The 57139-nt window shown below is 42.6% G+C and overlaps 2 protein-coding genes across 2 annotated transcripts in view; both read left to right on the top strand.

The window, feature by feature from the left end:
- The window catches only part of prex1 (phosphatidylinositol-3,4,5-trisphosphate-dependent Rac exchange factor 1), a 62190-nt gene extending 45924 nt beyond the window's left edge, over positions 1–16266 (top strand). The window contains exons 20-40 of the mRNA XM_080854087.1: positions 537–676; positions 921–1029; positions 1143–1309; positions 1502–1663; positions 2119–2329; positions 4305–4584; positions 4925–5125; positions 8022–8110; positions 8222–8304; positions 8581–8665; positions 9020–9148; positions 9406–9447; positions 9675–9892; positions 10238–10340; positions 11456–11599; positions 11984–12098; positions 12236–12302; positions 14497–14672; positions 14841–14943; positions 15092–15159; positions 15712–16266. Of these exons, the coding sequence (XP_080710213.1) occupies positions 537–676; positions 921–1029; positions 1143–1309; positions 1502–1663; positions 2119–2329; positions 4305–4584; positions 4925–5125; positions 8022–8110; positions 8222–8304; positions 8581–8665; positions 9020–9148; positions 9406–9447; positions 9675–9892; positions 10238–10340; positions 11456–11599; positions 11984–12098; positions 12236–12302; positions 14497–14672; positions 14841–14943; positions 15092–15159; positions 15712–15754 (2735 nt within the window). The 3' untranslated portion in view covers positions 15755–16266. The remainder of the gene's footprint in view (positions 1–536; positions 677–920; positions 1030–1142; positions 1310–1501; positions 1664–2118; positions 2330–4304; positions 4585–4924; positions 5126–8021; positions 8111–8221; positions 8305–8580; positions 8666–9019; positions 9149–9405; positions 9448–9674; positions 9893–10237; positions 10341–11455; positions 11600–11983; positions 12099–12235; positions 12303–14496; positions 14673–14840; positions 14944–15091; positions 15160–15711) is intronic.
- Positions 16267–19006: 2740 nt separating this feature from the next.
- Positions 19007–45023, top strand: kcnq2a (potassium voltage-gated channel, KQT-like subfamily, member 2a; the record flags this gene model as incomplete). The annotated part of the gene is made up of 17 exons (XM_080853393.1): positions 19007–19287; positions 27010–27100; positions 27957–28083; positions 28729–28904; positions 29197–29322; positions 29816–29926; positions 30068–30163; positions 30675–30769; positions 31379–31441; positions 31805–31837; positions 35321–35496; positions 36542–36589; positions 37050–37067; positions 38844–38928; positions 39175–39306; positions 43882–44017; positions 44265–45023. The coding sequence occupies 17 exons, from the start codon at positions 19007–19009 to the stop codon at positions 45021–45023; spliced, it is 2553 nt and encodes an 850-aa protein (XP_080709519.1).
- Between the last annotated feature and the right edge of the window lie 12116 nt (positions 45024–57139).

Raw genomic sequence — 57139 nt, 5'->3', positions numbered from 1 at the left:
GTGTGTGTGTGTGTGTGTGTGTGTGTGACTGTTTGCCTTTGCATTCGGTCTGTGACTGGAATGTACTCCCTTGTGAATGTTTTACTGCCTTTCTGGGAGTGAGTAAGCAGCTCCTGTTTGTATGTGTGTTTGTGTACGTGTGTGTTCTGTGTGAGTTGTCCTAACACTCCTTTATGTTGGGTTGTGTTGACTGTGCTTCAGCGTAGTCACGCATGTGTTGACTCATCCTTGTGCGCGTGTCACACAGAAGTGGCTGTGCTTCTCTCTGCACCTGCTGGTGATGCAGCAACACACAGTCTGACAGGGAGCAGACCAAGTGTGTCAGTCACGTCAGTGCAGCTGACTGACTGACTGACTGACAAACTCCACAACATCTCATGAATATAATGTTGGCTTCTTCTCTCCCACTGTGTGCATGTGTGTCTGTGTGTGTGTCTGTGTCTGTGTGTGTGTTTCTCTATGTGTGATTGTGTGTGTGCGTGTGTGTGTGTGTGTGTGTGTGTGTGTGTGTGTGTGTGTGTATGTGTATGTGATAGGTGGGGAAGCGGCAGCCGCAGGGTTGCAGGTGGGACAATGTGTTCAGAAGGTAAATGGCAGCAGCGTCAGCAAACAGACGTACAGCGAGGTGCTGGAACAGTTCAGGGCCCAACCAGCCAATCAGGACCATCCAGAGCAGGTGAGGAGCCGGTCAAGAGGCTCAAACTCATACACTCTGACACACATACACACTCTGACACACATACTCACACTGACACACATACACACACTGACACACATACACACACTCACATACACACACACACACACACACACACACACACACACACACACAGGCAAAACACTGAGCAGTGATGTGTCACATATGGCAGGTGTGTAGCCATGGATCAATAGTAATGCATTAAGTGTGGATGTGTGTGTAGGCCTTGGGGCATTGGGTGTACAGGGTCCCTGATGACGTTGAGGAGGAGAGGTCAGCAAGTCCCTCTGAGTTTACTGCAGTCCCAGAGGACAACTGCACCAACGGAACAGGTGTGTGTGTGTGTGTGTGTGTGTGTGTGTGTGTTTTACAGTTGACAGAGAAACTGAAAACCATCAAAACACACACAGAGGATCACAGTCTTACCTCTTATGCTTCCCTGTAGGTCTGGCGCTGATGTCCTTGTCGGACGCTCCACTGGTGAGTCTGTCGGTGGATAACGCACACCTGGAGCACGGCGTGGTGTACGAGTACATCAGCACGGCGGGCATCAAGAGTCATGTGCTGGAGAAGATGGTGGAGCCCCGCGGCTGTTTCAGCCTCACCGCTAAGGTAGTGCCCCAAAAATGTTTGTGATGGGCAGTTTGGAAACCCCGGGGAAAGGAAACCACAACTAACTCTTTACACATGTTGCGTGCTAGATCCTTTTTTTATTTATTTTTTTTATTTGACGATTTCTAGTTTAGAATATGCTGCGATGTGAGATTGCTGTAATTGATCTTTTATGTCTTTATTCGTTGTCAGATCCTGGAGGCCTTTGCGCGAGAGGACAGCCAGTTTGTGCGTAACTGCAGCCAGCTGATGTCCCAGGGTGAGCGCGTGGTGTCCATGCCCCAGTACGAGTTCAGGAACATCTGTGAGACCAAGCTGGGCAGCATCCATCGCCGCATTAGCAGCTATCAGCGGGTGACAATCATATGCTTATTCGCACACTTTATAACACTCTCTCTCACACATACACATACACACACACACACACACACACACTCTCTCTCTACATGTGTCTCACACACGCAAACACACACTCTCTCCATCCCTTCCTTCTCCTGCCTATTAATTTTCAGTTACAGCAGAGGCTATAGTTAGTACAGTAGAGTGCTCTGGAGATGTCAGGCGTCCCTTTGTACCTCAGCTCAAGGCAGAGTGCTTAGAGTGTGGATGAAATATCTGTTTGGTGCTGATTCGATATGCTTAAGCTTAAGATTTGGGACGATGGTCTCAGTCTTTCGCTTTTTATGTTAATATATTCTAAACTTTTACTACCAAGTTATGGTGTTGTGGTCAAGACTGACATCAAGGCTGTCACCCTCTGTCTGTCCATGATTTGCTCAAATTGGCTCTATGTATGTGTGTGGTTTCAGTTTGCTGAGGAGCTGAAGACGAAAGCATGCCCCTCGTTTAAGCAAGCCAACAGCAGGCCTCACGTGTTGGGCTGCATGGACTTCGTCCCCACCAACTGCCACCTGAACATCATGCAGGTGTCTTGCCCCAAGAACAGCACCTCCACCGGCCGGGCCTTCAGCATCCGCTTCGGACGCAAGAACTCCATCTATGGCCTCGATCCAGACCAGGGTAAGCCTCCACAACACTGTTCACAATCTTATTCTCAGTCAAGCAAGACCTGTGGCCACACTATGGCAGATGGATAGTCTTGTTTATTGTCGCCCGTTCTCATGGATAGAAAATGTTGTGACACTCTACATTCATCTCTAGTAGTGTGCTGTGTCTCTCTTATGGAGTAAATACACTGTGCTCCTCTCCACAGTGAAGGCTTTCAAGTTCGATGTGCTCCAGCTGATAGTCCTTAATGTGAAATAAATACCCCACTACTGTCATCTGATCATGTGAAGTGCTGGCAGAAATACTCGCTGCTAAATTGGTTTCTGGATGAACTTGCCCTGCGATTCCAGCTCTGATGTGGCTGTTTCTGGCCCTGGAGCCCCACACCCCGTCTGCTGGGTGGAGCTGCAATTAGGCCCGTAATGCTCTTAACAAAAGAGCCGTTTGAGCTCATTCCCCCCTCATAATTATTTAAACTTGTAAACAGCCGCTTTGGCGATGCCGCGTAAGCCATATGTTACTGGGAAAAGCGTCATAAATCCAGGGCTCTGTAAATTAGCCCCTCTTAAAGACTTCGGGCTAATCGGCTCCATTACGCCTCCATCTCGATAGCATTAGGCGCTCTGTGGCTGGAGTGATGTCATGTCAAACCAACCCATCCCCCACCCCACCCCACCCCACCCTACTCCGCAGCGACCAGATTGCTGTTACCAGAGCCCCCATCACCCCTGCTCCTTGTTATTGTCATCTGTGTCATTTTTATGCCATGATAAACACTTTTGTTATTAGGCCCAGATGCAATTCAAGGCTACGCTAGCCATTCCAGCTCGCATGTGATAATTGTTAGTGACTGACAGAGGTGCTTGGCTAGGTCAACTAGCCTGGGCCTGGGTGTCTGAGTAGTCGCACGGTGGTTGAGTGAAAGGTGAGTGGAGCGTGCAGCAGGTACGCTTGCCGCTCCCATCTGTTCGGCCGATTAAAAAGCCGCAACCACCTCGCCAGCCTGACATCTGATCCCTGCGCCTAGGCATCTCTCCTGGATGGACAGGTCTGCGCAGGGCTGTGCATTGTTCCAGATTGTTCCTTTGTGCGCCTCACATCTGCTCGGCAGTTGTGCCGGTAACCGTGAGATGTTTAGGATTCTTTGCGAGGGGCTGCCCTCCGCCCCATTCTCCGGGGCGACGGCGTACGGAGCCTGTCTGCGGCGGGGGTGATGGGTTGACACATGCGAATGCCAGCTGTGTGTATCGTACGTGTGTATCAGTGGTGCTGAACTAATCTCTGTTTGAAGAATATGCCTCTGTCCATCTGCTGGGTTGATGGTGTCAATTAGACCAGGGCTTCCATGGCAGCCCCCCCCCCCATTAACCATTGGGAAAACAGGATCAAATCTGGACAGATCAAATACAGTTTTACAATCGGCTTTGTGTTGTTGTTCCATTCTTTGGATCAGTTTATGTTAGACGCATGTCTGTTGAATTGATCATTAGGCTTGCTACACATGCATAACATATAGGCTAACGGTAGGCCATGACTTAATTTGACCGGTAGTTAGATGTTAAGGTTTCTTGTTCCGTTCTTTTCACCCTCAACCCCCACCCCCCTTGCCTGAATTGGACTAACACGTTGTTTATCCCCACCACTTAAAGTTGCAGTCCATGATTCTAATCTAATACACTTCAAATTCAGCAAATTGCTCCTCACAGTCCTCTAACATTCCATTGGATGTGTGTACTCCAAAATATCTCTGGTGTTCGTACACAGTCCTGATTTTGCAACTTGGGAACAAACATGAGTAGCTTTAGGAGTGCGGAAGGGAGTGGTGTAATTTGATTGTTTGACTGTTGAGCTCAAACGTCAGCAACCTTTTGTCAAAATCGTGGATGCCAGACTCTTTTTTTTCTTCTTCTTCTTCTTTTTAACACATCTTTCTTCAATTCTTCTCCCCTTCCCCTTCTTCTGTCCCTGGCTCCCCTTTCCTCTGCAGTGAACATCAACCCTTTGTCCCACACGGTGCACTGTGTGACCAGCATCGGCGCTCCGTCCTGGCGGAGCTGGGGCCTGGACGAGGAGGAGTGCGAGAGCCTGGACGACAGCCTGAACTGCGGCGAGGGCAACCCGTACGGCGGCTACGGCCACGGCGAGGGCGGCCTCAGCTTCCTGCTCAAGCAGGAGGACATGGAGAGCCAGGACGCCTACCTCGGCCTCTACAACCGCCTGGACATCTCTGTCAGGGAGATGAAGCAGTACGTCACGCAGATTGACGTGTAAGTGGCCCAGATTCTCCATCAGAATGGCTTGGCACTACATGATGATCTACCAGTAGCTGATGACCCTTATATAACCCCCCCCCACACACACACACACACACACACACACACACACACACACACACACACTCTCACACACACACTCACACTCACACTCACACTCACACTCACACTCACACTCACACTCACACACTTACAGGGACTGGGAAGTATGCAAACCCAGTGCCTGTGTGTGTGGGGGTTCTCCTTAAGAGTAAAAAGGTCAAAGAAGAAGATTCCTGTTGGCTGTCCAGTAGCCACTTCTTCATTCTGTTCCGCTTTCTTCTTCCTGTTCCAGCCTCCTGTCCTCCATCACTGAGCCCACCCAGCCCCAGGAGGGGGACCCGCCCACCTACGACCACACCACCACCCAGACTATTCTGGAGGAGACGGAGCTGGAAAGGGTGGAGTCGGGTGTTAAACGAGTGTGCTTCAAGGTGAATGAGGATGAGCAGGAGGACTCAGGCCATGACACCATGAGCTACAGAGACTCATACAGGTGAGTCAGTGGGTGAAATACATTTTCCACTCCCCTAAAGTTGATGATGCCCAAAGCCCCTAACGGTGGGTGACAATTTGTGTGCTGACATGTTTTTCTGTTGTTGTTGTTGTTTTTTCATAGCTCTTTTATAGAAGGCATAATAGTGATTATTCTTCACTTCACTGGCTCAACAGGCTGACTGCATGGGCTCGTCAGTGTTAATTTGATACCACACCACAAACAGCCTAGTCTTTAGCTAGAAAGGTGTTCAGTTTATTGGCTGACAAAAATGCAGCAGCAAGTATGTCATGTTGTGATGCAGCAAGTTAGACTTGGGCAGACAGACATCTCTGATCACAGCTGGCCTCCTCCTTTTCCCCAGTAAACTTGTTACAGAACAGGCAGTGCTCTGTGCATCCCTGCCTGTACAAAGGTCTTCCCTCTGTCTCCTCAGTGGATCCAGAACCGTTCAGACAGTGATCGTTCTATCATGCAGGGAGAGGTGGAGTGGTGGGGATCAGATTGGGATGGGAACAGCAGCATACACACACAAACACACACACCCCCCCCCCCCCCCCCCCCACCCATACACACACACACACACACACACACACACAATTGCATTCACATGCATATATCTGAAGAGGAGTGTATAGGAAATACAAATTTGATTAAATGAGGTTTGAGCGATAAACCGGAAAAGTCGTGAGGGAAAGGGTGAATCGGAGGTGAATACCGTAAATCCTCAAATAAAGGCCGAGATTCAATTAGAAGCCGGGCTTCAGATAGTAGCCGGGGTCGTGGTCCATACGGACAAATAAAGGTCGGGCCCCGAATACAAGCCGGGGGTTAAATAAAGTAGCCTACCGGTATATTACTGTAGCCTACCAGCATCAGTCCGTGGGCTAAAAGTAGGCATCACAATTTAATTGAATGCATTTCACAAATACATGTTCTCATGTTTAATATTATGTTATATAATATTGTTGGCTAATCTCATGGGCTGTTTGCAATAAAAAAAAGAAATTTCCCCACGTAGGACTACTAGGCGAATGTTTAGCCTAAATGCACGTATCTTATAGCCTACTGTTGTTTATCTGTAACGTTTTAGTTGGCTAGGTTACTTTTTCCAGAAGATAAGTAAGAAATAAAGGCCTGCCCCTTATACAAGCCTGCCCCAAATAAAGGCCGGTGCGCTGTGCTGCCTAAGTAAATACAAGCCCCGGCCACTATTTGAGGATTTACGGTAAGAAGCCTGGAACACAATGGGTTACAACAAAAAAAGAGGAAGAACAGAGGTGTTGTGCCGCCCCCACAGGGCACGCTCTATTCACACCCTCCACATCCGGGTGCGGCCCTACAGCGAGCAGCGTTCTGACCTGTCGGGCCCCCGCACTCTGGGTCTGGCGGTTAGCGGTTAGCGCTGGCACCCCTGGGGGCGTTAACCGCTCCTGGTCTGTGGTGTCACTGAATCTGGCAGCCATTCCCAGGAGGGAGGAGTGGAGGGGAGGAGGGGAGGACCAGGGGAATGCTGCCAGATCCCCTGCTGGAGATTACGTAAGGCTCCTTGCTCCACTCCTTTCCCTCTCTCTCTCTCTCTTCATCCTCCCGTCCCGGCTTGCCGTGGCTACTGCAGGACGCTCCAGTGAACCCAGGCTTCTCTTCCCTCACTCGGGTCAGATCCAGAGCGGCCCTCCGTCCCTCCCTCCCCCCCGCCTTCTCCCTCCACCTCCTCCTTCTGGTGGACCGAAAACAGCCGTCTCAAGTTCAGACTGGGGAGCTGTGTGTTTACCCTAGAATTATTATGGTCATGGAAAGCCCTGTTTTCCTCCCCTAGATCTATATTGGAGGGGAATGTAGAGGAGAGCCGGTGTTTTCGGCTCAACAGTTGATATTTTCAGCTCTGGGTGGCCTCTGGTTTTGTGTGCGCTCACAGAAGACCAAAAAAAAAACGTATTTAGCAGAAAGGAGGCAGAGCGTAGTACAAGAAGCCTTAAACTTTTCTTTTTATTCTTTTTCAAGAGTCCCTCCTAACATTTAAGTAAGTTTTCACTCCCTGGGGCAACATTTATAAGGTGTGTGTGTGCATTCATAGGCGTGAGTTTGTGAGTCAAGCAGGGTGTGAATAAATGACTAAGTTTCCATCAGTGTGTTGTGTGTGTGTGTGTGTGTGTGTGTGTGTGTGTGTGTGTGTGTGTGTGTGTGTTTCTTAAACTTGTGTGTGTGTGTGTGTGTGTGTGTGTGTTTGTGTGTGTGTGTTGACTGAATGTGGAGCTCAGTTGGGTCACGCCGAACACTTCCTTCATTGTTTCCTCTCTGGTGCGTGCCGTTGCATTCCTGTGGCCCAGCTGTCTCCATTCCCTAACCCCACGCGCGCCATGTCCCCCCACCCCCACCCCCTCACACACACACACACACACACACACAAACTCTGTGCTAGGTTTGTATGGATGACTGTGTGGATGCATGTGGTGTGTTTACTGATGCACAGCGTTAAAGAAGGCAGAGGCTTCAGGATTGGCTGTGTCTGTCTTGTGCATGAATGACTGTGATGATGCTGTGGAATCTCCACCTGAAAACAAACCTGCAGCTGAGAGCTTTTGCTTACATAATTGGCCTTTATTGGAAGGACTGAGTGAGTGTGTGATGGTGTGTGTGTGTGTGAGTGTGTGTGTGTGTGTAGGAGAGAGAATGAGCGGGAGAATGTAATCTACCTTCCCCACCACCAACGTATAAACCAAATAATTTGTTTACCTTCACTCTGGTAATCAGGGAAACGCTTTGTGGCTCATAGGCAATAGGGGAAGTGTTAAGAAGGAAGAAAAATTAGTTTTGACAGGAATGTAAATAATTGAGTGTTTTGTTTTGGTGTGTGTGTGTGTGTGTGTGTGTTTGTCATGTGTTTATCTCCTAGTGAATGCAACAGCAACCGGGACTCAGTCCTGTCCTACACAAGCGTACGCAGTAATAGCTCCTACCTGGGCAGCGATGAGATGGGCTCGGGTGAGATTTCTAAAAATCACACATCTCTCCAACACACACCCTCACAAACCAGCTGTTTGTCACACCAGATATGTGTGACCGTGCTCATGACTTTTTTGGTGTGTTTTGCAGGTGATGAGCTTCCCTGTGACATGAGGATTCCTGTAGACAAGCAAGACAAACTCCATGGATGTCTGGAGCACCTATTCAACCAGGTAGAGTTTCCTCCGCCCCTCCGACCTCTCCACTTTCTTTCTTTTTGCTTTTATTTCTTATTTCTTTTGCTTTCTCTCTGTCTATCTTTCTTCCATTAATTCATTTAAATCCTTAAATTCTTTTGTTCAGTCTATCAATCTCCATCCATTCCATCCCAGAACACTCATGCATACAGTATAGAGAGCATCATAGTGCCTGACTGTGGTCCCTTAGAGAGGCTATATGTGTCAGGCTTTGATGGAAGGGATTATGGAACTCTGATTCTTTGTTCGCAGGTGGACTCCATCAACAGCCTATTCAAAGGGTCTGTCATGACCAAGGCCTGTGAGGAGACCAAGCACTTTTATGCTGACCAGCCAGGTAAGCTGTGTGTATTGTGTACTGTGTGGTGTGTGCTGTGCGCTGTGCGTGTGTGTGTGTGTTTTGAGCGTGGTTGGGCATGATGTGAGGAAAGTTTAGGGGTGACATGTGTCCGTGTGCTAGTTTCAGTTACGGTGGGTTGGGCGGGGAAAGAGAATGTTTACAAGAGAGGCCCTCTCATAGGAAGCAATTAAGCACTTACACTAACCACAATCAGTAAGGGTCTGTTGTGTACACACACACACACACACACACACACACACACCTCCCCACAAACGTGTAATTAAAGATATGAATAGTGCTTGTGAAGGGTTTATAATACCTCTCTGTGCGTGTTTGTGTGCGGCCTTGCAGAATTCCGACACACAGATGACTGGACGTTGCGGTGTCGGTACGTGATCCACAAGAACATCCAGGAGGACCCTTGGAACCTTCCGAACTCCATCAGAACACTGGTTGACAGCCTGCAGCGCTTCGTAGAGGGTAAGCAATCCAATTCCCTCTGTTTTTTAATAGTCTCCTCTCCTTAGACCCCTCTGAATGACCCCCTCTTGACCCGCATTGTCTCCCCACGACCCCTTAGAGGTCAGTCAGATCGTCTCCTCTCCTCTCCTCTCCTCTCCTCTCCTCTCCTCTCCTCTCCTCTCCTCTCCTCTGGCTGCCCCTCTTCTCTTTGTTTCCCTCCTCCTGTCTCCGTAACGACTCCTCACGCAGCCTGATTGTGTTTGTCTTCCTCACAGATGGGAAGAATCAGCTACTCTTGGCTCTGCTGAAGTTTACAGGTAAGACCGCCAGTATTTGTATATATGGTATTTGTATACCTCTAAACTCTGACACTGCACTATGTATGTGGTGGGAAGGAGATCTAAGGGCTAAGAGAAAACACCATGGCTTGATGTTTCTGTCTGTCTGTCCCAATGACTTATTCTTTTCTTTTGTCTTCTCTCCCTCTTTTGTCCCTCTCTCTCTCTCTCTCTCTCTCTCTCTCCGACCCCGACCTCTCCATCAGACACAGACCTGCAGTTGCGGCGTGACGCCATCTTCTGCCAGGCGCTGGTGGCGGGGCTGAGCGCGCTCTCGGAGCAGCTGCAGGCGGCGCTGAAGCTGCGCTACAACAACAGCGGCGAGTACGAGGAGGACAGCGTCGAGGTCAGCCGCAAGTGGCTCGAGCAGATCTCCGCCATCGGTGTCCTCTTCAACTTCCAGTCCACGCTCTCGCCGTTTGTGGTAAGACAGGCAAAGAAGCCGAGCACGACCTGATCATACACACACACACACACATACACATACCACACATACCACACACACACACATACACACACACACACACACACACACACACACACACACACACACACACACACACTCTAACACTGTGTATGAAGCAGGGGATGAGTTCCTTCAGTTCTGACGATGTGTTTCTCCTCCTCCTCTTCTGCTGTTGCTTCTGCTTCTGCTTTCTCTCCTCCTTATTTGTCATCCTCTTGGTTCTGTTTCTTTACTTTCCTATACTTCCTCTTCCTCCCCCTCTTCTCTTCTCTTCCTCTTCCTTCCATCTTGGTCTGTATGCAGCGGGAGGAACGCACCATGTTGGAGGACACCAAAGCGGCACTGGCAGACCTGGATAAGGTCACTGTGGTTTTCAGACAGCAAGCGGATGAATGTCTGGTTGCAAGTAAGTGATGGCCTAGAGAGCGCTCTCTCTCATACACACACACACACACTCACACACACACACGCACACGCACACATGCACACACACACACACCCAAACTTAAACAGACAAATAAGCACTCCTGGATGTAGACAGGAAGTGAGCCCATTACATGAATACTAAACCAGCAGCCTATTTAGGTGTCTGAGTCATTGTGCTCAAAGAGAGCTCAGGGTTTGACGCTCCACACCACGGCACACACACACACACACACACACACACACACACACACACACACACACACACACACACACACACACACACACACTCTCACACAAACATACGCACACATCTCCCTGTTTCAGCAGGGGTGCTTCTAAAGCTCCTCTGTAAATCCGCCAGAGACCTAGAAGACTTCCTTTCTGCGTGCGCTTCCTCTCTTTCAAACCACACAGGCATGCTAAGCAGAGATAGCCGCCCGGGCCCGGGGCCTTTGTTGTGTTTACTGTTGAGGGGCCACAGAGAAAAGTGGGATTTGCTGTTCTAGGTGGAGGCTCAGGATGCGCCTCTTGAAGAGGAGGAAGTGCCAACGCTCTGCAGCTTTAAAAATCACATGCACACACACACACACACACACACACACACACACACACACACACACACACACACACACACACACACACACACACACACACACACACACACACACACACAGACACAGACACAGACACACACACACAGACACACACACACACACACACACACACACACATATAGAGACTTAAAGAATGCCTATGCTTGGCCAGCTGAACTACTGCTGAAGTGGCTGCACACAATACAGAAGCTTGCTGATACTCGGGGAAGAATAGTGACAGTTTTGATTTGTTGATTCTCTGAATTCCTTGTCAACAAAAATCACGTACATTCTTGTGTGACTGGTACCTGTATGAAGGATACCTGAGCTCACCAACTCTGGGGGTTCATTGCCACAAACTGCATAAGAATGTCTGTAATGTAACTATAACATTCTCTCTCTCTTTCTCTCTCTTTTTCTTTCTCTCTCCCTCCCTCTGTCTCTGTCTCTCTCTCTCTGTCTCTCTCTCTGTCTCTCTCTCTATCACTTTCTTATCTCTCAGACACGCCGGTTTATTATGAGGTGGAGGGCAACAGACAGGCCATTAAAGTGTTGTTCTTCCTGAACAGCAGCCACTACAGTGAGCTGCCCTCCCGCCTGCAGAATGGAGGCAGCCTGAAGCTCCACTCAGTACTGTTTACTCGCGGTGAGGATGTTGAACGTAATGTACCTACATCTAGAAACCTAGAGCAAGTTATGAAGATCGAAACCCAGCTCAGTGTGTGTGAGAACATTCTGAGCACTTCTTAAGATTCTTAGAACTCAAACCCTGCAAAACACACAATGCTGGCGGAATGTATTTGTGTAGATCATTTCTTCATTTCTTCAGATAATAAAGTAATGCAAGTATGATAACCATGCAAAGTTTTTCGTGCTTTACGCATCTCTGTTAGACTGTATAAAGAGCTCCATCTAGTGGCAGCTTGTGTGTAGCACATCTTTCTGGCTCCGTGAATTTGTTCTCCCTAACATGAGAGGTTGTCATCGGAGTGCTCATGTTTGTTGTGGTCGTGTCTCTGGATTTGTGCAGCCATGGAGAAGCCAGAGGGAGTGGCCACGCCAGACTGTGTGTCCATGGAGGAGTTCCAACAGAGGACAAACGCTGTCTCTCTGGAGAGGGTCAAGGCATATTACAGAAAGCTCAGGTATGGTCCCGCTAGCACTCCAAACCCTGCATGAAGCGCACAGCTTCAATTACCCAAACATTATTGTAACTGACTCTTTTGAATGTTTGTCATAATTACTGTTGTTAACATACGTTTGGTATTATGTGTCCCTATAGGGCATTTTACCTTGAGAAATCCAACCTCCCTTCTGAGTCCCACAAAACTGCCATGAAGATCAACCAGGTGTGAAAAACCCTTCTACATTACTCACACTCCACACAACTTGTGATGCAGTGAAGCTATGCATAGCATTGCTGAATGAATTAATTTAAATGCAAATGAGGTGCTTACTTATGGAATCAGATCAATGCCATAAATATTTTGTAATCTGTAATATAGATTTTGTATCTGTAATATAGATTTTGTATCTGTAATATAGATTAAGTATCTGTGAAACCATCTACACTTTCAAAACCTATCTACAGATACGGATTTCAAATACGAAATGTATCTACACTTTCAAAAACTATCTTCACTTTCAAAATCTATTTACAGATACATATTTCAAATACGAAATGTATCTACACTTTCAAAAACTATCTACACTTTCAAAAACTATCTTGACTTTCAAAATCTATCTGCAGATATGGATTTCAGTTACGCATTACGGATTTCTGTTACGAATTACAAAATCTTTTTGGCACTGTTTTTACAGCCTTTCTAAAGAGCCAATCAGAGCTTTTGGCAGATTTTCTAAAGCGCCAATCAACACATTGTATCCTGTACTGACTAGCCAATCAGCGCTAGCTTGCTGGCAACTGCTGGCCCGCTCATTATTATTCAATACTTATAACCTAAATCTGCCACCGCTCTGCCTACTGTGCCTAGGGAGAGATCTGGGGTCTTCCCCGCATGGTTTGAATAAAATTCGGTGTACAAACGCCTTGGGGGAAGTTTAACAAGCATGCCTTATGTCTGGCCCAAAGGGCTGATTAACACCTGTACTATTTAGTTAATCTTAGGCTCTGGCGATTCAGAGATCGCTTGGGTGCAGAACGCATTGTAACTAAGAAATTGGTCTCGCTTGCTGCCTCCACTGAGACGCTAGAAAACTCGCTTCCACAAAAAATACACAATAAAGAAGACTTCAGAAAATGGTTACAAATAGGCTACCCCAAAGTGCCATGAAAAGAAACGAAAATGACATTGCAAGGTGGTTTTGAAATCATGCTGGTCATTATCCAGTTGTTGAGGATGCACTTAACGGTATAGCCTACCCCCACCACCACTTTGCGTGTCTGGAGAACAAGACAATAGCAGTCTGTCTGCTAAATGTTCTCATCGTGATAATGGGTCATATGAATACTGTTCATGGTTAACTTAATAAAATGTGAATAGGAGATCACGAAAATGCTAACGTTAGCTTTCGTTAGCTACCAAAGCAGATCCTAATATCTTCCATACAACGACAGGGATCTTTGAAACAGGTGGAACGAAGTGTGGAGTGCAAACCACTGACTGATTGTGCGTTTTACAATGACTTTATTAACAACTCCAAATATAGGACTTCTTACTTGTGCCATTTCTCGGTCTCTGATCCATGACAGCTGCATACACCGTTTCACTCAACTTTCCCAGTTCCCAGCAAGCTAGCGCTGATTGGCTAGTCAGTACAGGATACAATGTGTTGATTGGCGCTTTAGAAAATCTGCAAAAAGCGCTGATTGTCTCTTTAGAAAGGAAGTTAAGACAGTGCCAAAAAGATTTTGTAATTCGTAACAGAAATCCGTAACTCGTACTTGAAATCCGTAATGCGAACTGAAATCCGTAACTGAAATCCATGTCTGCAGATAGATTTTGAAAGTGAAGATAGTTTTTGAAAGTGTAGATAGTTTTTGCAAGTGTAGATACATTTCGTATTTGAAATCCGTATCTGTAAATAGATTTTGAAAGTGAAGATAGTTTTTGGAAGTGTAGATACATTTCGTATTTGAAATCCATATCTGTAGATAGGTTTTGAAAGTGTAGATGGTTTCACTATACAAAATCAATATTACAGATACAAAATCTATATTACAGATTACAAAATATTTATGGCATTGATCTGATTCCATACTTACTCCGCCTTGCAAATCAATCTAATTAGTAAGTGATGTTAGCCTGTGCCAGTCATTCTGGCCTTTGCTTGCAGAGTTCATTTATCAGAGGACATTTTTTTGTGTGCGTTACTCTTAATGTTAGAGAGTACCTGAGTAGGAATGATGCCTGCAGCTAGTCATGGAATATTGTTTATTATCCAACACATTTGGTGTTTCATTGACTATAGTAAGATTCTCATACTGAGTATGTGGTTTTTTGTGCTGAATAATGTCAGAGTTGAAAGAATGTGTATGACAGTGATTGACAGTGATTGACACGTGTGTCTTGTCCTCTCCAGCTGCTGAGGCCGCTGAACACACTGGACGACCTGTGTCGCCTGATGCAGACGTACGCCAACGTGAAGGCCAGCTCAGGGGGCCACCCGTCGGGCGTGAGTGTGCTGCTGGTGTCTGCGGAGCTCTGCAACCGCCTGGGCTCTTGTCACATCACCATGTGCTCCACGGGCATGCAGAGGTACGTGCCACTCAGCGACCTCTTCAGTACACTGGTTCCCTGCTTATGGGCCCTTAAACCAGCGCACCGTCTCCTCCCAGTCTCTGTAAGCCTCTGTATTGATGTGTGTGTGTGTGTGTGTGTGTGTGTGTGTGTGTGTGTGTGTGTGTGTGTGTGTGTTTTGTGCAGGAGTACCCTGAGTGTGTCTCTGGCTCAGGCTCACATACTGGCTCGGAACCACGGACTTCTCCCACGTTGTCTCATGCAAGCAATGGATATTATGCGCAAGCAGGTAATGGCAAAATAACACGGCCAACAGCCAAGGCACTGTCAGAAGTTCCTGCTTATTCCTACCACGCTCTGAACATAAATGTGGACTGTCACGGCACAGCTATAGACTGGATGCACTGTCCTGATAGACAACCTCTCTGTCCTCACAGGGCACCAGAGTGGAAATATCTGCAAAGAATCTGAGGGTGATGGACCAGATGCCTCCCTGTGCTCCAAGGTTTGTCCACAGATACATACATCAGTTATAAAGCCCTGACTATCTTCTTGTGCAATGGGACGGGACAATTTTGTGAGGTGGCCTGAATATACCATTTCTTGAATTCAATGACAAATAATGAAATCAGACAAAAACGTTTTATTTGGGTTTGTTGTATCAATGAGAGATTTTGAACTTCTTCAGCCCTTGGAACAACATTTGTCCATGGTTCTTTAGAAATAAATGGTCCTTTAACAGCTTCATGCTTTTGTTAGCCAGTTAGAACATCACTTAACATAACATTTCTGGCCCTCCACTGACAATGTGAGGAAGACATAATGATTACAGATGTTTTTCTGTTATTGTTCTCAACTACTTTTTTTCACTGGTTTATGAACCATCACTGAACATTAAGCTGAAAATCTTGTTTCTTGTTTTAAATAAAAGCACACTAACAGCTGAACAGCTGGTGAAATCTGTAGTAGGGAGGACTTATGCAGTATGTTGTATTGCTCGTATTCTGTTCTTGTGTCTTACTCTGATGGTGTGTGCTCTCCTTGATCCTTTTCTCAGGCTCTTCAGGCTGTGTCTCCCACCTGCGGATGGAGATCTGTAGACCAGGAGCCGTCATTAGTTTTAGCTCCCTTTTCTCCTTCTTTTTTTTTTAGTTTTTTTTCAAACGGCTTTTTCTGTTCGAAACGACGAGGTGACAGAGAGACCTCTCACTAAGCGAGGACGGCTCGGCAGAATGATTCCCGAAACGCCAGTGGCACTGACTCAAGCAGAACTGGAAACTCCATCCTCTCCTGGAATCCTTACCCCCCCGGCCACCACCCCACTCTGCCCTCTGGAGCTACTGCACACCCGCGGCCAGTGCAGTCCTGTGAGTGGGACGCCCAGGAGGGCTACCGCTGGTGCAGGCTCACTGCTCCACCAACCCTCCTCCTTCCACAAGTGACGTCCTCGCCCCAGTCCTCTGATTTCAGTGACAAACCCTCTCCTGAGGAAAGAGAGTCTTCAGTCCCCTCACTGTACCCGCTTGGCTAGATAAAGACTGGCCCTATACAGTATGACACTCACTCGCAGTAATCCGGAGCCCTGCCCTGTCTCTGTGTCTGATCGGGACTTCTGGACTCTTCTCTGTGTCTGCATGCCTCCTGCTCTCTGTCCCTCGCACACACAGAGGATGTGCAATTACTGTAGTGTAGCATGTGGCACTCTGCACTATTCACGCAACGAGAGGACTGTCTCGTTTAAAAAAAAAAAGAGTGTATTTATTGTCCAAGCATATCAGGAATAGTGAATTAACTTGAAACATTCCAGCCTAAATGTCCTACAGCCGTTTATGGACCAATGAGTAAGTATTTTAGACGTGGACACGTGGTCTAGGAGAGTTTTATTCTGTTAGCTACAGTCATGCTAATTTATGTTGGTGTTAAATACTTAGCGTGCTACACTGCACTTACCCACTGTTGAAATTCAGGGAACACAACACAAATATGACACAAAAAATGGGAAAAACAAGCTGATCACTGAACTTGGTTGAAGCTAGTCTTATAAATGGCCTTCAGGCCAAGTGTTTTGTCTATTTCCATTTATATTTTTTTAACAGTTGAACCTTACTCATACTATTTTTAGCTTGTGAGCTGAAGTTGTTGCCTGACAGTTTGTTTTAATGATGCTAGAGAACAGGACGAAGCCCACAATTTCCATTTCCTTTTGATGCTATTTATGTGTCTGTCTCAGAGAGCACAAAGAACTCCAGTCACTCATCAAGTGTTTGAAAAATTGTCCTGTACTGTACATTTTTGGAGTTAGATGACAACAAAGGGATCATGAAGTATAAACTGTAGACGGTAGCATTATTTTATTGAAGTGTTCTTATTTTCTTGTGTATGTGTACATAACAATGTCTATAGCAGAGCAACTACCATACAGTATATGCTTTTGAGGAAGGGCAGTTCTATAATTTAAATTTTAATAATATTAAAAGAGATTATAATATGTAAAGCATTAATTTCCTTTTGTATTCATCTTGTAAATGTTGGGGGGGGGGGAGGGAGGGAGAGATATGTTTCAAGTAGATTAGATGCAGGTTACTCACACTGACAGGATTGCTCTGATGTGCCTGGTGGTCTGGAGGCTCGTATTTCTGTGACATCAGCCTGTGGCCACTCCTGGGATCTTCAGCATGAGTAATATATGGAAGGTTATGATGTCACCGCTTCAGGCTGTCTGTGGATGGCACAGGGTCTCAGTCCTACTGCTTCACATAGTGTAGTTTGTTTTCCTTCTTAATCACAAAGAGTGGTGCTGGCTGAAGAATAACCTTTTGCAACCATTTTTTGCCAGTAAGTGTGGGCAACTTTAGTTTGGCCTGCTGCTTAGAATTGAAGGTAGGAAGTAGTGGTGAAAAGAAATACCTAACCTTAAGTCAATTAGTGTCACCTCTGCTGGCTACCAAGGATTTGAGGCAGGTCGGTTACAGATAGGCATAAGGGTTCCAATTTAACCTCAAATCTGTTTCAAAATCCATCTGCCATTTCACTTAGGTATAACCGTATGGAGATTCTCTCCCTCTACATACTTGTCTAATTCATGGAGTACTTGATTAGTTCTCTAAGGTATTTGAAGCACTGGAATTCACTAGGAAGTGATATGCTTAATGCTCTGGATATCATGTCAGTTTTCTCTCTCACACAGATGTGTACACAAATGATCTCCCTTAGCACCGCAGCTAGTGAATAGCACAAGTGTAGATAATTACTGCAAAATGCACTCAAACGTGTTACCATATACTTGTGATCCTATCTTAATCTCCAGCAGACAGTATGACTTCATAAACCACCTGTCACTCATGGCAAACTATCAAAACCAATCCCTGATGGATGGGAGATCAAATGATTAAAAAAATAAGTTACTTTTCATGTATCATAAAAGGCTACACTTTTTAATTGGTCTACGAAAAACCTTTGAAGTCTGGTTATTATGCACAGATCCCTTCTTCATTGATCCATCTTTTTTTTTTTCATCCAGTGGTTTCATTAAGTTCTGAGCTTGAGGTGAAGTCAAGGAGGTTAGGAAAAACTTAGAAAAGAATGTCTTAACATCACATCCTAAGGCCTTTGTGCAGAGAATGGCCTTAAGTTTGGACAGTAGATTTCGGATGTGTGTCTTGTACAAGCTACTTTGCAATGATAATCTTTGCGCTGCGGTCCCATAATAAACATCTCATTTGACGAACATCACTGTTCTCCAGGGTTCAGAGTGTCTGTCCTTCAATGTAGAAAGATGTAGACAAACACCTTTTGAAATTCATATTTGAGTGTGTGTGGAAAGTTGGCCTAATGAATGCACCCAGCTCCATCACCAATATCCTTTGGCATCTATTGGTCTATTCTGTGCTGAATGTTTGCACTTTTAGTGATAACTTCATTTCTGGCTGCCTTAGGAGTATAAGACTGTCATCTTATCATTAATAACTGCAATTATTATTATGGCTTTATGGCTTATTAACTGTTTTGATAATTGTGCGAAATGTGAAATGTAATGTGTTATGTTTCCCGCAGCATAGGCTACAGGCTGCTGACTCTATTTAATTAATGAAGAGGTTTTTTTATCGTTTATGTGTTGGCAGTTCCTTTGTGTTGGTCTGAGCATGAGAATTAAAATACAGCGGCTGTCTGGTAGCTGGTATAGGTGCACTGATAAAGGACTACCCATTGCAGTTTCGCATAGGCATTTCAATTGGCTTTCCAGTAGAGAACAGCTAGCGACAACTGCACTGAAGAACACACCCCAGTCCGGTAATGCCTTCTCCCGATAAGGAGTTTCAGTCCTCCCCGTCTGCATCTCCGTGACTTTCACGATGGTGCAAAAATCCTCCAACGGCGGAGTTTATCCACCCGAAGGCGGGGAGAAAAAAGTAGGCTTTGTTGGACTGGACCCAGGCGCAGCCGAGACCAGCAGAGACGGAGCGCACCTCATAGCGGGTTCGGAAACCACCAAGCGGGCCAAAATATTATGCCGACCGAGATCAGGGGGAAGAAAAGCCAATAAGAGAAATGCCCGCTATAACAAACTACAGAGTTTCCTCTACAATGCTCTGGAGAGACCGAGAGGCTGGGCGTTCATATACCACGCTTATGTGTAAGTACGAGCCCGTGTTCATCAGATATTTGAGCATGATTCTACGCAGCTGACGCCTGTATGCGGACATTAATGTGGGGGAATCATGAATGAAGTGATGCAGTCCTTAACCGCACACAGTGGTGAAAGTTTGACGTGCTGTTGTGTTGACCAGTCGACGTGCCCCCCTTCTTTGCCGCATATATATATATAGAACCTTTTCCATGTGAGAGAAGTGTGGGGCAGAATATGTAGCGGTCCATGCCTCTTACCTTTAAAAAAGTTGCCATTTCTAAGATAATTTGTGTTTGTAGTCAGCATTTCTATCATTTGTTGTAGGCTTCCTTATTCGAATGACGTTATCAGATCCTCCAAAAAAAATGCAAACAGGTACAATGTCGGCTATGAAATGGTTAATCTGATTTCTGGATGGATTTTGAAGGCACTGTTTGTTTTACACTTACACTTAGTACTACTACCTGAGGTAATACACGTATATGGTATCCTCTTGGTGTTTCAGCACTTGGTCAGCTCCCGTGCTGCGCTGTCGCACACTGTATTCCATGCGTCTGCTTTCATTCATTCACACACCCTATGTCCTGTCTCTCACTCACGCGCTGACCATCCCAAGAGCAGTAGGTTACGAGACCTTTTCCATAAGAAAGCTGGCGCCCTCAGAATTACTTTAGATTGCCAGGAGCAGCCATTGAAAAGAAGAGGGGAGCTCGGTTAATCCACCTGAACTAGCAGTATTGCTATCGCAAATCTGCCCCATTCCCCTCACCCCCGACGATATGCAATGGATTTTACCGTTACCGCACTGCCAGTTTTACTTGCCAAACATCACATTTGGCCAACTTCTAGGCAGTTCATATTTCAGAGTGATTGCTTGTTTGTATCTTATGTCATCCCGTTGTTACCTTACCCCACAAAGTCTAATTTCAAAATAGAGTTTTGTTTCAAATGCAGAGCACAAATAGGAGGCAATGGTTCTATTAGGTTTCAACAACCATTACGCTACACCTAATAAATACGTTTGGTGAGTTCAGCGCGCAGTTGAGTAAGATGTGTCTGATAATGACATAATGGCTTTGATGGTAACGTTGTATTTTTGTTCTAGCACCATCTCATATTCATCATACAATTACTGTGTGGCATATGTGAGCATCACAGAGGGGGGGTTTATTTCAAATGTTTTTTTTTTTATCCAAATCTCACCTGAGATATTTCCTGCTAAATGCATGGTCACATGTTTCAAGTGCCAGAGTGAAACTCTTGCAGTAGCAGCAGATGCAACCAAGCGTATGGAACCATTTTTAGACAGGGTGGAGAGGCAAGCACAGACAAGTACAAGACATGGAGAGATCATGTCAGTGGTGCTTGCATAAAATTCAATTATTCCAAACGTTGTCATTAAAAGTCACTGGACGTTGGCTGCAGCCTACACTGACATGCTGCTAATTGCACTAGACCTGATCGTAATTGCTTTCTGTTCACTCAAGACACTTCAAGCGCCTCAAGCTAGGCCTCCATTGCAGGCATGTCCTTTAGATAAATAATTTACATAGAACACTCAGCCCCCCGCCACTCCCTTCATCTTAATCTATCCAGGCTTGTTTCCCTTTCAGAGACACTTGTCTTATAGAAGAGTGCCGTACTCTTTCTCCACGTACAGTGTGAAGTACTTCCTCCTCATACTTCCTCCTTCCTCCTAGTTTCTCCTCATGCTGTCTTTTCTGTCCTCCCTCTTCTTCCTCCTTTTTCTAAGAGGGAGGACAGAAAAGACAGCAGAGGAGAAACTACGAGGAGGGAGGAAGTATGAGGAGGAAGTACTCCACACTGTACGTGGAGAAACAGTATGGCACTAAGAGGCTCTAAATAGTGTTATGCGATGACACATATTTAAGCTTCACTCTTCTCTGTAGTTTAGTGGTTTTACTGCATTTTTGCATTCTGCTGTGGTCAGCTCCTTCTGGTGGCTGCCATACATGGAGTAATAACCTACCAATGACATGGATTTGTGTGTGTGTGTGTGTGTGTGTGTGTGTGTGTGTGTGTGTGTGTGTGTGTGTGTGTGTGTGTGTTTGGTTTGAAGTAAATACCCAAGATCAATACACACAGTCTCAGACAGTCCATTTTTTTGTCCTAGGAGAGATTGGGGCCACATCCCTGGAAATGGAGCAGTATCTATAAAACATTACATTATCTCTCTTTTCTTTCTGAGTTAATTTAGCCCAATTGCATAGTTGCAGCTGAGGATGAATTGGTTTTTTTTCTGGTCAATCACACACCTTTGACTTGACCTTGAGGTTAACACATTGCCCAGCACTGTAACCCAATGGCCTCCACTATACTCACTGTCCTAAACCTCACTTACGATTCAGGTCACAGTACCACTATAACCTGCAAGACAAATACACACAGTCTTGCACTGGGGGACAAACTCAGGCTAAGGGTGTGGCCATACCAGTAGTACAGCTAATGCAGCATCATGGTGGCTAATTGTCCCTGGTGTGTCAGAGAGTTAGGTTACACGGCGAGTAAAGGCAGGGTGATGTGTATTTGTCTGCCTGACTCCTCAAGTCAGATGTCAGAAAGCTGCTGCTGAGCTGGTGGAATCATCAGAAAATCAATGGACCCTGATGAGCTACTGATGCCCTGGTCCCAGTTTTGGATTCCAGAGTCTTTTCCTCCTTCTAAGTTGTCCAGACTTACAGACTCATTTTCATCCATCTTAAAAGGCTGGAGCTCTCAGCTTTCGAAAAAGAAAGCATCAGCTTGGATGGAGGAGGGGCAAGGCAGTGCAGTGAGATGGCACTTGACTGTGCAATAGGGACTGTTGGCCAAGTAAGACACACTCACAACAACAGACATTGTAACAAAAAACTTTCCTTGTCTTATTTTTTTACTGTTCAAAATCCTACCAGCACTAGCACAACTTTTATATTTCTTACCTGCAGCATTTACCCAAAAGGATTAAGCCTCTTGCATGTTCCAAAATGCATTGTCCTTAGGTATTAACTATAGTTTACAATTCAGACATTTAAATGATTACCTCAGATTTGCTTAGTATGTTATTTGCACATTATCAAATAGTTTCAACTGGTTTATATGCTAAATCAGACTATCCTCTAGAATAACTAAAATAACAATTGTAATTGTAAACAGTTGCCATGGGTAACACTGACACACATACATATTGGCAAATTTGCAGCATTATGTTAATAAAATGATGCTGTTGTTACTTCATTTTTACTTAACAGTCATTTCAATAGGACAAACAGCCACTTAAAATATTTGGCTTGAGGGTCCTAGCCAAGACAGCAGTTCACAATACATATCTGATTTCATATTTTTTTGTGCTGAACTATGAGTTGCATACACACACAACTGGCCAACATGTGAGATGTTCACACCCTTCATTCTCCAGCATAGTCACTCATTTGGATTTCACAGCCCAAAGATGTTCAGCCTGTTTGCTGAGGTTCCCCTTTGCCAGAATCTTCCACTTACTGCTGATGTCCTCAGCATTTTGCTCAATATGCACTGAACTCAGTTTTGATTAAAATCCTCCTGTGAATCTGAGACTCTTTTTTTTCTTTTGGTTGGACAACAGCAGATTTACTTCTCCCTGTATAGGAAATGTCCTGGGCTTCTGGAGGTTGCCACAGTGTATCCCATAAATTCAATTCTAAGCTCCCCAGAGTGTTAAGTGATCTCTGGCTTCTTAGTCTAAGATGAGAAATGTATGGCTCAATTGTATCTTTTTGGCACCTGTATAATTTCTCGACTCTATCCATTGACATCTAAAGTATGTTATGCTGTATCAGGTTCTATCTAACTTGCCTAACTAGTTAGCCCCCCATGCTAATGCATTACACCTTACTGCAACTCATGCCTGAGAGAAAGGCTATTGAGTGGCTATTATATCTCAGGTCCATTAGACATAGCCATTAGATACACTACACAAGAGCCATGGCAGGATGTGCCCAGTTTATGCACTACGTAGTATCACAGCACAACATCGCCAACTACATCATCAAAATAATCCAGTCAGCATGCTAGCATGCAAGAGATTAGAGGCTTGGTAGTGTTTTCTGCACATTCGTTCAGGAGGAGACTTTACATGGTTTCATTATAATAAATCTGTGTCATAATTACCGCAAGTGATTAAGCTGCAGGTGATAGATGTGTGCTGTCTGTACAGATTGGATGAATATGAAGAACAATTAAACATTTTTAGGGAACATGTGTCCATTTATTGGCTATTTCTTTTACCATGTCCTCTCTCTTCACAAAAATATCCATTTTTGAGATCTCACTGTGAGGGCAATCATAACTCCTTGAATTTGACTGACTGACCTTCTGCTTTTGGTCATAAGAAGCTTGTGGTCCTCAGCGTATTTCAGTCCAACTGATGCTAGATGTAGCAAGAGAAAAAAATACCACCCTAAGTCAGAGCATATTGCACAAAAGTGTGCAGCTTTACCTCAAGGTCTGAGTTATTTTTAATCAGACAAGACTAATGAATCCTTGGGTTCCCAGACTCATTCCCATGAGTGCCCAAAATGTTAACTAAGGCAGTTCCAGGACAAAAGTGTTGAAAACCACAACATGAGGCTCTGGAACTGCTGTGTGTTTTAAGGTGAACGAGAGACTCTTTTTTTAGTGAGTGGCTGCTGCTTCGAGAATTGATGTGAAAACGATCGATCAAGCGCACGCGGGCATGTGCAGGCTCTTTTGGAAACCTCTGCACAACAGCCTCGTCAGCACTCCCAGCGTGGCGGTGAGTGTCTCAGAGGCAATTTGCATTGAAATCTGAACTGGAAATGCATGAGATCAATTCCAAACTAAAACCATTTATTCCTCCAGTCCAATGTAGCTCTCAGCTCTGACTCATTTTTGAATTGATGTCTAAGATAATGTTTTTGGCAAAACCCACTGGAGACAGTTCAAAGGTCACTACTAGAGTTATCTCACTTGGTGATGATTTGTTTGTATTTTTCTGGTTTATCTTCTAGTCTATCATGAAACTTAATTTGGAACTGTTTCTTTATCAGAGAAACGGAATCACTATACAAAATGGTAGCTCTTCTGTCTTGCTCGTGGGTTTGTGGATGTGTGTGTGTGTGTGTGTGTGTGTGTGTTTTCAAAAGAGGCAGGAGGCCAACGGACCAGGTCCATTGGATAATTTATGCAACCTAGCACTTCAAAGCATCTGCTGAAATCCCTGTCTCCCAGGGCTTGCAGGCCATCTCCATTAGGGCAGATTGGATTAGCCCATGAGTAGCCCTCTCCAGAGGCACCAGCTCTCACTTTAAACCTCTGCAGCCCTCCGACCTCTTCTCTGATCCCCTCTTTATATAGCCTATATACATTTGTCACCCTTTTTCTCTCTCACATGCTCCTCTCAAATAATATATGTATATATATGCACTCTCTCTCTCTCAGAGATGTTAGAGTGTGAGGACACCACACAGATGTGTGTCTGTGTGTACTCTTACTTTCTAACATCTCCACAGACACTAGTATGACTTTGTCAGTCTGCTCATTATGTTCTTGGACCACATTTGGCTTATTAAAGCTCCTACACAAAGGCCACGACCCTTTTATGTCAACTCCTGGTGATGTAAAAATGTCAGGGTGTTTAAATGCTCTCTACGCCACTAATGGAGCGTCCCTGAACGCTTCCTTCACTTCTGACCTTTGCTTTCATGCTTGTGTTTGCTGGAAAGTTTCCACAGGGAAGACAAATACCTTTCTGAATAGATACTAAATCATGTTCAATTTACGGGTGCAGTGCGGAAAGTGCAGATGTGCACAAACTGAAGGCCACAAACTACTTGATCAATATAAGCCACCTCTGCCAAAGCAGGACAATTAAAGCAATGAACTAGTGTTACCTTTTCTCTGTGTGCAAACTGCAGCGGATTTCTTTACCAACATGCAATGCTCACAGAATGAAATAACATGCCAGTCGTTGCTGTTTGTATGAATATTTCATTCCTAGGTGAGGTATTCATAGTTCTATTAGACCACAACCAAAAATGTACCCTCAGCTGATTTTAGTTTCACAAGCTTGCCAACAGAAGAGCACACCATTGACATCCTCTGTGTAGATTCATATGCCCACTCATAAGATATGCCAGGACATCTCTCAATGCTGTTTAATCATCTGGCCTCAAGCCCAACCAGTCTCGTACTGGCAGTATTTATATGTCTGAGTAGTGTCTGGCCCTCTGAAGCTCCCTGAGCTGCCCGGCTCCTGTCACCCCCTGCAGATGCACCCGGTCTCTGGTGGTTGGCTGAACCCAGCCTGACTCTGGACCCCGCCTGACCTGGTGTCAGGAGTACAGTAGAGCTCTAACGAAGCATGAGGATGATTACAGTTTGAAGAGGTAACATGAGTCAAGGGGAAAAAAAGACATAAACAGATGGAGGCTGTGTGAAAGGCAGGAAAGGGCGAGGAGAGAAAGAGATGATAAAGGTGACTGGGAGAGAGAACTGTGGAAGGGAGCAAACGGAGGTGAGGATGATGGGTGTTAACGGAGGTGACAGTAGCGGAGGGAGGTGCCTGGGGAGGTGACAGGGTGCCAGGAGCAGATGGGAAAAGTGAGGTATTTTTAACAGAGCCTTTTACTGTAAGTAAGTGGGAGCGGTCAATAATGGCTCTACAGGCCACAGGAGTTTGGCAGATTGAATATGCTGATATTTATCACTGTTGTACTGAGCGGGGCTCCTTGGTGGATTGTGTTGAGCTGGTGGAGAAGGGGTACCTGGATTGATCATCTAAGCCTCATGCTGCTCTACCTTCTGTGAATGTTTGGCAGTGACCGTGTTTCCATTTGAGATTGGGTGACCAGACACAGTTTGCCCCTAGGTTTGGTTTTGAATGACTCATCTCAGATCCGTTTCTGAGGAGTTGTAGTTCTAGTTTTTTTATAAGTAGTAGAGGTAAAATCACTGTGTTTCATGAGCTGACTTCTAACTTTCCTGGCCTTTTCATCTGAATTATTCATTCGATGTGGCCTACAGTACAGTTTTAAGGTTATGTTCCTTTTATAGAGGGTAGAATGTTTTGGTGGTTCAAGGAACGGATTTACCCCTGGAATGGCAATGGTATCTGTGTGCTATGACTTTCATTTTATCCCAGAGTTTTATGGCTTTCAGAAAATAGTCTCCAGAGGAAACCTTGTGGTGTTTTTAATTCATATGTGGACTCCTGATGGCAACAACATTTTGGTGAACAAATGGAACCAAGCCATCAGAACTTTTATAAAGCTTCTTGTTAATGCTTCATCGAATCGTCACTGCCACTGCATTAAAATACCATTTGTTCTGCTTTGCCAGCCTACTAATCATACTCATACTGGGCCTCACAATAATAAACACATCCACATTCCTGATTGAGGTTGAAGCTTTCCCAAGGTTAGGTGCAGATTTTAAACCTGAGTGGTTACAAGTGACTAGATTCACCTCTTTGGTTTTAAAGCAACCCTAAGAGACAAAGAGTAATCTTTCCTCAGTCTCACAAGCATATGGTTCCTCAGTGTTGATATACAAATGAGAGGTAACCGTCTGATAATGCTCACATCTATGGGTTGACATACTTCTGTCTCTACTACCAAACCTCGACCGTCCATAGGGATATGGAAAGCCCAACTGTAATGTATTGTGCTTAGAGCAGTGTTAAAATATTAAAGGGTGCAGCTGCAAGTCGTCATCTTTATGCCTTCCTTTCAGCTTCGTGTTGGTGTTCTCCTGTCTCCTGCTCTCTGTGTTTGCTACAATCAAAGAATTTAAGAAGAGTTCAGAGAGTGCCTTGTACATTCTGGTATGTAATATATCTATGTGAGATTGGATCACGTGAGCTTGTATTGGGTGTCTAATGACTTAATAAGAATGAACCTTACAGGCACCTGGCCTACTTTCACAAAAGCAATACATAACATAAAACTTGTTTGGTTAGCGAATATGGATTAGATGTCCCATTTCTAATGTACATGTATACATGTGTAACATGTTGTATCCTATGCCTTGTCAAAATTATTTGTCTTAGTCTGTTCCAAATTATATCTGCGTTTCCAAAATGTTTGTGTCTTAACAAGTCTTTACTCAGGGATAGATAACCACAGCCAAAAAAAGTATACTAATTTGAGGCTAATGAAATCAATAGCCACTGCAGCAATGCCTCTGTGTTTGTGAGTGTTATCTGATCTATAGTATCGTAGGAAATTGAACAGCAGACAGTATGGATTTGTTGATGTTCTGGTAGGAAAGGATATCTATTTTCACTGTTCAAATAGGAAAGCCCCCCACAACTCAGTCACTTACATTTAGTCAGTAAGCAAATATATTTTTCTAACTTATTCAAGGAACCAAGAAGGTCTATGTTTTACCAAGAGGTTTTATTCCTTAGGACTGAGTCCCATTAAAGTGAAATGTTTTGACATTGGCTGTGTTCTGCCAATTTTGGTATAGTAACAGCTAATGTCATCTTTAGAAAAATGTTCTGATGTCTGTAGGTTCATTGTCACTCTTAATGTTTAAAGTAATGAAAATGAAGTGTCAGAATCTATTAGTTTCAGTAGTGTCAGAATTTTTATACCCTACATTGATGGTTAATACAGTCAAATTTGACTGTACATACTGTGCCAGAAATACTGTAGCATTCTGACGTGTGACTGCAGGAACTCGTGACCATCGTGGTGTTTGGTGTGGAGTACATCATCAGGATTTGGGCGGCAGGCTGCTGCTGTCGCTACAGAGGATGGAGAGGCAGGCTGAAGTTTGCCCGCAAGCCCTTCTGTGTAATCGGTAGGATTGTTACCCACCTCACTCTTTACACATTCTTCCTGTTGTGTAATTCTTTTATTTTTCCTCTTGCCTTTGTTCTCTCTCTCTCTCTCTCTCCTTGCCTCTGTGTCTATCTCTCGCTCTCATTGTCCTTCCTTCCCCATGAAATCTTTCATTTGAAGCAGTTTGCTTAGCCCTACTTTTGGATGGTACAGCAACTAAATGCTGACAGACTTACACACAAAGGTTGATATTTTAAAGCAAAAGCACCAAAGTGATAGTTTGTTTTCTGCTTAGTAATTAATTCATAGTCTTGATAAAAATATGTAAAATAATGGAAATATAGGGGCAAAGACGCTTTGTCATTGATGACAGACTTGAGGAGCGTCGGAAAGGCTATTTGACAATGGTCCTTCATCAATCAGCGTTTGGCAAGTCAGCTCGGCTATATGTCTCTGTAATGCCAATCAGGTTTACTGCAACTGATTGATAAAGATATCATTGCTGGAGCAAAGAACATTCTGCAACCTTCTCTCCCCCAAAGAAGCAGCTGTTTTGTTGTTGTCGAAGGTCTACCCATGAGAGTGCGTGTGTGTGTGTGTGTGTGTGTGTGTGTGTGTGTGTGTGTGTGTGTGTGTGTTTGTTTGTTCCTGCGTTCGTATGTAGACATGATGGTGCTGATTGCGTCAGTGTCAGTGCTGGCAGCTGGCTCCCAGGGGAATGTTTTTGCCACCTCTGCCATCAGGAGTCTGCGCTTTTTGCAGATCCTGCGCATGTTGCGGATGGACCGCCGTGGCGGCACCTGGAAACTTCTGGGATCTGTGGTCTATGCCCACAGTAAGGTAATGCTGATGGACTGTCAGGGCAAACATATGCATCTGTATTCTAACAGCAAGCCAATGCAGTGACAACACAAGCCCAAAGCAATATAGCTGTATTTTAATATAACATGTTCATAATAACATGGTGTAGTACTTCTCTTTGTTTAAAGTAAGAAGAAATAAGTGCTGTTATCTAGACAGCTAAGTACGTTAACTGAAAGTCAGATGTACTAATTGAATAACAGTGTTTAAAACTAAACCGCTGTTGGACACTCTATAGGAAGCGTTATCTCTGCATCTCTCATCTCTGCAGGAGCTAATTACAGCCTGGTACATTGGCTTCCTGTGCCTCATCCTGGCCTCCTTCCTGGTATACTCAGTGGAGAAGGATGAAAACGAGATGTTTGAAACATACGCTGATGCGCTGTGGTGGGGCCTGGTGAGTAATTCCCACTACAGCACGCTTCATACTGGAAGTCCTTCTTCAGCACACAATAAACAAATGGGTTAGATCGGAAGTGCCTGCTATCTCATGTAGCGTAAGAGGTGTTACCAAAGACAGACTAATAGTTGCCTTGAAATGTTAAATATATGTTGAATTTCACACATCGAACCCCCTTACGCAAGTTCAAGGGAGCAGGAAAACTTCCCTTTTAACAGGGAGAAATGTTGAGCAGAACCATGCTCAAAAGCGAAATTCATCTGTCTAAGGCTACCCAGGAGAGGGACAGAATATAGTGAACAGGAGGAGGGACATATTAAAGAGAAATGTTGCTGTGAAAGGCCTCTCTGACATACTGCTTCTGCTCAGGACTGTCATTGTCATTGTGTACATGTAATTGGATTGAGCCAGATGAAAACCATAGAACTGTCCATGAGACACTTCAAAACCAAATTACAGAACTGTTTTTTCCAATATCTCTTCCTCACAGATCACCTTGACAACAATAGGCTATGGTGATACGTTTCCCATTACATGGAACGGGCGACTCATTGCTGCAGCTTTCAGCATGATTGGAGTGGCTTTCTTCGCACTTCCTGCAGTAAGTTGTGTTAAAGGTTCAATAAATGAACAGCAATTGTCCAAAATGATTGACGTCTTTGTACTGAAAACTATGTATATGAACAGACGGGCTGTTGTTGAAGGACTTGTCTTGCCCTCTCTCTTTCCGTCCACCCTTCAGGGTATTCTGGGCTCTGGGTTTGCTCTCAAGGTACAGGAGCAAGCCAGACAGAAGCATTTTGAAAAACGTCGAAATCCAGCCGCAGGACTTATTCAGGTGGGCTTGAGCAAACCATCATCAAGTGTCAAACTGGGACATTATGGAATTAGCTTAAAGTAGCCTAACGGATTCATTGCCAATCGCTAACGAGATGCTAGCGGCCAAAACTAACGAAACCTCTTGAAATATGCTTACTTTGACACTATAACAAACTAGTTAGTCAACAACTGTCCTTACACAGAGCAAAGCAAGACGGCAAATAAGCTACTTACTAGTTAGGCAGACTGTAGAAATCGGGTGGTTTCAGGCAAAACTACAGAACAAAGTTATATGCCTACGGACCCTAGTATGGCAATGGCACGGAGGCGATTCTTCATATTAAAAGTCATTGAAGCGGCTCAATTGTTTTAAAGTTGTTATTCTAAAGTTAAACTGCTTATCCTAACCCTTACCCTGAAGTACAATTACTGCATAATGCTACTTTAAGTATCTTTTCACATTTATTATGTAAGTGTAAGCTTAACTTAGGTGTTGACGGTTTATTTTTTCTTTATTCATTTTTGACTAGAATGCCTGGAGATTTCATGCAACTAATTTATATCGAACAGACCTATATGCAACATGGGACTTCTATGAGCAGAATGTATCGGTTCCAGTGTACAGGTAAATGAGCAGATGGTATCCTCCCCAGCAGTCTCCTTGACTTGCCTCTGCTGGCTCGCTTTCAGCTCTTATAATGTTTTTTTTTTTATTAGTGTAGATTAAGAAATCGGTTTAAGTTCCAGTATTTCCATTAGCATTATGAGATTCTCCAGATTCTCCTGTGAGGCAAACTTTAAAAGTACTGTATTAGTGAATCGGAAGTGTGATGGATGTGGTTTGTTACCTCTTCAACCTACAACCACAGGGGAGTAAAGTGCACTATGGAGGCAGAAAGCAATAGTTGATGCAATTACTATAGCATACATTCTGAAGATTAATACTAAGACCACAAGCACATGATCCAGAGGCAAACACAGGTTGTCTTTTTTTCTTCAAGTTCAACACTCGTAAAGTCATTCTGCTGTGGTATTATGGACTATTGGTAAAGTCTGTACCTAACTTCTTGGTGTGGGAGTGGACAGGGAGGTAGGTGTGGGTGTAAGTGTAGGTGTGGAAGTGGACATAGATAGGTCTGGGTGTAAGAGTAGGGTACTGAGATAACATTAGGATGTGTGTTACTTCAGAGGGCTGGGATGCTGACTTGGGCTTGTCTTCTCCACCTGCTTCAAGGCTCATCCCTCCGATCAATCAGCTGGACCTGCTGCGAAGCCTGACCGGAAAGTCTCCGTTAAGGTTTGAATAAAGAGATAAATGTTTGAAAGTTTGCTATTTTCTGTCAAATATCGTTGGCAGTTCAGTTGCATTTGCTTGGCTGGTTTCCCTTGATGGATAAATTATTCATTTTATGGCTCTGCTCCTACATGACCTCCAGCATCTTTGAAGTACAAACTTCCATTTGTGCCATTAATCCGCTTCTTCTGATGGTTTTAAGTAGTCTTTTTACCTTCAACTTTCATTCTCAAAGTTCTTGAATGTCAATTGTAATCTTGGTTGAGGTCTAAATACCTAGTTGGTCATTTCTGTCTTAGCTTGTTGAATTAATGCCAGAGGTAACACTGACCATCTCTGATTTTCTTTTTTGGGTCTGCCACAAAGGAAAGACAGCCAGCCTGCAGAATCTTCTCCAAGGTCAGTGTTTCTCAAGTGGTGGCTCTTTGTGTCTCACTCGGGAAGATAAGTATGTCTGTATTTGGCATATGCTTTGTCCAAAGTGACATATTATGCAGTAAAGTGCAACACAAGCAAACACCTAATAAAAAAGCCATCTTCATATAAAGTAATGAATGAATGTGATGGCACGTTGGCCATACATAAATCCACGATAGCTGCATAGCAGTTTTCCAGTATCAGCACAGAACACTTTGAGTACAAGGCTAAATGCACCAAACAAGGCCAAATAAATATCAATGATTTAATAAGCATAAAGGTGTCAGATGTTTAGGTGATTGATTATACCTGTTTTGATCTGAGGCACCTTTTTATCCAGGCAGAACCCAGAGACAGCAAAAAAAACTACACAAACATCTCCTTTACGCCAATAGAGAAAAGGCTTTTTTAAGACACATTCAGCGAGCACAACGTATAATGAAATACACCCACTAGCATATAATGAGCGTTCAAAAATTAAATTAAGCACTGGCCCAAGATGCAGTGGCTGAAGTAATCAGTTGCAAGCCAAATACTCAGAACAATACTAAGGAAATATAGAAATCTTCACTGGGTGTCCCAGAGTTCCCAGACATACTGAGCTTCGTACCAACATAGGTCACTATACCTGCCTTAGAATGTTAGCAGGCGCACATGACAGATGCTTTTATTTACTGGATATTACAATAATATCTATAACACAACTATGAGCCAGCACAAATGCATTTAGGCTAACAAGAGTGCATTGACAAGCAGTTCTGCTCTTTTCATGCTACTGAGCGAGCACACAAGCATTGGCTAGCTTATTAGCATGCCATTTTTAATAGATTTTTTTCACACCCTGATATTTTAACCTTTAAAGAGCCATCTAAAATATTCTGATATCAGCATTGTCTGCACTTTATAAGCAGAGCAGACATTACGCTGGCACTTTCATCGTAATTTTGAAACTCAAGCACCTTTTGATATCTGATAGGTTGACTCTTCGCACTAATTTATTCATGACCATACATCATAAAGCATATTTTTTCCAATATTCCCATCAGCACTTTATGGTTGTGCATTGGTCATGGGAAAAAGGCAATAAAAGGATTTTTTGAATTTTGTTTTACTAGATTCCATCTCAATCATTATTAATTTGGACAAGAAACATATTTGTGCCATAACAACACTCATTATGAGATTCATGATCTGTACATATCCTTACTCTTCACTCACATTGATGTATTTTTTTTATATTTTGATCTTTTTTTTTTATCTATCATTCAATTTGAGACAATATCTTCGAATATCCATCCGTTTTCATGGTCACCACCATGTTCCTTTTATTAATCACTTCCAATTTTGACGTCACATTTACAATGCTGTCCTTGTGTCTCTGTCACTGTCCACCGCCTGTCATGAGCAGTAATTTGAATTCACACTCAGCTCAACTCTGTGGGTGCTGCCCCAGAAGCCTTAGGTACCGTTGCACACAGATTACTAACATCTGCACGTCTAGATGACTCTCAAGCACTTGGGTCTGTTCCCTGTCTTTTCCCCCTCTATCTATTATTTCCTCTCTGTTTAATCATGTTCTCCAGCTCTCATACTCAATTATTCGGTTCTCAGAGGGAGAGGAGTCATAGAAACTGTAGCTTTAAATGGTCTGGAGTTTCCCTAAATCTATGTCATGTGTAATATATAACATACTCTCTTGGCCTTATAAATACTGGTAATGGTCAGACTTTTTCTTGCTTTGCTGAACTAAAGAGTGTGCTGTTTTAGCCCATTGTGTGTCATAATCCATACTTAAATGCATAGTGTCAGAACCCCGTAGTGACCTTATGTTCTGCCAGTGGTCCTATGCTTGCTCAGCTGCATTTTGGCAGCCCCCGCATGTCTTCATCTAACATCATTACAAAATGTTATTTACCTGCCTTGAGGTCAACCTATTTTGTATTATGGCAGTTAACAGGTTTTGGAATCAAGTGTAGTACACCAGTGAAGAGTTAATGGCTTATAGTCATTGATATTAGTAGCATGCCAAATTCAGCTGTGACCTCAAGATCAGTAAATATATATGGTTTTCCGTTTTTTTTTTTTTTCATTCAAACTTTCAATCCATCTCCTTTAATACTGATTCTTTGCAATCGCATGCTGGCTTGTGTTTGGCATGACAAGTTGACAAAACTGAATTACATTATTTTTCTTTATTCAGCTCGTTGGGACATGTTGTTATCTACTGCTATCATGTTACTGTCCTGTTTTGATAATGTTGGAAAATAGGCTGTTTCCTTCAGCAAAGGTGAATTCCAACACTGGAATTTAATATCATCCAATACATCAACAGTTCTCTTAAAAGGAAACAGACACATACATACCAAATAAGCCAAGTCTAATTTGGCATAATAATTATTTCCTTCATATCACTATCAAACCTCTCTGCTATGCTGCATTGCTAAGGCTGCTAAAAGGTGCTGGCTTCTTGTAGCATAATATTACATTAGCTTGTTGCAATTCTTATGCTCCTCTAAATTCAATCCACTAATTCGAGTAGCATTTTTAACACAGTTTTGCCTATTCTTGGTTTGGTGAGTGGCAGACGACTACTGCATTACATATTTTTATACTTGTAAAGAAATGTTTGTAATCATATTAAAAAAGACCTGAGACCTGAGCTTTTGAATCCAGTATATCAGTGCAAACAAATTGACTCTGACAATTTCACCTTCATTCTGTCCATAACCTCAAACCTGACCCTATTTTGGTACCACATTACATAACAAAGCCAATCAAGATCTCACAGAAACATACATGACCAAGTCACTACATTTGCAATGGGAACCAATGCCTGAAAAGTGCCAATAGTTTCTTTCTAATAATGTTTCCCTCACTGAATGCATGTGTAGTGCTGAGATCTGACCAGCAGATGGCAGAAGCATTTCATCACTACCATGCTGCATCCAATGGCCTATTGAGCCTCATTGGACATTGAAGTCTATTCCTTAGTCTTGGAAATCACCGCGGTACTTTACATCCCTGTCATTTTAATGAGTATGTAATTACATTTGGAAAGCAGAGTCTTGCACTTACCTCCTGTGAGAAAGATACAAATACTGCCTTTACGGTCATTTTGACTCACTATATACATCTGTTTGTCAAGAGAGTGGGCCACATGGGAGAAGTTTATCCCAATAGAGTGATGCAAAAGTCAGCACTTTCGCTTTTCATATTGCTAACCAACTCCTCAATATTCACTCTTGTGCATGAGACAATTCCTTTTGCTTAGTCAGCCAAACTAAATCACACAAGCGGGAAAATAGCATGCTTCAAAGGGTTCAGTACTAATTTTAACCAACCGTGAAATCCGGTATCCAAAGCAATTAACATACACTTGTACTTGTTGTACCTGTCCTGTGTAAATTTCACATTAGGCTTTCACACGTGGTCTTTGTTCTGTGTGCCCCTTCCCACTTACTGTAGCCGTAAGGCCAGCATTAAAGAGAAAGTGTTTCAGAGTCCCTCCAAACATGTGAGCAGCAAAGAGGGCAAGACCCCTGGTGCAACAGAAGGGGTGGACGACAGCCCCAGAAAAGTAGCTGATCGCGCCAAACAAGCCTTCCGCATCAAGGGCGCGGGCTCTCGCCAGAACTCTGAAGGTCAGTAAAGAAGGGAGATGTTCAGCCCTCTGTCATCTTTTCAGGCTTATAGCTTATGTTGTTGTGGTTGTTGTTGTTGTTTTTTTTTTTCTGCGCTTTGTGTCTGTATATTTGTGTCTGTGGTTGTGCATCTGTTTGGTATGTATTTCCATTGGAAATCTCTGCTTATGAAGGAAAGGCTGGGTTTCTTAATCCCAGAGAGCTATAAAGAGGTTGCCTAAAGCTCTTCAAAAATAGCATGTAGGCAATTGACTCCTCTTTCACAAAACCATGAATGCCTTTCTAGTTTCACCTATAGCAATTTAATAATTTCCTAACCTTTATAACCTACCTAATGTACCTAAATGTTATAAACAAAATGATTAGATTTTAATTTCTCTTTCCTCATTATATCATCCCAGTCTTTGGAATGAGTGCATTCTGGGGCACGCTGAGCACCTCATGTCTTCCATTGCCAGTAGGCCACAGCATCACAGATGTATAAAGTGATGCATTAGTGCCTAAATTGATGCAATCCCTATTGGGAGCAATATGTTCATCTGGCACTGATGTGCCTTTTGGAGTCAAACATGCAGAACATTCGCAGTTTTCAGACAGTTTTCAAACTTCAATGAGTCAATCATTATTTGGCTCACTGCCAACACATCACCTAATTACTTCTCCTCTAAGGAAGCACACTTTTTATGAGGGAAAATGTATGGCTGAGTCATGAATTGTGGAGGTGGGTGGAAAAGCAAAGATATGACTAAAAACAGAAATCCTTTTGACAGTTTAAGGAATTATGTAGGTCTATCCTATATGTGTTATGAAGGTCTCAGGCAGGCTAAAGCAAACGTTCCCCATGTTACCTTCTGTGTATTTTGTATTGTATTATAGATTGTGCTCTACCTTTAGTACTTTTAGAGAGGACATGATATACCAGAGTACCAGAAAGGGCCTAAGGAATGACACACACACACACACACACACACACACACACATCGTCTTTGACAACATACATTTTTGAACTCACTCATTGGTTACTTCTCTCTGCTATGTACTTAAGTTTTGATTGAGCTGCAGGACGAAGACTTTGGATTGAAGAGTTCTCCAGGTTAGCCTCTGTCTTTAATTTTATAATGCTAGGAATCTGTGCAACTGATTAGGCAGAAACTGTTATATTCTAATGTATGCCTGAAAGATCTGCTTTCCACTAATAGTACAGTTAATGTTGACGAGATGATTGGATTACATTCCTGGATTACAAATCTGATTTTAAACACATTTTCATACATTTCATATATCAAAAACATAAAAGTGATTTATATTTACCTGAAATATGCATCTGAACTAAAGCTCGGTTGGATTGAAATGCCTTCCCTACATTTACTGATACAAAAAGCCAAACTACATGAACATTTTAAACAAATAGTTGACATCATCCTCAGATCAGTGATTCTTTACATTCAATTAGTTTTCATATTCTGCAATATTCTTATTTTACACCATGTCTATTCTCATTTCACAGTATTAAACCACTCCTCTCCTCTCTTCTATTCTCTGCAACCCTGCAGCCATTGAAGGTTTAATAAGTAAGAGCTGTCTCTCTATCTGTCCAGAAAACCAAAATAACACTAACTTATTGAACTTAGATACACTCTCTAAAGAAAATGTAGTGCATGCCATACTTCACTCAAAATGGCTGAGCTGAACTGTCGCTTTTGAAAGAAGGATCACTTCACTTTCCACTCTTGGGTGATACTGACAGACTAGCAGATGATCTCATGCTGTCAAGACACTGCAATTGTAAAAGAAACCAGCTGACTCAGCCACAGAGGCAGTGTGAGCACGCAGTGATCTCTTAGCCCACTGCCAGGTGGATGAGTCACCTGTCTGTCGGAAAAGATGTGCACCATCAGGTATCACTGTCAATCATGTGCTTGAGATGCTTTCACACACTCATTCTGCCTGAGGGGGGAAGTGATGTTTGTACCTCAAAAGCCTTATCTGGCGTCAACAAAGCAGCACAGTCCTGCAATGCTGTGTAATGACACTTCAGGACCGCCCTTACAACTGCTCTAACTGCAGCCTTGGTTTTCTCATGGGGGGGGGTGGGGGGTGTATTGTATATTCTGTGGAGTGGGAGTGCAATTCATCCCTCTAGTGGCAGTTATATGGAGGTGTTTCCAGTGGAGAGTGTAGTATCTGTGCGTTTACCTAATGGGGCTGCGGCGTTCAGGCTGGATTGGCTGTGCTGGCTGCTCACTCCCTCCATTCGCTTGTCCACCTGCATGTGAAGATCCTCGGTCCTTTCACATCTCTCAGCAGCCTGCCTGCCTGCCTGCCTGCCTGCCTGCCTGCCAGAGGGAACATGTTGTTCACATGATATGAGGACCGGGCCATTGGTGAAGAGAGTGCCCACACAGTGTGACTGTAATGCTGACTACAGTGCTTCAATCCTCAGTACTCGTAGAAAGCACTTTCGGAGTTCTACACAGCTGCCACACCACCCTTTTACATTACCGATGTAAGGCTTAAACATTACAAGCCTGTAAAACCACTGCACACATACACATTGTTCATGTCACGAACCTAACAAGTAAAAAGCATGACTAATACCTGAAGGTCCGTCCTTGGTCAAAGATGTGATGCTCAAGTGGTATTCACTGAGCTTTTCAAAATCTGCTGGGTACACATGAACAGTACTCCACAGACTGTTCATGCATGCTGATATCCAGTTGTCAAATTGGTCATGTTTCTTTCTTTAAATACAGAAATGCATAGACTAATTTCACTTAACGCTGCTTCACATAACATCCCACTATTCTCATTCGGATTTTTATCTTTAAACTGATATTGTGTTGATACTTTCAGAACATCAGCATTCCAATACCAATACAATACCAACCAACCATCCAACGGTCCTAACAGCCCTGACGTGCCATACCTCAGGCAAACAGTGTCTCTGTGTTCATCCAGGCTTGTGCATCCTTCAGGTGGCAAAGGACTCCGTAAAGGCAACACCCAAGATGCTACTTCTTGCTTTTTTTGTTTTCTGGCTCCTGTGGTTGAAATCATTTGGATGAATCGAATATAAATTTAGTTTGATTGATATTGCGTTCTCCCTTGCCTTAGCCTGGAGGGGGCACTAATGAGCTGTCAGTGGGTTAGTCAAGAAATGTACTACCAGTTACTCTCTTGGTGTGCAAAGGTTCATTCAGATCACAGTTTCTCAAGAATATCAAGGACTACTGCCCTGCAACCAGCATCACACCAAGACCAGTAGTTTATTAACTCTCGATAAAAAAAGGATGCATGCTTGCAACTGTAAGATTCCTCCATCTATTAGCTCATCTTGTCTTTTACAGAGGCATGTCTTCCCGGGGAAGACGACATGGAGTATGGAATGCAGGAGTTACCGATTGAAGTGAAGGTGACCATCCGAGCAATCTGGTAAGATACATGACCATGCCAACAAATTTAAGACGTCAAGGATAAAAGTGGTTCCCTCATAACTAGTTAAAAAATGAAAAACACTTTGAACTGATCAATCTCAGTGTCACTACAATAAGATTAAGTGTAGTTATTACAGCATTGAGTTCTTGCTTTTTAATCGTATTCATTGAAACTGTTACTTAGGAAATGAGCAATATACTGAACAAAGGAGATGGTCTAATATATTAACACATTTTTCATCAGTATTATGCGCTTCATGTTGTCAAAGAAGAGATTTAAGGAGAGCCAGCGGCCGTATGATGTGATGGATGTGATTGAGCAGTACTCTGCTGGACACCTTGACATGCTCTCTCGCATCAAGAGCCTTCAGTCCAGGCAAGCCCCTGTCACGGCACCACAGTCATGTCATGACATCTAATCCAGCACACATTTCCTACTTCTTGATACTACTTCAGTGTTTTCCTGCTCTAACATACCTTCATACACTCCTTCTGATCTTCCTTTTTCTTTCCCCCAACTACATGCATGAATTTTCAACTAGGATGCGTAAACAGTTTTATCACAACGGCTATTTTCTATTCCACAGAGAAGGTTGTTTATTCCTGCCGGTATCTGAAGAGACAAGGACATGACTTAGTACAAATATTTCATTTCGGACTTTACATTTTAGGGGGCCTCATTTGTAAGCATTGCGTAGGCACAAAATATGTATAAACATTTATAATAAGGTGAACAATAGGACACATTACGTTTAAACTAATGCCGTTTTCGATGCCTCAGTCGGGCAGATACGAGTGCAGTTTTATATATTGTTACCACATGTTCATGGGTGACAATAGAAAGGCTGGCAATAGCAATGCATAAGGACGCACAATGGCTGATTAGGCACTGTTGGAAGATTTGGCGAATGGATGAATTCGTAGAGAGTGAATTTTCAGACACTGTTCCAATTACCAAGAGATGTTCTATTGGATTGGCCAGCTGTGTTAGGAGGTCTAATTAGATTGACGCACCTTGTTAGAACACATGGATGGATGGAATGGAAACAAATGGCACTTTTTATTGACTTTCAATGAACAGCTTATGTCACACAAAAAATGTCTTGTGTCCCTTAACTCCATCATTGTATTCATGCAGTCAGTTTGGATGAATGTCAGGTGCGTTTTCCCTGAATATTAGCAATTACTAAAGACAATTATGGGCATTAGAAGGGTGGGACAAGACGCTTGCTCACGTACGCCAAATGTGGAGTTTGTTGTGATTTATAAACGGAAAATATTAGGATGTGCATGTGCACTGTTTTATAAATCTGAATATTTCAGTCCGTAAGCCATTTTTCGACGTGAATCCTCCGCAGTTTTAAAAATGAGGCCCCAGATATCCATTACAGTGTCAGAAATACCTGTAGCACTGAAACTGACAGGCTGTCTTGAGTTCATGAGGATGTATGACTATTAGAGTGTGTGTTTGCAACATTTACATGCAAGCATTGACATTTGGGCATAAGGAACATGTTTTTAATCAAATGGAGCACATGGAGTAATTCCTATCCTCAGAATAACTACTAATCTCATAGTTGTTAATGTAGAATTATGAGACATTCCTGAAAACCTATTCATTTGTGTTCTCTAAATATTGATCATGTGCATAGAGATCTGTCCACACCCCTTTAACTGATTTCACCCTCTGTATGTTTTCTTCTCATTTGTTTGGCATAGTATTTGACAATGTTGTCCTTTTTCTGCCCACCCCCCGCCCCACCGTCTTTCCAAATAAGTTTCAAATATGTTGTGTTTTGTCCCACACATATGTCAATATATTCCAACAACGGTGAAAATCATCAGTTCCTGTTCCATAGTCGATATGTAAACAACCACATGATCCATAGACGTGTGTGAGAGTCGGTGTATGCCACATACAAGGTGTCTGGAATATATTCATGCTTATTTGTTAAGTGTCCTCATCAGTGTTGTTGTGGCACACAGAGTCCGTCTGCTGCCTGATGAAGCATTGCTCTCATGTCCTCTCTATGCACTTTGCCAGGATAGATTTGATTGTGGGGCCCCCTCCCCCTTCAACACCCCGTCATAAGAAGTACGTAAAAATAGTGACAAAAAAAAATCCAAAAATAGCTAACTAATAGAATGTTTTTACTTCTGCATGGCATTTGTATGCATGAGTTGACAGTAGCAGCTTTGTTTTTTTGCCCTTGGGCTCAAGATTTTCTTCCAGAATGTTCTCAAATGATAATGGCAATAGTCAGATATAATACTTCTGAATGAGGGAAATGGTGGGATGATATATGTCCCTGTACCGCTGCCACTGGCAAAATGCCTGTGATAAAGAATGCAATCGATAACTACCACTTAGCAATCTAGAGGTCTTTTGGAATCGTTGGTGTGCATGTTCACATTGTAGTTATTCCACATTTGCTCTTTAAAGATATTCAGATTAATGTATGTCTGAGTACTGATCTTGGAAGCTGGTGTCTTGTATCCTTGACATCTTAGACAGTTTATGCTTGTCAAACTGCTCACCATCTAATATACCCCTAGTAGCCCACATCTGCAAATGAAATCATTATGTAGAAAAGTTAGGTAGACTAGGTCATAGAAAATGTCCATCTTTAAATCTCTTTGACTGTGAGAACTCAAATCAGATCCAATCTCAAACACCTCTTATGCTTCTCAGGACTATCGTTATCCCATCCCTTCATTTTCACTGCATTCAGTGGTATGAAAAAAAGGTTTCCTGTTTAGATGTACTTACTGATTTAATCACAAATTCTTTGAAATGCTTTTAGTCACTGTTTCTCACTGAAAGACAACCACACAGATTTGTAACCCAAACCTGTATCTGTGCCTTCCAGCGAGCCAAATGATGAATAAGAAGTCTGAGGGGCTAACCAAATACATTTCCAAATAGCTAGCAAAAAAAACGCGACTAAATAAATATTAACACTAATTCAGCAGAGGTTTTAAAGTAATAACAAAATATACAGTACCAAAAGGGCTCTTTGCTGACTATTACACACCCTACACTGACTAAATGCACTGTGGGCACCAACCTGCAGATGCGCTACACTAAATACACTGACCTGTAAGCTACAGGCCTGCCCTGAGTCGTGGTGGACTGAGGTGTGTCTACGAGACCAATCACTTCACCAAACAAGTCAGAACAGATGAATGGCAATTTACAGTTCATTATCCTTAACAGAAGTGGATACTTAAACAGCATAATGATGAACACCTCAAACGACAAACAGCGTTTCTGGTCACTCACTTCATTTCTTGAGGTAGTAAGGTAACAGTTGCACTCTTCTTTCTGAAGCGTAGGCAGATATTTCAATCACGTGCACAGTCTACAGTCACAAGCATGGTGAAGTTTCATAGTTGGTGAAAGCAAATGCTAATTACGTACTAACTAACTGGAAAGGACCACAGTAAATGAAGGTAAAGAGAATAAAGGGAATAAAGCAATAACAAGAACCTTAACCGTAAATGTATCGTTATCGTATAAGCGTACATTACTTCTACTGTTGTTCTACCCAGCTCAAGCAATTCAATCCATACAAACATCATACAAAAACTCTTATGCGGATTTGCACCTCTTCTTCCAATCTCTCGTCTGCGAATCACAGCAAGGTATTTTTGTTATTACTGTAATACACTGGTGTCCAGTCGCATACTTCAAATACGATTACCACCTTACATGTGCCTGAACATTTTCATCTGTCTAATTCGTTATATAGTTTGAGGTTTACTTTATAAATGTAATAATAGTTTTGATATTTGGAATTGGAGTTGAATTATAATTAACATTCATTGATTTTTTTTTTTTTTTAATTCTTGTGTTATGTGTAATGTTTTTCTAATGTTTTTGAGTCACTTTGGACAAAAGCGTCTGCTAAATACCATAACCATAACATGAATAAAAGTTATTGCTCTTAAAACGTTCTGAGATAAAAATGTCTACTTTTAAAGTAACAGTCATAGCTTACAATCTTTACTCTTCAACCAATATTCATTAATATTTTATGAAACCAGACCATCTGCTAAATACGTCTGCTAAATACCATAACCATAACATGAATAAAAGTTATTGCTCTTAAAGCGTTCTGAGATAAAAATGTCTACTTTTAAAGTAACAGTCATAACTTATAATCTATATAACGTATAATCTTTACTCTTCAACCATTATTCATTAATATTTTATGAAACCAGAACATTTTCACACACACAATTACAACAGCAGTAAGCCAGATGTAGCCTTGTCTAATAGACGGTGCATGGCAGCTCCCAGAGCAGTGAGTGTAATGTGGCATGAAGCATTTGATGATGCATGTGGATGGCCGCATGCTTCATCATTTGATGGTAATGAATCTTTTACACAGTTCTCCCTCTCTGAATACTCTTTTCCTTTTACCATGGCCAGTTTTTTTCTCCCTTAATCCCCCTATTATGTTTCTCCAGCGTGAGCCCAGTTAAAACTGCTTTCCTCCTCCCTCTCATGTTTAGGCCTGGCCTAGGGCCTTCTCAACAGGACCATGCGAATGTATGCATGGGTGCTATGTGCTCCACTGTTTTTTCCATTGCTACAATTTTGATCAAAAGCAGATGTTTGCTTTCTTCAGTGCTGCATTACAAATGTTCAAGCAAGAGTTGAAGCTGATCTAGCATATTGTCTGTGTGTATGTGCCTGGTGCACCTTCAGGACAGCATTGTGAACACAACAGAGAAGTGCTAATAAGTGCTAATACAATCAGTGTAGTCTCTGTATAATAATTACACACTGTACCTCATCTTATGTTGCTGGGTACATGTGCTATATGTTTTGCGACTGTGAAAAGTCCTGGATTTGTGCAGTTTGTGCATGAAAAGAGGTGGGATTGGGTTGTGCAGTGCGGTGTGGTGTAACCTGACAGACGCTGTTGGTTGTTCACCTGGCCAGAGTTGATACGATAATTGGTAAGAGTGCTCCAGCAGGAGAGAAGGAGAAGGAGAAGGAGAAGCCAAAGACACCAGGGGAGGTTGAGACCCCTGAGGACCCCAGCATGATGGGCCGCGTGGGCAGGATGGAGAAGCAGGTACATGCCATCTTACAGTCAGCACCACTATCATTAGCTTTGGGTTATTTTGGTTACAATGACCTTGCAATGTGAATGTGATGAGTCTGTGGTGAGCTTTATTGTCTAATGGCAAACTGAGTAGTTCTACTGTCTTTATTACCGCTTATTCTGGGTTACTTCATTTTAATTCTAAAACTCCTAAGTTAGTTTCTCAGGGTGTTCTGTCTGTGGTTTTGCTTTAAGCCTGAGCTCTCTTCCTCATCAGGTCTTTGGCATGGACAAGAAGCTGGACTTCCTGGTGCATGTGTACATGCAACGCATGGGTATCCCGCGCTCCGAGACTGAGGCTTTGCTCGGCTTCAAAATGGCAGAACCTGCCCCCCCTTACCACAGCCCAGAGGAGAAGAGCTTGAAGGAGGATGAGGAAAGGGAGAATGTGATGAAGGTCTATTCAGGAGCGGAGCCACCTCCGCTGGGCAGCAGCACGCCCTGCGAGGCCCGGCACCAGACTTCAGCGCAGTGGAGCAGGCAGTCTCCGCCGCAGCAGACGTCACCACTGCCCGAGGATGAGCCTGTCTGCGTGCCTCGCTGGTACAGCAGCCGAGGGGTGTCTCCCGTTGGCACGGATGACCCCTCGCTCTACCGCATCCCGCCACCGCCACTGCACGATGCCACGGAGAGCAGCCGTCAGCGCAGGCACCGCAGGGCCAGACATACTGCTGCTGCTGCTGTCGCGGCCGTGGAGAGCGACACGTCCCTGTCCATCCCCTCTGTCGACCATGAGGAGCTGGAACGCTCCTTCAGTGGTTTCAGCATCTCGCAGGCCCGCGAGGACGACTTCATGCTCCCGGCCTCTGGCCTCGGGCTGCTCGGGGGTGTGGGGGGCACGTTCCGTGCACGCCTCAGGCCCTACCTGGCAGAAGGAGAGTCAGACACGGACTCCGATCTCAACACCCCGGGCGCTCCATCCCCACTTTCCTGGGGAGAAGGGCAGTATGGAGAGAGAGGCTGGATGGGGAAGTAGACGTGAGAAATGAGAACTTGTTGTAAATGAAAGAGGGTGGTTTTGTCTTTCGTGTTAGACCAGGAGTCACGCTCATTTTCCCACACTTCGTCTTGTCTGGCCCCAGGACAAGTATCAGACGCATCAGTCCACTGATGATGGTTTAAAAATTGGCCTTCGGATCTCCTTTCATTAGCTAATGAAACCACATTGCAAGGCAGATTCTGGCTGTTTTGTCGTAATCATCAAACTGTACATTTTATTTATTTGCATTCATCAAGATGTGAATACTAACCACGTGGTAGGAGATAGTACCAAACAGAGGACCTTGGCCAAGACAAACTTTTTGAAGCAGTTCAAATTTATAGGAAATATTCTGGTAATATGGTCAACAACAAGGACAACCCAAGTTAGAATAAAACAGATAATTAATAGTAAAGATAAGAGAAAATAAATTATCATTGACACACACACACACACACACATATCTGGTCAAGGCTGAGCTGTTTTTCCCAATTCTACAGCCCATTGAAATTAATATTTTCCTAGCAGAACTGACAAGGCCTCTACCAAATCTATTTCCCCTCTGTGGTCTTTTATTCATAGTCACATTTATGTATTGGTTCACATTAAACATTGCCTTCACCTAGTTTGCTTTGCACTATGTGAGATGTGGTTTGATGACTTCACCATAGAGCTGGTGATTCTAGGAGATATGAGGCATTTACAGGCTTCTGTCACATGTCAACAGTCTGAATGCTCCTAAAATAATTGCAGGGTTTCAGACTGTAATGATGATTGTTGCATCTTATCTTACTAAGATATAACCAGATTTCAAATGGTCCATATCCAGGACAATTTGTGTCAGTTTGGAAAGAGTCAAATTCAATCAAAGTTCAATTCTGTGTAAACAGTTAAAGTGAGAAAATTTGAAGATTAATTTCAGGAGGCAATTTAAAGAAGCATCTCTAAAATGATGAACATTTTCAAAACAGATTATAGATTATCTGTGCTTTCTTGGCTCTTTTAGCCCCTATTAATGTATGAAAGATGTCCTCAATAGGTATTATTTTATTGTATTGGTGTAATGTCTTATTTGGAGGGATGTTTGTCTAACGGAGAGATTTTGTGTGGGCCTAATGTCAGTTTAGTGACATGAGAGGACTGCAGATGTGATCACATTTTACCCACAGTGGCTACTTCTCATCACCACAACTTCTCCCAGACAGGCCTGAAGCCCATAACTAAATGTTTGTATGAATCTTCTGGCATGGTTACCAATGCTCTTAATGAACTGGCACATTTTACCTTAATTTGCACAACTGACGCTACAGTACATCTGTTCAGAGATTAGAGCATGGCACCTCTGAATAGATAAAGGCGATTTCTGTGAAGAGAAGAGTTTGGTTACTAGCTTTATCTAACTGTTTCTGCCTATTTGCACAATTTTAGAATTAGGCCACAAAAAAAATATTAATGGTTTATTCATTTTTATTTAAATAAATGAGAGGATGTTTGATTGTTTTGACGATTCTCAGAGTGTACATTTTTCACAATTATGACTGATAGGACCCTATCATAACTTCCACAGGGCAAATCTTTAATAATATTTTTACTGCATCAGTTACTGAAACTACAGATGTTCTTTATACACACAGTTCCTGAAAATGTGTATACTATAAACATGTTGAAACTTATGCTACAAATGTTACCCAGTAGGTGGCAGTTATGTGCCAAAATGTTGATTTTGCCAGCCGCCAGAAAATGTAAACACTTACAACAAATATCCAGTAGTCTACTTGCAGTAAATGTCTGTACGGAAGGTTCCCAGCATTACCTTTTGAAGTCTGATTGGCAACCTTTATATTTCCCCAGAATCATAAAATTAGCTTTAAATCAATTTCCAATTTCTATTCTCTTGGTTTTCAAATATAGAATTATTCAAAAATTTTGAGTCAAGCAGTGTCATGCTTCTATGAGTGGTTATTTAAGAGACACACAGACAAAGTCAGGTAAATTGGGCCACTTTTTGCAGTCTTAGATCATCATCAAACACCACTGAAATGCACATGGAGACAGCCAAAAGTCCACTCACTGCCAAGAGGCAGTTCACTTCTACAATTCTGTTTATGCACTGGATGTCCCCTTCTGAGCCAACAGGGTGCTTTCAGGTCAAATGGGCCATTGAAATATGAAATAATATAAACATAAATATGCATAATTATGCATTCATGCATAATACAATAAAATATAATAAAGTTTTTGTTGTTTAGTCTGATACTTGAAAATAACGTTTATAATACGTTTGTAAATGCTTGCATAGATTAGGTGGTATTAATATGTATCAGGTTTTTTTTATGTCGAACAGTGTTTAAATTAATGAGCAGTGACTGGCTGTTGAATGTTGATGAGCTATATCACTCCAACTTAATACGACCCATTTGACCTGCTGGTCCATTTGACCTGACTTCACCCTAGAGGGGAGCAATGTAGGCTAGTTTTTAAAGCCCTGTTTTCCATGGACATGTGCCACTTCAAAATTAGGCCCTTTCATTTCATCCCATGTTGGAGAAGTTCACTGTTCATTTCAGGTAACAGTTAATTTAAGGCATTAAGGCAACTTTTATGAGAGCATTTTATTTACTTTTAAAAACTCTAACCACTCTGTGTTCTTTGTCAGATTCTGACATTATTCTTATTTTCCAGTAATAAATTCACCTACTCTATGCATTACTTACAGAGACAATGTCCAATTTCAATTTACAAGTTACAACAGTTTAACAGTCAAGGCCGAATATTTCTGCTGCTTTTTAATGCATTGTGTACCTACACAATTATAGTACTACACTACATTTCTTTCACTGCACTGAAACAAAGTAGCTAACTGCATGGCATGTGTGACTATCGTTAGAGGATAAAAGTGCAAGTGAGGAAGAAGAAGCAAGAGAAAATCATTTCTCATTATCTCTTTAGAGATAGCCAACGGTTCATTCAAATGTACTAAGACAGACTTTTCCCCTCTCTATCAGCTGCAGCCTACCTGTTCTGTGCTAGAACAAGCTTTGCACAATGACTTGATCAATATCCTGATTTCTAGATATTGTTTTTTCTTTTCTTTTCTTGGCTTGCAAATTGATCAATTAATTCATCGCTTTTTCAAAGAATGTACAACCAGCAATGAAAGAAATAGGTTGTATGTACCGTGGTTAAGTTATTTTGCACTCTTGCATATTAAAAGGTAGCAAAAAAAGAAAGAAAGGAGAAAAGCTCTTGAATGTAACCTTAATAAAACAACTGTTCACAATAGCCTTGAAGAGATCAATGTCTTGTTCTTTAGGTTGTACTGGAAGACTCACAAGGAACACAAAGCCTCTCTGGACACATTAATGTGTAACATATGTGGCACATTCTCGCTGTGAGGTTAAAGCCTGCTGTCTGGGGAAGCGCCTCGGACAAACTCCAGGCTAAATCACTGCACAGCTTTCACATAATGAAAGTGTCTTAGACCACACATAATGAAATTGGTAAAGTGTCTTAGATCATCCACATAGAAAAGTCCAAATACCAAAAGTCCACTCACTGCAAAGAGGCAGTTCACTTCTACAATTCTATGTTGACAGCAGGAGGCAACGTTTGCTGTTTATGCACTGGATGTCCCCTTCTGAGCCAACAGGGTGCTTATCAGGTCAAATGGGCCTTTGAAATTAAACAGAAAAAATAAATATTTTTTTTTATTAAAGATTTATTTTTGGGCTTTTATACCTTTAATTGATAGTTCAGTGAAGAGTGGGACAGGAAATTAGAGGGAGAAGAGGATGATAGTGGACAGGAGAAATGACATCAGGCCAGATCCGAACCTGTGTCCTCCATGGGCGCAAAGCCCAAATGTGGTCGGGCTACTACTTGTGCCGCAGTGCCCCCCTAACAGAAAAAAATTGAATGAATTTTTGTAAATGACGATGCTCATTGCATTGAATATTGATATGATACAGCTTTCATTTTAAAGTACAATTGTACCACTCTGAGGATGTAGGTTACACACTCTGGCAAATGGCATGGCAGTCAGCAATGAATCACTTAGAAGAGCAACTGACCACTCCCAGCTATCCTACCGCTACTGATGTATGTATCTTATTATAATATAAAGCCTATTTCTTAATGCATAACCTCCTTGATGTTTACCGGCCTAGCAGAGTTGAAGTCGTCAACCTAGCCAGCTATTTCGACTTTTTTCTGAAGTTCTTAACATTGCGTCTTCTCAAAATGGAATTCCAACTTTATGCTTGACATTTCCACTTTTTTCTCAACATTTCCAATTTATTCTTGAAATGCAAAATAAAAAACTAATATTTCTCCTCCTTCCTTGTATTTTTAATGTGGCCCTTATACTCTTTAGCAGGCAATTTTGCCTCGCAGGATTCCATTGTATAGCCGTTTTGCGGTTGCAGACTCAATTCTGGACCGATTTCGATCGTTAATTGTCCTTAGTAAAAGTTTCGACTCAGAAAAATCTGAAAATGAAGTCCCAGTCTTAAATGGAAAAAGCCAGTGTGGTTGTGTGAGCATACTGGGAGAGGTCTCTGTAAAGATGAATATAAATCTTCCACAGAGAAAGTGAAAGGATTGTAAAAAAAAAAATGAGTCAGTTTGAAGTCTGGCTCCTTCAAACATGTGTAGAGTTGCAGCACCATGGGAAAATAGCACTTGGTCTCACAGGGTGTGCTTACTCTAATATAACACCAGGTGGCACCACTCAACATTGGTATTATGTGTTTACAGCAAGGTAACACATGTTGGCAATCAAAACATTTGAACTAAGGTCAGAGCAGGAGGCAGTCAGCTTTATGTGCTCCTTAGACCGTGACATTATAGGCCTACTATAACAATGTACAAAAGCAAGAAAACTGTTTCAAGTGTTTCCAAGGCAATAAACAGGCTATATTCCCACATTCACATTTGATTTATTTTATAAAACTATGGTGTGGACATGCCCAAGTTTCAAAGTCTAAGGAGCACATAATACAATAATATATCAAAATATGTGTTGTGAATATATGAGAGAGATTGGTAAAAGGGATCTAGTGTAGGTCTATAACAGGTCTCCCGACTTTGAAACATGGGCATGTCCACACCATAGTTTTATAAAATAAATCAAATGTGAATGTGGGAATATAGCCTGTGTATTGCCTTGGAAACACTTGAAACTGTTGCTTGAAACACTTGAAACTTGCTTTTGTACATTGTTATAGTAGGCCTATAATGTCACGGTTGTCTAAGAACAATAGAAACTTGTAGAATTACCTTCCTTTTGTAAAATGCTGGTGGAAATCCAACAAGGTTTCCTTTGGTTTAATTTTAAAGACAAACTAGTTCTCTTGCTCATTACAATTCGACACATAGGAGTGATTTTACAGTAGCGCTGTTGCTGTCGGCCTTACATTAATGATATCATGGTCCAATCATCTGTCTCTATTTTCCCATGGGCAATGAGCCAATATCCAATTAGAGGCTCTGCTGTTAATTTAAGTTATTTAGCCAATCAGTTGAAGGGGGTGATTTATAGATTTACCTCTGGTCATTTTCATTTTGATTCTTGAAAAAAAGCGTCTAGATTGACTTTCCACAAATGAAACAGTCTGCTCACCACTGAATGCATGTTATGGTATTTTGATGTGCTTTATCTATGTATAAACAATTTGTATGTCCATCAAAGGTTTCTAAACAAATTCATTTTTATACAGCCCATCCAATAACAAGGAGGCACACTGTGTCTTATAGCGCAAATACATGTTGTGTGAAAGCTGCTCCTATATTTTCTCCTGAATGTGGGAAAAAAGTGATACCTTTTAAGTAAACCACTCTGACCCCAATTCCATCAACTGCATCCAATCTGTAGAGCAATCAGATGCCTGAGGTTCGTGAAGAGATAACATGGCAGCATCCCCCCCCTCAAGCACCTGCTGACAGATGACAAAACCAGATGTTTGTTTGAGGTAAGAGCTATTGGTCATGATTAAAGTGGATACAGAACTTAAAAATGAAGGGACAAAATGTGTTCATGTTGTTTGTATTTTATCATTTAGATCATACTATCAAACAATACACATTTAGGTATTTTTTCATCTAACAGTACATATTCAGGTATTTTATCTCCTTATTGATCTCCCTATATAAAGGAAATATGTCATCAGATGATACGTGTGGAAGTGCTGACTGATGTACTGTACAGAGCATAAGACACTGGCCCTGATATCAAAATCCATAATGCATGAGGAAGGAAACAGCCAGAGTCTGTCTGCCATAGTAAAGTTATCTATTCCTTTCTGTTGTGTAGCCCAGGCCTCCTGGCTTACGCTGTGAGTCCAGGACTGAGGAAGGGGCCAAAGAGGTGATGCTTCACAGCCATGTGGGGGCTCCATGGCTGACTTAACGTGTCATCCTCTCCTGAGCACACAGAGGTCTATGTGAGAAGAGAAAAGCACTCCAACCACACTGCTCAGGTCCTCCATAGTAACGTTCAAGAAGAGCAGGGACTGGGAGACTGGGGGAAGGCACGAGCACAGATTCAGCTCCAGCTTCATTGCTATTCTAATTCGATTGCTTAAAATTCAATTATTTTAGAAATGTACTTGTCCTTGCAAAAAGCAAGACACAGATCACCATTCAATATGATGTAACAATCTACAAAACTGTAATGTATTTATAAGAGGAGAGGGCTTTTTGTTTTATTTCAAAAGCTTCACTGGGTGGCCGGGTCACCAGAATCTTCGAATGCAGCAGCAAGAAAGATTGCAGCCGAGAAAATGATTTGTTTGTGAGAGAAAGGTAGAAGAGAAAGGCGATGGCACTAAATTGCATGGCCTTTGCCCCAAGTCTTTTTCTGACTCATATTAGTTGTGGGGACCTGAGAATGAAAACTCACCACAGACTGTTACAGAAAAGGGGTCTGAGAGAGAGAGAGAGAGAGCCTGTGTTGTTCTCCATTTAATGAGAACACGGTGAGCCGGGTCTGAGGTGGGTGTTATTCAAGCTGGCCTCAGAACACCTCCACCCGCCCACATCGTCCGGCTTTCTCCCCGGCCCAAGTGCCCTTGCCGGGTCGCCGCATCGGCCAACCTGAGAGGATTGGATGTTGTTATATGAGAGAGGTGGTGGTGTTTTGCTGACAGCCAGGGTGGCTGACCCATAAGTGTCATCTGAGGTCAAGAGTATTCCACATATCCATCAAGCCACCGGCCTCAGTGATAACGAGAAAGTCTGCAGCCTGCACTTTTTCATTAAAAGGTAGCCTCTACTGACCCCCTTTAACGAGGCTTCCACGTACATAACACTCACTCAGCAGCCATACATTAGGTCTAGATGTATAGTAACATTGCCAACAGCTTGCATTGCAATGTTTGAATGATTTGCACTGTGGTTAATATACCTGCTGTGGCTGCATAAAATTATTGGAAATGTGTTAAGGCATAAAAGAGAGAAGGAACTAGTCACAGACCTGAATAACCTTTTTCACAATATCTGATACTGCATATCAAATCAACAGACAAAAGATGCGATGGGCAAAGCTCTTGACAAACTTATCTATACCTCAAATAAGATTGACATAAAAATACCTGCTTTTAGGGACTACACATTTAAAATCACTATGTCTGCTGTCTGGGTTGGGAGGTGGAGAAATATATCCTGTCCATGAAATTCTGCCACTGCACAAAACCATGTAAATGGCATAGACCACCACTGAGTTATCAAATCAACAAACAACATTTGTCTCACCTGAATGATTAAAGGCCCACCTGAAGGAAAATGGATTGACCTGTGTTTGGTTCATTTTCCCTGGCTGCACATTTCAGCTATGACAGGAATCCTATCACTCTGATGCCAGAGTGGGCTGCAAGACTACTGGGAATCTTACGCTAATGTTTATAGCAATAACCACTATTAAAAAAACTCCAAGAAAAATGTATACTGCCAATATATGCTCAAATGATACATGTGTTTGGTTTTATGTCTGATATTCAAGAACGCTGATCTGAGTCCAAAAAGAAATGTCCATATAAAAACAATGACTTACAACCATACCATAACTATAGGAGTATAATCCTTTTGTGAATGAAAAAGGATAACTTTGATGGTCAGTGCTGTGTGTACATAAAAGCAAAGTTAAAATGGACTCCCCTGTGAAAATATGAACTTATTCCAGAGAGCATGCATAAAGTATAAATTTGTGCTGTTGAGGTAACTAGCATTTTCACCAGTGGTAGGTATACAATTTGCAACATGACAATGACTCTTGACAAATATGGTTTAGTAGGCATTTTAAATGCTTAGGTGCTTGTTAATGAGAGAAGAATTGTTCTCCAAGTCACCTCAAATTCATTTTAGAAACAGAACCCATCAGGCTATAGATTTGTTTCCTCCCAGGGGGACTGGGTGAGAACATCTCTGTCCCTTACTTTAATATGAATAGCAGATCCATAGGTAACTTCACTGAACAGCTGTAACTACAGCCAGTCTGATTGGAGAGGGCTGACAGGATCGCTGTCTTCACATCCAGAAGCCCCTGGAAGGCCCCGGGGTACTGGAGCTTCTGTGTTAGAGAGAGGCTGCTGAAGGACTGGGATGAGCACAGAGACCCCCGACAGACCGCTGTTCCGGTTTATTCACAGCCGGGCAGATGCTAACACTGAGACAGACCTGGGTTCCTGTTTATTCACAGCCGGGCAGAGGCTCACTGAGACAGACCTGGGTTCCTGTTTATTCACAGCCGGGCAGAGGCTCACTCAGACAGACCTGGGTTCCTGTTTATTCACAGCCAGGCAGAGGTTCACTGAGGTAGGTGACAGCCTGATGAGACGCGAGTGTGGTGGCCCAGGTCTCACCAGAGAGACTGCATTCTATTCCACGTCCTGTCCTTGACATACCAGCTGTCCGTTTTCCACAATTTTGTTTTGTTTACAAGATGCAGTAATTAAGACAGGTCGGTAGAGTGGTTGGGGTTTATTAGTAATTATTAAGGGAAGATAAAATGCTCTGAATATTTCAAAGGTGTAGTAATGTTGACATGCATGACCTGCTGCATTCTAGCCTCTTTAATTCAATACTGTCAGGAAACAATATCAGTTTGCCACAGTTTTGAAGGGAAAGACAGAACTGCTGGCTAGCTCTAAATGCCAGGAAGTGTGTAAATACTAGACAGATGAGTCACAGTTGATGTAGCTGACAAAATGACAAATATGGCCTTTTCATTTTTTTTCCAGGTCATTCCGGTTACAACAACACCCTCAAAAATAGCCAGAAATAATCTTGGTGTTTCTTAGATAAACTTGTGGCATTAACAGTTTGATGAAATTCCTCATATCATCATCGATTTCAGTACCTCTATATGTGAAACGATAAGGTGAAATTGTTAAATTGCTTTTCAGTAAAACGTCATGCTATTCTCCAGTGTTTATATAGGATTCATGAAATTTTTGTCACATTCAAAACATTTCAGAAAATGGAATAAAAATACGTCTGAGCGAAAATGAATGAAACCCTTGAGTACAGAGGGCTCCGCCTGAGACAACAGTGCCTCTTGCCTTTGAGAGAGACCAAGGCTGATTGAAATTCAGGTAAGGCCAAATATCTGTAATGTGTTCTGATGAGATGCTGCTTGCTGGAAACACACAGAGTAGCTCTAAGGTGATATTGCAAATTACCAAAAAGGTTACCTTCACAATTCTGCGTTGAATGCCAAACGTGAGCAAGCAAACTATTGATCAGATACACATCAACATGAACCACCCGGGGAGATCTCCTACCTCCAATGTGCAATATGCAGGCAAATTCAAAACAAATTCAACTGCTATACCTTTGGATGACTTAGAGGTGTGTGGAGCGGTTGGTAAATGCATAAAAATGAACCTCTCAGCCCCAAGCAAACTATGGCGTGATGCTGTTCTGTGGGGAAACCCTCAGCCTGCATTGCATTTAACTGACAACAACAGTTGACGTTTGAAGTCTTGCCCTGTGTATAATTGGTATGTCTTATTTACTCCATGTCAGTTATTTTGAAATGCAGAGAGGCCTCAGGGTAAAGACATGCCATGCCTGAGACAACTAACTAACAGATGAATGGTATTTCCAAACTACAGTGTGAAATCAAGTTGTCCAAATGTAATCACTGAATTATGCAATGCTTGTCTTCTGCCCTAAAGGGTCATTTTTATCGGTCTTGTCATTTCAATTTGAATTCCCTAAACGAATAAGCCACAGGCAACACAAACCAGTTTTCTTTTTCTGAACAAGGATGAGTCAGGTGATCGCTGTGACAAATTACCCCGTTATAAATTGGAAGTAATGGCTTAAGGGCATTTGTTTATGCAGGACCTCATTACCTACTGTGCATGTCCTGCTAGTCTTTCTCTGCAACTGTTCCTGTAAAACAAGAAATTGCAGGTGAACTCAACTTCTGTCGCAGTTTCTGTACCTATGTCTATAGAGCCCTGTGGTATCTAAACCAATTATATGTTGCAATTTATTGATACGTATCAGAATGTGAATCCCTGATGGTGTTTCTGTGTTGGTACACAGAGTACACCGAGGCAATTGTCCACTCAAGTTCTGGAATGTGTCCAGTGGGGCTTGTCTGGCCTGAATACTAACAGCACCGCACAGAGACTGATGGATTGGTGCTTCAATAAGGCATCACTGAAATAAAAATACTTCAGACTATGCTGAGGCATACTGAGGCATGGACCATTTTTATGGAAGTGAAAAGTAATGTCCAGTCTAAAAGCACATAGCCTGAGATGCTGATATGGGTTCAAAAAAAGTCAGGCTCTCCACTGAAAACTTCTGTATATTGAAACATACAGAGTTGGATAAAGTCTATATAACATTTATTAATTGCTGTTTCTAGAACTTTGTACTTTAGATGTGTTAATTGCTGTTGTAGACCATATTGTACCAGTAACAAGGTGTACTGTAACATGTAATATACACACTAGCAGATAATACACATGTAATATACAATAGCGTATAATGCAATCAACTCAACCATAGTTTTCCTTCTCCTCCCTTGTTGACTTTTAACCAAACATTGAAAACAAAATGATAAACAATACATAACAAGGTATGGTGTGGTATGAATGTCATTTTTAAACCACCTACGAAGGGTGAGTGTACACTTCTTATAAGTGCACCTGGAATAATCTCTGGCTGTGATGTGAGAAGGGCTTAGATTCTGAGGTGTCACTCATAACTGTGTTAATAACAGCACCTCTGTTCAGCCCAGTCCCCCACTGAGACTCCCTTCACCGCTTAATTTTCTGTCTCGGCAGGTGGACCTTTCAGACTCGTCACTCGTCTCACTGGAGCAGAATGCCCAATAAGTTTAACTCTTGCCTCATCTCATGAGTGGTGAACACCATGAACAGAAAGGTCTAAATCTTGTATGACTGACACACAAGAAAAACTTATATTTCAGTTTTGACCGCTATTCTTTGTTTACCCAAGCACTGGTCAGGGCTGTGAGAAATCAACATGCATCTATATGTGAACTGTTTAGTGCATGGGGAAGACAGCAATACGGAGAGAGTAAACAAGACTGGAAGGGAAGCTGTGTGACGATGCTTACATTGGGCTTTCAGAAGGTTAGGCTTTGGTTTCATAAGCCCTGAGTCCATCTTTGAGTGGCAGTTTCTGGGCGTACCTGCACACTGGTATATTTCACAGAAAAAGAAAAAAACATGAATTATTTGCACACAGTACTACAGTACATACACAAGGGTATTTGTAGGACTCAGTGTCCTTTTGCAAGGCAAGTTTTGTTATTCTTGGTTTCATTGTTTTTGTATACCTCTAAAAAACAAAAGCCGATCAAACTAGCACAGCACTGCAAACAATAATGTGTTTTTAAATGGGAACGTTGCCATGCTCTTTGCTGCCAACAGAACTTAAAACATAACTCTGTTCATCCGAGGAGGGGTGGTGGAGCAGGGGGCTGAAGAGAGACACAAATCAATTTTTAACTATAATAACAACTTTCTATCTGAAATCTATTGTCCTTTAATTGTCCTTTAGGGGCTGACACTGTTTCGTTTCCTTCTTTATTTGATTTTACTTCTATCACTTCATTATGGGGTCATGGCCTTTTT

Source organism: Sprattus sprattus (assembly GCF_963457725.1).
Source record: "Sprattus sprattus genome assembly, chromosome: 16".
In the NCBI taxonomy this organism is placed as follows: Eukaryota; Metazoa; Chordata; class Actinopteri; order Clupeiformes; family Clupeidae; genus Sprattus; species Sprattus sprattus.
The sequence above is the reverse complement of the archived record's forward strand: the minus strand, read 5'-3'. Positions and strand labels throughout refer to the sequence as shown.